General features: G+C 43.4%; 5 protein-coding genes across 5 annotated transcripts in view; 3 read left to right on the top strand and 2 right to left on the bottom strand.

Annotated features, from left to right (window-relative positions):
- LOC115798203 (adhesion G-protein coupled receptor G7-like) overlaps nucleotides 1-3,284 on the top strand; it is a 15,677-nt gene extending 12,393 nt beyond the window's left edge. The window contains exons 13-15 of the mRNA XM_030754962.1: nucleotides 1,406-1,487; nucleotides 2,330-2,624; nucleotides 3,099-3,284. Of these exons, the coding sequence (XP_030610822.1) occupies nucleotides 1,406-1,487; nucleotides 2,330-2,624; nucleotides 3,099-3,284 (563 nt within the window). The remainder of the gene's footprint in view (nucleotides 1-1,405; nucleotides 1,488-2,329; nucleotides 2,625-3,098) is intronic.
- Nucleotides 3,285-7,630: 4,346 nt separating this feature from the next.
- Nucleotides 7,631-10,638, top strand: dph3 (diphthamide biosynthesis 3). The gene is made up of 3 exons (XM_030745853.1): nucleotides 7,631-7,822; nucleotides 9,654-9,728; nucleotides 9,897-10,638. Exons 1-3 carry the CDS (start codon nucleotides 7,715-7,717, stop codon nucleotides 9,963-9,965), a joined length of 252 nt encoding a protein of 83 aa, XP_030601713.1. The 5' UTR covers nucleotides 7,631-7,714; the 3' UTR covers nucleotides 9,966-10,638.
- A 6,528-nt stretch (nucleotides 10,639-17,166) lies between these two features.
- On the top strand, nucleotides 17,167-23,378 carry LOC115791475 (pinopsin-like). The gene is made up of 4 exons (XM_030745566.1): nucleotides 17,167-17,536; nucleotides 20,900-21,225; nucleotides 21,502-21,735; nucleotides 22,815-23,378. The coding sequence occupies exons 1-4, from the start codon at nucleotides 17,167-17,169 to the stop codon at nucleotides 23,064-23,066; spliced, it is 1,182 nt and encodes a 393-aa protein (XP_030601426.1). The 3' UTR covers nucleotides 23,067-23,378.
- Nucleotides 23,379-27,093: 3,715 nt separating this feature from the next.
- Nucleotides 27,094-38,391, bottom strand: LOC115798178 (protein NLRC3-like). Its single transcript, XM_030754933.1, has 7 exons — nucleotides 38,334-38,391; nucleotides 31,601-33,401; nucleotides 30,178-30,351; nucleotides 29,414-29,587; nucleotides 29,053-29,226; nucleotides 27,821-27,854; nucleotides 27,094-27,624 (listed from the first exon to the last, which is right to left on the bottom strand). The coding sequence occupies exons 1-7, from the start codon at nucleotides 38,389-38,391 to the stop codon at nucleotides 27,094-27,096; spliced, it is 2,946 nt and encodes a 981-aa protein (XP_030610793.1).
- Nucleotides 38,392-47,039: 8,648 nt separating this feature from the next.
- Nucleotides 47,040-55,937, bottom strand: LOC115798171 (beta-galactoside alpha-2,6-sialyltransferase 2-like; the record flags this gene model as incomplete). Its single annotated transcript, XM_030754920.1, has 5 exons — nucleotides 47,040-47,287; nucleotides 47,678-47,852; nucleotides 47,969-48,070; nucleotides 55,066-55,163; nucleotides 55,562-55,937. Coding segments are annotated over 5 exons (999 nt in total), but the record flags the coding sequence as incomplete, so codon positions are not given.
- Nucleotides 55,938-59,045: the final 3,108 nt, after the last annotated feature.

The following is a 59,045-nucleotide window of genomic DNA, read 5'->3' as shown; positions in this document are numbered from 1 at the left end:
AAATAAAAAACAAATGTTATCTATCTGTTAATGTATAAGCGGTCACAAAGATTCCAGTCGGCTGTTTAGAAGAGAAATCACTATTTATTTTATTTTAGAACAGATTGTCATTTAGAGTAAAATAAATAACAAATGTGCAACAATAACACAAACGAAGTGCAGAGCGAGAACCCACTCAGCCACAGGAGGCTGTGGAATATCTGCTGGAGCCACATCAGCTTCAGTCACTTCTGTTCCCTCCAGTTTTTACTGGAATTTTCACCTTTTTTCCTTGAGCATACACCAAAGTCAGTTTGTGGGGGTCTCTGGTTTCTTCACTCAGCTCTCTGGTTGGCTCAGAGATGCAGCTCTCTGGTTGGCTCAGTGATGCAGCTCTCTGGTTGGCTCAGGGATGCAGCTCTCTGGTTGGCTCAGTGATGCAGCTCTCTGGTTGGCTCAGGGATGCAGCTCTCTGGTTGGCTCAGGGATGCAGCTCTCTGGTTGGCTCAGGGATGCAGCTCTCTGGTTGGCTCAGAGATGCAGCTCTCTGGTTGGCTCAGTGATGCAGCTCTCTGGTTGGCTCAGGGATGCAGCTCTCTGGTTGGCTCAGGGATGCAGCTCTCTGGTTGGCTCAGGGATGCAGCTCTCTGGTTGGCTCAGTGATGCAGCTCTCTGGTTGGCTCAGGGATGCAGCTCTCTGGTTGGCTCAGGGATGCAGCTCTCTGGTTGGCTCAGGGATGCAGCTCTCTGGCTGGCTCAGGGATGCAGCTCTCTGGTTGGCTCAGGGATGCAGCTCTCTGGTTGGCTCAGTGATGCAGCTCTCTGGTTGGCTCAGTGATGCAGCTCTCTGGTTGGCTCAGGGATGCAGCTCTCTGGTTGGCTCAGGGATGCAGCTCTCTGGTTGGCTAAGGGATGCAGCTCTCTGGTTGGCTCAGGGATGCAGCTCTCTGGCTGTTTTCCCACAGTCTGTGTGCAGGTGGGCTCAGTAACTGCAGGGACACTGGGCCTCATGACGCGCATCCACCTGGAGAATGACAGCAGTGTCAGCCTTTGTTGAACTTGTGTGTCTCGTGACCAAATCATAACTTAATTCTTCCAACTTTCATCTGAAGTTCTCCTGTCAGAGCCTAGGGGGCGCTCTGTAATCCTTCTCTTTGTTTTATTGTCCATTCAGCAATAAATCAGTGAAGCAGACTCGTTCAGCTTCACGTTATTGGCCCACTTTGTGTGTCAACAACAAACCTGTGCTTCTCCAAAGTCCTTCTTTCTGGGTTCTCCACAATAAAAGTCCAAATGAAGTAACGTGTGTCAGTCAACAAAGTAGAAATGCAGCACTTAGAAAATAAAATGAACAGTAAAGTTTTTTGTGTGTTTTTTTCAACCAGATAAAGTATTTTGGGAAAACTAACTTCCTGTTTCCTGTTAGGGGTCCCAGCCTGTCTCATGGCCATCACACTGGGGGTGACCTATAAGGTGGACGATCCTCTGGGATACAGACAGGAGGAATTGTGGGTAATCACTCCTGTGGTTATTTCTGTTTGGTAAATTCTCAGTTCTCGTTCTGTTTGATGAATTTTCTGCCTTAACTCTCATCCAGCAGCATCTGTGCAGACCCAGAGCTGATTTTTTTGTCGCTCAGTTTTTTCATAAAGACGCTCCTGCTCATCGTTTTCTATCTCTGCTCTGATCAGCTCTTTACAGAAATACAAATGTTTGGGTTACTTTAGTCAAAATCACCCAATCTTCCCATGCAGTTTGAACTAATGGAGCTATTTGTTCACTTAATGGGTCCTAAATGAATCACTCAGTATCAGGAGGTTAGTGACACTGTCAGGAGAGAGACTCCATCACTGCCTTCAGCCTCCCAGACTGAAAGTTTCCTGAATGTTGGAGATCTCGGCAGATCTGCCTGAGACGGACAGACGGCACTGATGGAGAGGAGAGCTGATGTGAGCCCAGCGCTGATCTGAAAAAACAGACCGAAGCAGCATCCTGTCAGCGTACTTGGAGTACTGCACAAAGTAAACTGAGTACAGTAACTGCTTGCAGTCGTTGTTTGTAGTTATCTCTCGTTCCTGTACAAACACAGTGAGAACTTGGTTTGCAGTGCCAGCAAACGTTCCTGGTGGGTTCTGGTCAGGGCTGCCCTTTGACCCTTTGACCCTTTGACAGTATTTATGGGCAGAATTCATTCAAGGGTTTGGTGGTTTCTCTGCTTCTATTCAGATAAAGTTTTTTCTGTCTTCAGAAACTCTCTGACCTTCATGCAGTGAATTAATTCAGAAGACAATCAAAGTTATTGATTAATTTTATTCATAATTATTCTGTTCCACGTGTTCTCTCACTGCAGCTGCTGGCTTGCAGCTCTGGATAAGAACAAACGCTTCAGCTTTGACAAACCCATGTTCTGGGGGTTCCTCCTTCCAGTTGGACTGGTCCTGATCTACATCATGGCTCTGCTTCTGGTTTCATGTTTCCTAAGGAAGAAGGACTCCAGTTCTTCTTTTGGGAAGATATTTTGGGAAAACCTGCTTCTGGCTTTGTTACTGGGTGTGTCCTGGGTGTTTGGGTATCTGGTCCTCGTCTCTTCGGGAACAGCACACCTGGCCTTCAGCATTTTGTTCTGCGTCTTCACAACCACACAGGTGAGCCTGTTCCTCCTCATTTTAGAGCTGTAAGTTTCTCAGACGTTGGTTTTCAGCCTCAGTGAATCTGATCACAGATATGAACTCAATCTAAGCTAAGCAGAGCAGCAGTAACACACAGCAGCGAGTGCAGAGATGGACATTAATAAGAGATGTCTTTAAATATGAAACACTGGTAATAATTAACATAGTAAACTTACAGAAAAAAAAACAGACTGAATGATTTTTGAAAGAATTTTCTTTCCTAACATTACCGTCTTTGGAACAATAAGTTGCGGGTTCAAATCCTGGCCACGGCATGCATCCAGTAAGGGTCCCCATGCTGGAGGTGAGCAGTACCCTCCATGGAGGGGCTGCCAGGGGCTGAGATCAAAGCAGCTATCAGAAACGTGATATAGAAAAGCTCAGCTGTCCGTACCAATGAGGAGGAAGAGTGAGGAGAATAACTTTGATTTTTTTGTCGTGTGTTTTCAGGGTCTTCAGATTTTTATGGTCACAGCCACACCAGCCCTCAGATCTGCCATGTCCCGATCACTGCAGTACCTTTCTTCAGTCAGCATCTCACTGAACAACATGAAGTACCGCTTGTGGGAGGACTGGAATGAGAGCCACTCTGACAAATTCATAGACCTGAGCGAAGAGGTCAAAACAAGCTGTTAAATGCTGAACTCTTTAGAGCTTCATGAACTGAATGACTGCTTCATAAATCCACCTCTCAGTCTGAGCTCACAGACACAAACACGACCTGCAGAAATCCTCCCAAACACACAACTGCAGGAGGAGCAGCTCTGTTCTCATGAGCACTGATGGACCCGTGTAGCCCCTTAACTGGCAAGGGCCCGGGGACGGGCCGTTTGTAGTCCCTTTTATATGGCAGGCTAGACCCTCCCATTTTTATTGACACGTCATTCGGCCAATCATGTAACTGGCTGCACCAAATCACCTGACAAAGCTACGTGACGCCCTCTGAGTATTATTGGCTCTGGGAAACCCATTTCTTAACATTATTGGCCGAATGAGGTGTCAGTCAAAATGGGCGGGTCTAGCCTGCCATATAAATGCACTTCATTCGGCCCACGGACCAGACGCAGCTGATTAATAGGCTATGAAATGGGTTGTTCAGAGCCAATAATAACCAGAAGGCGTTATGTAGTTTTTGTCAGGTGATTTTTTTGCTGCCAGGAGTATTTCTGTCTGACTGAAAACCTTTAAGGAACTGTCTGCGTTCAGCCATCAGGGTCATGTAGTCTCAGCCGTGTTTAAAAACTGATCATCAATCTGTTTGATGGAATAAATGATCCTTTCAGTGGTCTTAAGTGATGATTATTGATTGTCTTTGTTAAATAAAGTGTCATAACTGGCCCATTACTGGTCATCTTCAGTCTGAAGCTGGTCTCTTACTGGTCTGGACTGCTTGTTAATTTTATGAAGTAAGACACTAAAACCTTTTTTGTGGTTGTTTCCATAACAGATCTCTCAGGGTTCACATTTAGTGCATTAAATAACCTGTTTTTGATTATGACTGGGCATGTTTCAACTCATTTATGTGTAAACATTTTAAAAACTGTCTCTCATATAAAAAAGGTCCTGGGTTCAAATCAGCCATCAGTCCTTCCTGTTTGGGTGCTCTGGTTTCCTCCCACAGTCCAAACACATGCAGTTACTGGGTTAGGTTACCTGATCACACCCATAGGTGTGAATGGTTGTCTCTCTGTGTTAGCCCTGCTACAGACCTGTACAGGTGTACCCTGCCTCTCCCCTGTGGTAGCTGGGATAGGCTCCGCCCCCCAGCCCTCCTCCGGCAACCCTGAAGTGGTAGAAAATGATTGGATGATAATGTAGAGACTCTGGATCAAACTAGTTTCTGAGATTAATAAATAAAAATATGCTTTGAAATCTGCATTAATGAAAAAGAACCAGCTTATTGTGAAGTTCCAGAAAGAAGAACAGAAATGTCTCGACTCCTTCAGACTTCAGACTCAGTGGTGGGCTTCTCTGGCCCCTCCCTCTGGACAGAGGGCGTGTGGTGGGCTACAGTTCAAAGATCTTCTAAATGAACACCAGCACAGCAGCACACTGTGAACCCAACTTTTACTCCACCGTCTCCTCGACACACACATCCTCATCCAGCTGCAGGTTTCTGCCCTCACAGCGCTGACATCAGCAGGAAGTACAAACAGATGAACTTTTAAAAGGAGGTAATTCATTTGTGAACACAGACAGCAACAAAATAACATCACAGCTCAATAAAGCAGAAATAAAATGAAAGCAAAATGTATTAATTATTGTAACAAAATGGCTCTACAAAGAAAATCAAAATAAAGAAAATCAAAACCTTAGTCTGTTTTATCATTACTGTGATTTTTAAGTTCAATAACATTTATGTATAAATATGTTTAACTGTCATGTCATCTAAATTTCCATTTTATTATAGAGAAATTACATTTTTTATGTCTTACATACAAATTAAATGTGTTTATTTGTTGCAATTATTTATTTTTTGGACTTCACATTTAGGAAAATTATTTATTTATTATTAATGCATTGATTAATTTGTGGCCATTTTATTTGGCTTAAACCAACTCCGTATTAGGTATGTTGTAAATTATATTAAATATGCTTATTTATTATAATTTATAATTTATATAAATACTGTTCTTGTTTTATTTCCTTTTTATTAATTCATTGATTAATTATTGTCTCATTTAATTTACACAGAACCAAATGTAAATAAATGAAAGTATATATACTTTGATATTTACAATAATTTTAATGATGTAGGTATGTTTTAATTATTTTACCTGTTATGAATGTGTTTATTAATAATTCTACTTTGCTGCATTTATTTAGCTTTAGCAAAATCAGACTTTAATGTGATATATGTTGTATAAAATATGTAGATTTTTTCTTTTTTTTACTTTATTAACTTTTAAAATGTTTCTGGAGGGTTTTGGGGGGGCAGTGTGGGCAAGCGCTGACGACCAACAGTTGGCGCTTGTGGCATAACTGTCCCCTCAATTTTAACTGCACCCTATACACCTCATTCACTCACAAACATTAACACATAGACCTACAAGTTGGGGAGGAGGAGGGGTGGATGGGTCATCTTACACCCCGATTTCTTGCGTCTCGCCCGGGGTAGGGGTCGGGTGGTTCCTTGGGGACCGGGCTGGTGGCGTCCTGGGGTCGCTGTTGGCCCTGGGGTGGTTTCCACTTGCCCCACCTTCAGAGGGTGGGTAGCTATGGATGAATGTGTGTCTTTGTGTATTTGTCACCGTCTCCGTGAGTATGGGTGGGTGAGTGAATGTGTATGTATGGCATATCTGTGTGTGGGTAAGTATGTATGGGCATGTATGAGTATCTGTGTATAAATGTGTACACGGGTGTCTGGGTGTGTTTGTATGTATGGCTGGACCTGGGTCTGGGCCTTGTGCCTTGCCTCCTGGCCGCTCCTTGCTGGTTGCCTCCTCCCCCCTACCCCCCTGGGATGGGGGTGCCTCGGGGTTCCTGTGTGGGGCTGGGTGTTCTGGCGTGGGTACTGGCCTGCCCCCCTTGGGGGTGCGGTGCGGGGCTGCGTTGGCTTCTTCGGCGTGGGGGGGGGGCTCTGTGGAGGGTCGGGCGGTCCTTGGGTGCCGTGGGCCCGGGAGCCCTGCCGCCGGCCAGTGCAGGGGGCTGGCCGCTGGGGGGGGGGGCTGGCTTCTCATCGCCTTGGGTTCCCTGGAGCCCTCGCGCCTCGACTGGGGGGGCTCCGTCTGAGACCACCCTCTCCCGTCTGCTGGGGTAGGTGTGCGGTTGTCTTTGGACTGAGTGGCCGGGGGTCTTCCTGCCTCTTGGTGGGCTGCTGGTGGCCTGGGGTTCCGGGGGCTTTCCGTACCTGCCTCTGGCTTCTGATGGGTGGAGCTGCAGCGTTTTGCCCTCATTGGTAAGTACGTTCCATGACACAGACACAAACATGACACAGACACAAACGCCCACTCAATCACAACTCAACAAAATTGTTGGTGTGCGTAACATGCTTTGTTAGTTTTGTTTTTCACACACAAATTTATTTTTGCAAGTATTGATAGTATTTTTTTATATGTTAAAGTGATGAAGTATCTGATTAATAGACTTGTGCTCTTTCCCCCTTTTTTTTTTTGCTCCCTTTCTCTCTCCCTTTTTCTTCTCTTTATTTTCCTCTTCTTCAGCCTGTCAGCTCTGGCTGTTACATAGTATGTGGAAAAATAACTCAGATAAATAAAATAAAGGGTTAAAACATCAACAAGAAGAGCCTATTGAGAACCTATAGAGCTCATCTTGAAATAGCAAATATGTTTGGCACAACAACGCATTCAGATCACAGTTCTGCTTGCAAGATCTACCAGACATGACAGGCTTAAAAAAAAAAAAAAAATGTTTCTGGATCGGCTCCACCCCCCTCCATCCCTGACAAGGATAAGCGGAAGAAACTGGACGGATGTTTAAACTTAAACCAGCTGTTTTGTGGTGTCTGGCGCCCTCTGGCGGATATTAGCAGGAACTACAATCTGCTCCGCGGACACACACAGAATAAACACTTTTCTCTCACCATTAAAACTCAGTGTTTTTATATTTACTGATCTTTTACAACCTTTGAGACAGCTGACAGCGAGTTTTCTTACACAAACGTTGTCAGCAGTGGCTCAGATAAAGGAGGGTTGAATGTAGAGCAACAACTGCACCCCCCCATGACTATTTTAGTTAAATTTGATATGCTAACATTAAACAATACGGGACAAAACTGATCTATGTACTGTGTGTTATTTCATTGTGTTCATTTGTAGTTCTGAACATATTTGTGGTGTTTTTTCTTCAGAGATGTTTCTCTCCTTCAGCCTCGATTACAACTACATACAAATAATCAATTATGCAAATTAGGTGATGACATCATATAGCGACGTTTTTCGACTTTTAGGACAGCCAATAGCTACTTTCCTTACTTAGACGTAGGCAACAGTGTGCGTCACAGCTGTGAGTCAGAGGTTCCGTACGTCATCACTCCGCGCCGCGGTCACGCTTTATCGTGCGGCTCTGGCGCTGTTCTCAGAGCGTTTTGCGGGTGTTTGGGGACAATGTCGGTGTTTCACGACGAGGTGGAGATCGAGGACTTTGAATACGATGAGGAAACGGAGACATATTACTTCCCGTGTCCCTGCGGAGACCGCTTCGCCATCACCAAAGTAAGTCCAGCTCACGGCTAACAGCGTCCACCAAAGTCCCGTTTTTACGGCGGCAGCTGCGCAGAGGATTAACCTCCTCCTCCTCTCTACTACCTTCTGCTGAGATTCATTGATCACCCGTATTGATACATTTTAGGTTTCTTAAAGTTCTTCAGCCTTCTTGCCTGACGTGCTGTAGAAGTCATAAAATCTCTTTTTTTAAGTGAACTCTGTCTAACAGGAGGAAACTCCATTTAAAAGGCTGCAAACTTAAGAGATTAAAACTTCATACCAATCAGGGCTTTCTAATTATTGATCATTTGTAGGCGTGAACTGATAAACTTAGTTTTACACGTTTTAAAATAAAAATGTTGATATTTTTGAAACAAAGAGTCACTCTGTGAGAATCTGACCTTAAAGTTTGGACTGAAGCTCTTCACTGAACAGCTGCTGAGGAGGAGTTTGGGGTTCAGGTTTATCTGCAGCAGGAACACCATGAAAGTTCAACAGATCCAGGCTTTCTTTGAGTTAACTGGCTTAAGAAATCCTCAAACTGAGCTGCAGCCTGTTTGTTGGTCCTCAGTGATCACAGTGGGCTGTAGTGATGCGTCTTTGTGTGTCGAGTACTCCAGGAAGATTTTTGTGAAGTGTGTATCGAGGCTCGTGTTGATGACCTTTGAAGCCGGATGAACCTCGTCAGTGATTCGGGAAAAAGAAGAACAGTCAGATCTCTCATAACAACACATGCACACAGTAACAAAGTTAGTAATAATGAAGTAACACAATCACATCACAACCCTCTCCCCAGTTTGTTTCCACGTCCCCTTTAGTGGAAACAAACTGTGTCAGACAGTTTGTGTGTTGACATCACAAACATCACTCAGTCATTTATTCTGTTCAAAGCTTCACATCAGAGCCACAGTGTGGTTATAATCACTGCCTGTTATACACTCACTGTCCACTTGATGGCGCAGATGAAGCTCTCTCATGATGCATACTGATGTTTTTAAAAACAGTAAAACAGAACAAACACCTCAGTGCTCTAAAACTGGGAAATCCTGATCTCAGACTTCAGCAGTGTTTACCTGCTCAGCACCGTCATCCTCCAGCTTCACCACGCTTCCTTCTCCTTCCTTCTCCTCACAGCCCTTCAGTCATGAAGCAGTCGGTTCATCGCAGTTATTACACTGCTGGCATCGATCCATAGAACAACATGGACTTAGTTATTCAGAGCTTTCCATGCATTCAACGTATCCTCCAGATGTGACCATCTTCTTTAGTATCAGCTTTGCGGTGTTGCTTTGGGGGTGCAGTTTCTCAGGCTCCCTGCAGCATCTGTTCAGCAGCTCGTGGTCTGAATACATTTGGTGTAACCATCATTTCCATGGTGTTCCTGCACGTGTTTATTCAGGCATGGGTGGAATGAGCTTTCTCCCTCACAGAGAGGAGTTGGACATGGAGCTGAGGTGGTTCAGACATCCTGGACACCTCCAGGGTGAGGTGTTCCAAGTGTGTCCCACTGGGAGGAGGCCCCGGGGCGGACCCAGGACACACAGAGAGATAATGTCTCAGCTGGCCTGGGAACAGCTCAGTGTTTCTCCGGATGAGCTGGACGAGGTGGCTGTTGTTCCCACATCCCAGCTCCAGATAAGATGGATGGATGTGTTGGCTGGAGAAAGCACGAGTGTACACTCTTGGTGATTTGTGTGTCAGAACAAAGCTCGGACTCAAAGATCACAGCTGGATTGTGTGATTGGTGGATTTTTTTCATGATGACCTTTTATTGTTTTATTACAGAGTTTCTGGTGCAGGAAAAAAAAGTTGCTGAAGGTTTTTGTTTTTTATTTTGAAGGAGGACCTGGAGAACGGGGAGGAGGTGGCGACGTGTCCGAGCTGCTCGCTCATCGTTAAAGTCATCTATGATAAGGTATCTGAGACTTCCTCTTATGGATCGGTTCATGAAGGCCTCACTGATCAGCTATTGGGAATATTTTCTGTTTGATTTGATGAAAAATGTTCACTTTGAGACTTATGTAATTAGTCAGTATGGACAGTTATTAGTTAGTATAATTTATATATTTGTTTTGTGTTTCAGGAGCTGTTCGAGGTCGGAGAAATAATCGAAGCTCCGGCACACTCCAAACTGGAGGTCGCTCAGTCCTGAACCTTTGACCTCACAGAGACCCTGGTTTAACAGCTTCCTGTTCCCCTTCGCTGTGCTGCGTTCAGATGGTGCTGGGAAACCTCAGACCTTCCCCTCCTCTGACTTTCCTGCAGATTTACCTTGAGTGAAATCACACCTGACAGATGCTGATGGACTCGATAAGAAGATGCGAGGTAGCGAGGCGTCCGCCGTGGACAGATGAAGGTCGCGCTGGACGTTCTGTATCGAAAGCAAAGCGTTGCTTCCTGCCTCGACCTCGCTGCTCTCAGTGCACTTTCAGTCTTCCACTTTAAGCTGCCCACCTGGAGGCAACAGTCCCTCCTCAAACACCCGATCATCCAGCCGCTGAGTCGCTGCTATCAGGAGGAAGGAAACACCACAGACGACTCTCTGAGGACGGGAGCTTCAGTCAGAGCTTTTATTTTGTAGTTTTCAGATATTTAATATATATTTATATAAGCGCACAGACACAGAGAGCCGATGCACTCTTTGGAGGACAATGACAACATGACTAAACCAGGCCAGTGTGTTGATGCCTTCATGGAGACCCAGTTTGGTCAAAGGTGTTTTTTTTTAAACTATTCTTTATTTGGTTTGTGGATAACATGACCTTTGAACCCAGAGATACATTTTTAACACAATAAAAGCATCTTCTGTAGTTTATTATATATGTGCTTCTTCTGTAAGCGCCCCCTGCTGGTCACTCAGGTGAGAGGATGTGTGAGTAGGAGACGATCTGTGCCGGGCGAGTTTCAGACTACAGACTTCAGTCGTAAACAAAACCGGTTCAGCTCAGAGTATGGAAGACAAATGCTGCCAAGAAAAAAAGGAAACACTACCATTACAAATAAAACGCCTCCCTATGCAGATTTTTAAGGTTACTTTTTAATTTGACACCCCCCCCCCCAAAAAAAAACAAAACAAACAAAAAAACATTTTGGCGTTCTAGTTACTTACACACAGTTTGGATTTTTAATCTCCTATAAATCACATATAGGGTTATGAATATGCCATGATGAATTTATTAGAATGTTTTGACATTCAATATGTAAATTTTTTTTTTTTAAATATGCTAAAATTTATCTGCCTTACATTTATTTATTTATTTATTTTTTACATTTTGTATTTGCACTATAATTTTTTTTCTGGCACAAATTGTCTTCTGCAGATATTTATTTTAGACTTCAGAACTTCACACTTAATGTAAAGATGAAGATTATAATATTAAAAAAAATAGAATTGATAGATTATTTACCTCCAAACAAAGTCCAGAAATATGGAAGTTTATTTTTGACACAAAGACGATTTTTTTCTTGCTGTCTGTAAGTTAAAAATTTTGGATTGTCGTTTGGAAATTTGAGCCAACTCAAAAAGAGAAGTTCAGTGCTTCAAAATTTGGATTTGCTCAGAACAAACTGGAATTTTGAGGTGATTTGAATTTCCAACTTTGCCTTTTTCTTTTTTTTAAAATTAGTGTCAGAAATAAGCTTCCATACAATAACAGTGCTGCATACAAGAAACAAGAATTGAATCTGGAGGAAGAGGAACGGGTGGAGGGTGAGATGAAGGAGATGCGATTGTCTGCAGGGAAACTTTTCACACCAGAGAGGAATAAAAATGTCCTGCTGACAAACAGCTGATGTCCAGCTGATTATTAATAAAACACCAGCTGACCTCCGTACACCTTCTCTCCTTTCAGAACATGCAGCGTTTTTAATGAGCTTTTCAGTTCATGATGAAGCTCAGAGGAGAAATATGAGGTCTGTAAAAGCAGCTACTGAACAACATTCATAAAAATCAACACAACTTTAAAACGGCAGCACGGTGGCGTGGCGGTTAGCACCGCTGCCTCACAGTGTCTGGGTTTGAAGCCCCCTCAGCTGCTTGTTCTCGTGTCTGTGGGTTTCCTTCCAAAGACATGCAGTTAGTGGGGTTAGGTTAGCTGGTCACTCTGAACTGAAGAAGAATATGAATGAAACTGCAATAACACCAAATAAAAACATCAACAAAGCCAAACAAGAAATGCCTTAAATCTTTGAGAAAGTATATAAAATAATAAGTAAATGTTGACAATTTTTTTTATCAAAATATAAGAAAAACCAATATAAGAAAATAAATTCTAAAAATATTTCAGACAAAAGAAAAATTATTTTAAAATGGTCAATGTTTTGTGTTAAATTTACTTAAGACATCAAAATGTTTTTTAAATGCTTACATCTTTAAATATTAATATTTTATATTAATTTTATTTTATTAATTAGAAACCAAAATTTAAAAAAATGTTGAAAGTAGAAAATATTGGTGTATTCTCACAAATATATTTTAAAAAATACTTAAAAGCTTGAAGGCCAATAAAATACATTTTCATAAATATATAAATATTAATAAATATAATAAATGAATGAAATGCTCGGTGTTTTTATTTTTTCTGGCTGAAGGAACAAAGTCGAGTGAAAGTCGGCACGTCTGCAGCCGCAGGATCATCATGCCGCCGTGGACGTTTTCACACTTCCTGTTTGGCAGTGACGGTGACGAGCGGCGCCTCAGCTGCCGGAAAAACAAAACATCTGCATTTAGAGTCACAGCTGATGATGATGATTATGATGAAGCCCGAGGGAAGCTGCTGTCCTTCTGACCTTCACACCCACTGTTACTGCAGCTCTTATTGTGAAAAGCAGAAGCCAGACTCTGCTGCAGCGCTGCTGATTATCATTAAAGTTTGAGTCAGAGGTGTTTGAGTCTCAGCTCTCACTGCAGCCTTCAGTCAGATCACTTTAGGACTTCACGGCTGAAGGCCTAAAAATCCGTCCTCATCTGAGACCCTGAGATTTAGTGAAGAGTTTGATTAATTTTATCATGTACATCGTTAATGTTTGAAAGGTCACAAAGAAACGTACACGCTTCTGGACACTGACCGGTTCTGCTGGGAGGACCAGTGACGTTCCTCTGAGAACATGCCAACATCAGCCGCCACTGCTGCTCCTCCTGTAGTATTGGTCAGATTTTAGTGCAACAATTATCCTCTAATAGATCTAAGACCAAATTATGACCATGGTCACAATTGTTGTTTTAGGGGCACCTTTTCAGTTTCACAAGAATCCTCAAACAGGATTGGAGAATCGTTCCTAACTGCCAAATAAGGGACGATTCAGTAATTTCCGTATTTTCGGTCCTGTAAAATATGGGACAGGTGGCAACCCTAAACAGGATTGTTCAGATTTTAGTGAGTTGAACTGGACTTGTGGGCCACGTGTGGCTGTTTGTACCTTTTTTTAATGCCGTTATCTGATCAATGACACGGCTGCTCCAGTCTTGTTGGAGGCTATTAGCTGATAACTCATCCATATATGGTCACTTTGGCTCCAAACACAAACACGACAGCAGGCAAAATGCTAAAACCGAAGCTTCACACCGAGGCTACATGAACCAGTGGGTGATGAGTTCTCCATCTTTCATGCAGACCCACACAAACCCACTCCTGTAGTGTCACACTGTTTCTATGAAGCACTTTTTACTGCACTGCAGTCACGTGACAGGTGCAGATTTCATGTCTTCAAACACATCAAACAGTTCTATTAAACTACCCCCCCCCAACACAGTAGTGATATTAACCATGCAGTAACTGTGTTCTGTGGGTGTCATCATTTCATGACTAAGACACAATCCCAGAGACTAAAACGAGCTCAGCAGTGAGGCGGCAGGGCCTGGAAGCCACAGCAGAGAATAAATCAGTGGGTGTTTGGACTTATTAAGGTGCTGTTTTCACAGATTAATGAAGCATGAGAAGCTTTGATTCTGTTCTACAGGCCTCAGGTCCACAGTCTGTTCCTGATCCTGCTCATTTTAGAATGAGGTTGAAGGATGCTCCATCGCTGTGCATCATTTCTCACGCAGTGAGGATCTTCTTCACTCTTCTTCACAGAACTGCACAGCACAGCTGTTAAGGATTCAACATTTTCTCTCCCTCGTGCTTTATGTGTATTCGACCTCTTGACCCTGCACATACTGGAGGTGCAGGCATGCACAGAGGGAGTCCTGGCTTCTGTCCTGGTACCTCCGCCTCCAACAGCAACCAGACCCGTGTGTCCAAACTGCTGCATCCATCTTTCTGACCTGTGTGTGATAGCAGGGAGGAGCTGAACACTGCACTGTGGTGCTCTAAGGTTTTCTGTGTCCTTTGGCTCTTTGCACTCCTCAGTGCACTGCTGCGTGCTCTGCATTGATTGAATTCCTTCTTGTCAGAACTCTTTTTTATTGAATGCACTCAAATGTCCAGCACACAGTACAGCGCAGTACTCCCCAGTGTTTATTTAAGCCTCACAGTAGATCTGTTCCTGATCCTGGGAAGACTTTGAGGAAACAGCCTTCAGCCTGGAAATGAATCCTGCACTGTTACAAACCTACTCTGTAATCCAAACATCTCTCGAGCTCGGGATTAGGAACTCTCTGTGACTCTTTGCTTCATTAACAGTCGCCCCGCTGAGTCCTCGTGGCTCCGGAGGTCTGAACCTCCCGAGGCACAAACATTTGTGTCCTCTCCAACATCTGGATCAGATCACAGCTGCAGACCTTCTGCTGTCAGTTTGTCTTCAGGGAAAAAGATGAAAAATGAAGAAGTCAGCTGACAGCTTCCTGAAGGAACTGCTGCTGTGGGTCACATGTGCCTGTGGTTTGACTTTCAGGAGGAAATATCAGAAGAAATCTGATCTTCAGGATGTTTCTCTGTCAGTGTGATATCACCCAGAGATTTAATACGCCGCTGAAACCCAACTGTGTTATTATAAGCATGCAGGAAGAAGAAACTCTCCCACATCTGTGAAAGAAATCAGGCTGAAGGACGTTTCTCATCAACATGCACACTAAACCTGCAGAACACCTCAGTAAAACAAGCAGGTGCTCTACAGTGGAGATCAGGTCCATCTCAGACTCTCTGATTCTATTCTATTCTATTCTATTCTATTCTATTCTATTCAGCTTTAATTAAAGTGTTTTACACAAATTTTGCTGTTTAACAGTTTAAGAATTACAAAATTACATTTTTTTATACCCACACGTCCGTTTCAGACAGGGTCCAACATTCCTTGATTTCAGGATTTCTCGTCCCCTCCGAGGTTTGACATGTGACACAGCGTCTTCATAGCAAATGTGAATGGAAACTCAGTAGAGACAGTTCGGTTGTTCTTTGGCCTGAGAAAGTGATGCTGGATGAATGTGGGGTGGTAGGAGACTTGTTGCAGTCGGCCACACAGTACTGTTACCTAAATCCTAGAAACACATCAACATTAGCATTAAAGGAGGACCATCAGCGCTCAGCTGGTGTCCCTCAGGGTTCAGTATGAGGCCCCCCCACACCTTTGTGTTTTATTATTAAATTGTGTTTTCTTGTTGCTTGATGAATCTGATATCTCCTCCTCTTGCTGGTTCACCTTCAGACATCTTGTCATGTCTTGTCATCACAGAGCTTCATCAGCCAATCAGGAGCCACACGGCAGGAAAAGAAGCACGATTTCAGGTGAGAATGAGCACAGATGAGAAGGTTTCCGTCGTGCTTCCTGCCACTGAGCTGCTCTGCAGGCACAAAGTAAAAATAATCTGATTGGTTGAGCTGGTGTGAAAATAAATGACAGCGTTTGTTGGCTGGCAGCTGTGGACTCTCCCCTCTTCGCCCTCCGCTCCCCTTGTTCACATCATGATTTAGGAGACATTAAAAACCTACAGTAACCATCATGCATTTCTGCTCTTTCATTCTGTGTGGGACACAGTTGGTGTGAAGCAGCTGAGAGTTTGATGTCTTGCTCTGCAGCTCCTCAGCAGACACCATGTCCAATCCAAATGTCTGTGAGGATTTGCTTGCAGACATCAGCCTTCATCAGGTCTGAGGATCTGATGCTGGAGGTGCTGACAGCTGTGCTCTCCAGATGGAAGTGCCCGGGGAGGTCGGCCATGATGTCTTCAGAGTTCTCAGAAACAGGAGGGGTACTTCAGGGAACAGACGCTCAGTTGGACATTTGAGTTACTTCCCTGCAGCGGTATATTCCTCTGACCCGGTAGCCTCCATCCTCGTTTGCAGTGTGAAAGAAAGTGATTTGGATGTGGGCTTCCTTCATCGCTGATCCACCTGCTCCCAGTAAAATTCTGCTCACAATCACACAAAAATCAAAACAACTTCAGTGCAGGAAATGATTGTGTTTAAAGACAGTCTGAGTGTGAGTCAGTCTGCTGCCTGTGAACCTACATCTGAAAGTGACGTTTACCATCAGGAGCTCTGGAACAACCTGCCTGAGAAGATAAAGGTCACAGAATTAGAGCCTTTGGATAATTTTATGAATAATTAAAAAACAATAACTTGAGCAATTGTTTTAATTCATTCAGGCTAATATAAAATACTATTCTCCTTCTTTAATATGAGTCATGAAAATCTGATAATTTGGCCTAAAAACAACTTATTTTAACAAATAAACTGGATCCTGCTGCTGTTTCATAAAGTCAGAGCTGTGGGCAAACAAAAAGTTGTGTGTAAGAGCCTCCACGTTTGTACTGTGTGTTGTGTTAACTGGCCACAGTGGTGTCTGCTTCATCATTTTGACTGATCATTAGCTGCTTCTGGGTTCTTACCATCTCCAGTGCTGGCTCAAAGGAAGGACGTCAAACATGCCAAATGGTCCCAGCTGAGGCTCTTCAAAGTGAAAAATGCTTTAAAGTCATTAAAATATTCAATTTTCCAATAAAACGTGGAATATTAAATGTATTTGAAGGTTTTGGAATCATAAAAAGTCAGACTATATTTAGTTACAAAAACGTGTAAGAGGTAGATCATTGACCTCATACTGGGTATCAGAGAGTGACCCCGAGGCAGGTGTTCTCAGGTGTTTCAGTGAGTTTACTCGCCCTTCTGTGTGTCGTCACCCCCCCCCCCCCCCCCCCCCCCCCCCCCCCCCTCTCTGTATTTAAAGCGCGGTGTGTCCGCGTGTTTCGCTCTGAGAAGCTCTGAGGAGTTTCTCTGGTCTTCCTCAGCGGGTCCTCGGACTCCTCCGTGACTCCAGCCGGACTCGGACCGGATTATCAGCCTGATCTGGTGCGGCTGTCTCGCGGAGCCGCATCTCCGGCAGGAGGATGGCGCAGAGCGCAGCGCGGCGTCACCATATGAAGCTGCTGAGCTGACTTGAATCCACTTTGAGGAGAGCAGGAGGAGCAGCCCGACATGTTCTCGGAGCTGAGCGGCTTCAACCTGACCTCCAACCTCAGCGAGCCTCCGTCCGCTGCGGGGCAGGAGGAGGAGTGGAACGACGCGCCGCTGGAGCGGCTGTCGCGCGGAGGCTTCGTCGTGCTGTCGGTGTTCCTCGGCTCCATCATGGTGTTCGGCTTCCTCAACAACCTGTTGGTGCTGGTTCTGTTCTGCCGCTTCAAGAGCCTGCGGACCCCCGTCAACATGCTGCTGCTCAACATCAGCGTCAGCGACATGCTGGTGTGCGCCTGCGGCACCACGCTCAGCTTCGCGTCCAGCCTGCACAGCCGCTGGCTGTACGGCCGCCGCGGCTGCATGTGGTACGGCTTCGTCAACTCCTGCTTCGGTGAGTGTCGGTACCCCCGAACCCCGAGCCCCAGAGGCTGTTTGAATTCACCTGTCTCACCTGACCAGGACCAACTCTGACCATTTCATTTTAACGGAACTTCCTATTTGTTTGTGTTTATAAACAAACTGTTTAAGCTTTGTTTATAAACAGCAGCTGTGAAAACATCCTCTCAGTATTACTGCATTTTATTTTGAAAATCATTCTGTGCAGTTTACAGAGATTAAGGAGTGATTCAGCCCCTTTAAATTCAGCTTTATCTGACTTTATTTTCCTGCAGTTTATTGGCTGTATTATTGTAGGAGTAAGCAGGTCTGATCCTGATGTGTTCTCCCACATGTTGCGTTCTCAGAGGTCACGTGTTCCATAGAGAGGGTGGAGATGCAGATAAAATGCAGCTGCGTGCTGCAGATAACAAACCTCGGCTCAAACACGGCACCTCTCAGCACCGTTTTCACGCGTGAACTCTGTGAATGTGATGATAATCCACGCAGGGTGGTTTTTATGTGACGCACAGCAGAAAATAACCTGATGCAGACCACAGGAGTGCCCAGGCCTGTTACCTGCTCTGTTCTCACCTGTGCTCAGTCACACTGTTCAGGCTACACAAAGCTTCAGCTTCGAGGCTTAAAGGCTCAGTTTTTTTTTCCTGTGGGGATTTTGATAAAAAAAAAATTCTTCTCAGACTGATAAAGTCTTAATTAAACATCATATTTCTCACATGAATAGAAAGGTTTAGAAACAGGTTTACAACAGCTTCTAATGATGATCAAATGTCGTCATCAGAAAACCACAAATAAAAAAATTCCTCCAGACTCGCTTCATAAAGATCAAATATTCCCATTGTCTCTTCTAAAACTACAACCTTTCACTAATACTGAGAAGAAAAAACGATCAGTGCATCTGTCGCTGCAATTCTGGGTCTCAGCTGTCACAGGGTGAGAGGCAGGCGACACCAGGACAGGTCACCAGCCTGTCACAGGGCTAACACAGAGAGACAGACAACCATTCACACCTATGGGCAGTTTAGCATCACCAGCTAACCTAACCTCAGTAACTGCAGGTCTTTGGACTGTGGGAGGAAACCCACACAGACACAGAAACATGCAAACGCCTCACAGAAAGGCCCAGTGGTGGTGTTATCCAGCACGCCACACAGTAACACACATACTGTAGATAAGACATTTTTACACCAGAGGGAATGATTATGCACTGACAGTCAAAGTTGTTATCAGTATAAGTTATAATAGTGTACGGGGGGGTTGGGTGGGTGTGATGGTGGGGGTTGTGTTTGTCTGTGTGTTCTGCCTGATGGTAAAGTTGAGCTGAGGTGACCTGAGAGTCTGAACTGATGCTGCCGGCCTTCTTCCTCAGACAGGTCCAACGCTTCCACAGGCTGGGCAGTCTACACCATCCGTGTGGAGAAAATGAGTGTTTTCAAAAGGTGCTCAAACCAGAGACCACATGACAGATGGCTTTTATTGGTTGCCAAGGTGACACATCCCCTCCAAAGAGTCTGGACACTAAAACAGCTGGAGAGACAATTTAAACTTCCAGGAGAATTATCTTGGTTTCAGGTCATGCTGATGGTTAAAGGTACAAAAACGTGGCAATTAATCTAAATGTAGTTGAACAATTTAGGTTTTTTTTGTGATTATTTCACATTTTCCTTTAAAAACTTTTAAAAACTTAAAGACAAAAAGTTACGTAAAAGCAAATGTTTAAAGACGAGTTTTTTCAAAGGCTCAGCAGGAGAGAAATCCACAGTCTGGGGCCACAGCTGGAGAAAACCACAGCCAGCAGTCCCTGATTACAAGACCTCAGGGACCTGCTGGGGAATGTGTGCTCCATGTGGACCTCTCAGAGTCAGAAGCAGTAAACTGGGAGCCAGTGTGACTGAATGAACAATGGTGTGGCATGAGAATACATAGACTGCCTCACAGCAGCATTGTGATCAACCTACAAATGTTCCAGTGAGGTTTTGGTAAGGCAAAAGAAGAATAAACTACAATAACTCAGATGTGCTGAATAAAAATTTCCAGGTCAGAGTGACACAGTCCAACCTGGCAGTATTTCTTAAGCAAGGCAAAATCAGCGATTTAAAGGGAGCATCCAAACAAGCAGCTGAATCAAAAGTTCCTGATAGATGATTTAACAAATGTGGCCAAAGGGGCCTAGAGTTTCCATGACTTCTCTTCATTAAGTCTAAGCATGTGTGCAAGATCTGGGGCTTAGAAACATCTCGGAGCTTAAAAGAGATATAGCAGTGATAGGAAATGTCCTTAAAATGATTCAAAATGTGCTGAAGTGGGAGCAGATATAACAGAAAAACCCAAGGGCCCTAAAACAGAACCATGTGGCACACCGTAGCCAAGAGAAGTGGAAGAGGACCTGAGTCTATGAGCAGCCACAGAAAAGACTCATTCAGACAGTGAAGGGAACCAGTCCAGAGCAGACCCTGATACAGTATCTGAATCCTTACAGCCTAATGTGATGTCAGCAGTACCAAAGGTGGAGGTCAGGTGTCACTGGAGACTCTTAGGCCTGTGCTGGGCTTTTGCAGGCCTACATATGTAACCTATGGCTTATTTCAGGAATTTGCTGACATTTGTGAGTCCTTATATTGATGCTATGAATATCATTTAGTATACTGAGACGATGATTGCTGTTCTCTCACTGATTAATTCAAAAACTGCAAAGAAAAGCTGGAAATGCTGAAATGTGCTGAAACTGGTCAATCAGGATTGTTGCAGGCTGCCTTGACCTGATGTGTAGTTACATTTCTTGAGATATGCAGGTCAGGTGATATCAGTGGTTATGGCGTAGGATTCAAAAGGGTTTCCGGTTACATGCGTGGGCCCCACAAAGACTTGACCCAGAAGTCTAAATCAGCTATAAGAAGAGCTGTAGAGTGAGCTCTGAGTGCCTGACTGAAATTTACCCACAATGCTGGATTTGTCCAGAACAGCTGTACACTGCTGAGCGCCAACCGTTTCTAAATGTATTCATTTATTTTTAAAGTAGGAGGACCAAAAGACTGAAAGACATTTTTGAACAGTGATGCAGTTTAAATGTCAAGAGAGCGAGAGGATGCTTTCATTGAGTCAAATAATTTACAGATCAGGTAAAGAAACAAGGAATAATCCTTCCAGAATAACAGGCTGATGCTCACATCACTTCTACTGCAGAGAAAGTAAGAAAATCAACACATTGGTAACATTTTAAGACAGCAGTGTGATGTTCAGAGTTCAGCTGAGGGTTTAACAAACCAGTACTGAAGGTGTGTAAAGCTAAAGCAGTGGTGGTCTGGTCATGGCTAGATGACATGGTTCTAATCTGTTCACTTCCTGTCTTTATCTTCAGGCATCGTCTCCCTGATCTCACTGTCCATCCTGTCCTACGACCGCTACAGCACCCTGATGGTGTACAACAAGCGGTCGGCGGACTACAGGAAACCCCTGCTGGCAGTGGGAGGGTCGTGGCTGTATTCAGTGATATGGACAGTGCCCCCCCTGTTGGGCTGGAGCAGTTACGGCCTGGAGGGGGCGGGGACGAGCTGCTCGGTGTCGTGGACCGAGAAGTCGCCGCACTCGCACGCATACATCATCTGTCTGTTTGTGTTCTGCCTCGGCCTGCCCGTGCTCGTCATGGTGTACTGCTACAGCCGCCTGCTCTATGCCGTCAAACAGGTGGGTCACATGGTCACCTCAGCCAATCAGAGCGAGGCCAGCAGATCTGGCAGTTTTATTTAAAGTTTCAATAAATTATATATTTTAATTCTCAAAGGGTATTTTTTTCTGCATAAATATTAAAATTTTTATGCTCCATTAAAGTTATTCTGTATCTTTGTTTTTGTTTACATTTAGATTAAATGTTGATTAACCCTTCTTGATTTATTGTGTCAATATTTGTAATGTTTTAATCTTGTAATGTTTGTTTTCATTTCTGTTGTTTACATCTGTCAGGTGGGTCATATCAGGCGGACGGCAGCTCGTCGGCGAGAGTTTCACATCCTGTTCATGGTCATCACCACGGTGGTGTGCTACCTGATCTGCTGGATGCCGTATGGCGTCGTCGCCATGATGGCCACCTTTGGCCGGCCGGGACTCATCAGCCCTGTGGCCAGCGTCGTCCCTTCGATCCTTGCCAAGACCAGCACCGTCATCAACCCCGTCATCTACATCCTCATGAACAAACAGGTGAGCGCTGGACGCGCCTGTTATCAGGTAGCATCAGGGTTTAAGCTAAGTTGCCATTACTGTAGGATCCAGCTCTGACACACAGATGGAAAAAATCAAATGACAGTAAATGAAAAAAAAAATACCACATACGATAGAACAATAATTATTTTTGCATATAAAATCAGAGGATTTACACTTACATATCCATGGAAAAACAGAAGTGATGAGAAGAACAAACGAGCAGCCAAATACCAAGAAAACAGAGGAGTGAATACAAATCTTGCTTATTGAAATTAGACACAAGCTTCATTAAAAAAAAAACATAAAAATTTTATTATATAAACCTGTTCAACTCTTTGTTGACACAAGTATCACATGGCAGCAACTCAGCGTGTGGACATGATGAAGACGACCTGCTGAAGTTCAAACTGAGCATCAGAGTCGGGAAGAAAGTTGATTTAAATGACTTTGACTGTGACGTGTCTGTTGGTACCGGACAGGCCGTGTTTCAGAAAGGGCTGATCTGCTGGGATTTTCCCACACAACCATCTCCAGGGTTTACAGTCTGAAAAAATGTCCTGCTGCAGTTCTCTGCGTGAAAAGGCTCATGTGAGGTCAGAGGGGAATGGCCCGACTGATTGGAGCTGATTGGAGCGCAACAGCAACTCAAATAAGCACTCGTTACAACCAAAGTATCCAGGAGAGCCGCGCTGAACCCTGTGATGCAGCAATTTATTTTAAAAAGCAAATCAAAATAAATTGCACTGAAGAACAAAAATTTTTGCTTTGTTTTGTGAACAGACTTCTTGGTTGGTGAGAAAATTTCCGTCTGGAAACGACATTAACATCAGTTTGTTGATGTTAATGAAGCAGGTTTTATCATATACTGAAGAGATCACAGGGAGGTAAAGAGGAGTCTGCTGGCTTTAAATTAAACTTCTGCCCTGGTGCTTCATTTTCATTAATCAATAAGCTTCAGATGAGGTTAATGGTTAAAAGAAGGATGGAGCTTCACAGCTGCCAACACTGGCATTGATCTAACTGATATTTACTGAGTCTCTCTTCTTCTGAAAATAAAATAAATACATTTGTTCCAGTTCTATCGCTGCTTCCTGATCCTGTTCCACTGTAAACACCCGCTGACGGAGGATGGACAGTCCTCCATGCCCTCCAAGACCACCATGGTCCAGCTGAACCGCCGCGTGTTGGACAGCAGCCCCGCCGGGCCACCCGGCGGTAAGCCCATCACGCAGGAGGTGGAAGGACTCAGCACCGAAGAGTCTGACAAAACCAACCCCGCAGAGCTGGCGCTGCCAGCACCGCCGCTGCCTGAAATCTCCTCCTCCTGACAGCCAAAAGCTCTGACTGCTAACTGAACGGGCGAGGCCAGCAGATGTCTGTTTGATCCCCTCCATCACCACCACCACCGCCCCGGCTCATACTCACCCCCTCTCAGTTTCTGTGTGTCAGATTTGTGGGGAACGATGAGCTCGGAGCTGATGCCGACCTGCATTCAGCTGCTGGTACCACTGAATGAAGCTAACAGAGCTCAAACCTGACTCTGCTTGTTTGTTTGGTATGATTCATACGTGAGTATTTTTCTATGGTCTGTGTCCTGTAGCTGTGCTTGGAATAAAGTGCCGTGCTCTGCTTTGACTCTTTCACTTTAATTTTAGCATTTTTTGATGACAAATAATCTGCAGTTCTGATGCATTCATACACTTTTGGAAATACTACATAATGTGACTGTCCATAAAGAAACACAAGACTGCTGCAAAACAATTACATGTTCCTAACACCCCCGCTTTTTTTTCCTTTTCCATGAACTTAAGTGGAGCAGCAGGGATGCTGGTAAAATATTCTTTCATTTTGTTATGAATTAGATGAAATATCTGAAAGTGAATTTGCTTCTATTGAACTTGAGGGGTGCACTGCTTGCTAGTGGGTCAGCAAGCTCTGTCAGGCTTAAAGACAGGATTCATTTTGTCACCAAAGTGCTCCTGGTCTGGAGCAGGTTTATAGGAGTTTATGTGCAGCTTGTTAAACTTTACCAAAACCACAGGATTAAATCCACATGTTAAGCTTCAGTAGTGCCACCTGTACGCTGCATCATCACTGGACGCTGCAACAGATACTGAGCAATATTTCCCAAAATATGAATTGTGTATGTGTGAGTTTGTTGAAGGGTTTGTAGTTTTTTTTATGTTTTATTGTGAGTATTTGAATTTAAATAGAAAAACACAATCAAATATCAGCAGTCACTGTTTATACCTGAGTAACAAATTTCATCATAGATGAAAAATAATTTTAAAGTTCTGTGAATTATTAGATAAGAATTTTTTTATTTTTAAAATATTTTTCAGCGTTGTTTAAATTGATTAAACACGACTGATTATTTATTTGTTAAGCTGTTTATTTATGTATTCACAAAGCTGTGGAAGAATGTTTTTGATTTCATTATCAAATTATAAACAAAAAACTGCTTTGTATGAAGGGATAATCCATCCATCCTCCTATCCTGTTCAGGGTCACTGGAGCTTATCCTAGCTGTGATGGGGGGTACACCTGTACAGGTCACCAGCCTGTCGCAGGGCTAACCATGAGAGACAGACAACCATTCACACCTATGGGCAATTTGGAGTGATTAATAAACCCAATGCCAGTAACTGCATGTGTTTGGACTGTGGGAGAAAACCCACACAGACAACATGCAAGCTCCACACAGAGAGGTGGAATCGAACCCAGACCCTCTAGATGTTTTTCCAGCTCTAGCCAAAAGGGGGCGCTCTTTCCCTTTAGGTGTTTCCATCAAGTGTCGCGTGTATGAGCTGCTGATCTTGCAGAGCATACACTGAATATGTAAGTGGACTGTACTTCAGACATATAATAAACCCTCAGCAGCAGTAAATCAGGGGAACCTTGGAAAGTGGAGCGTGTGGACTGTGAGCAGCAGTATCATGTACACTGTCTACAGTCACGTGTGGAAGTGCAACATTTAATCTTTCATATAGGAGGCAGAGACCTGCTCCTCCATCTGTTTGTTTGGATTAGGAAGGAAATCATTTGGGCTGCATTCATTTATGGTTTTTGTTTTAAATCTACAGAGACTGTTGTTGGTTATTATCTGCATGTTTTTACTGTTGTCTGATTATTGTAGGAGGCTGTGGAACGTTTTTATGGTGTGATGTCAGAATGTCTTCTGCTGTTAAACAATGAATCAACATAAAGAGTGAGGCCGTCCATGAGACTGATGTCTCCTTTCTGCTCCTACACTTTAAACTGAAGCTCGTTTGTGTTTCAACAGAAGAACGAGTTCCAGATGAGACGAAGAAAGAAAACACAACGAAACAAGTTATGACAAAGTACCTGAACGCATCACTGGTCTGTGGAAAATGCTGCATGAGTGCAATAATGTGTGTGCACTACACAAAGTGGCCACAAAGAACAACTGCTATCAGCCATGGAGAACGTAGTGATAAAATAGGATACACCTACACACACACACACACACACACACACACACGCACACACACACACACACACACACACACACACACACGCACACACACACACACATGAATGACAAACAATGATGCACTCAGGTTTTTAAACTTATTTAATTTCTATCATTACACTTCATAACCCAGCAGCTGTGAAAGTCACACCACTCCTCAGCTGTGGAAATGTTTATTTATAAATTAACTGGCTTATTTACTAAAAACAAACAAACCAAAAAAACCCAAACAAACATAAACAAAAAACTGAATGTGCAAAGTTTAAAACATCAACTGATCATACTTCACAGCAGGTTCATTTAATACTTTAGGAACAGTGATTAATGAGACTGTAATCATCTACATAGCTGTGCTCACTTCATGGCTAAAACGTTGGGGTTCTAAACACTTCGAGTTCACATTTATAACTGATATATATTTAATAACTGATATATAATTGTCACTAAAACTTATACTGAGTCGATCCTGTGCCAAACTGATGAGTCCTTCAAATACTGGCTGTTTAGGTGATGTCCATAAAAGTGGAAACCTGTGTGGTCTGATTAGGAGAGACGGCATCCATCCGAAAACAGAGCTGCATTCCTGCGTGCCGCTCTGCACCGTCCCTCTTCCTGTCATTCCCAAAATCCCCTCCCTGCTCCCACACCACCAACCCTCCCTGTATACCCCCACTGACCAAAAAACAAACAAACAAACAAACAGTTTTTTGTCTCATCTAAGGGCCTTACCTGATAAGCTGCTCAGTTCAGAAAAAACACTCATAGTGGCTGATTTTAATGTTCATGTAGAGGCTGAAAATGAGACGCCCCATTTTTTAAATCGTGATCTCTTCCTGACATATGGAAATGAAACTCATGGACTTGAGGAATCACAGCAAGAGAAACTGAAGATTCTGTGTGTACATATTATTTAATATAAAATCTGATGTGTACAGACACAAAGCCACAAAAACTTTGTCCGACTTCCCATGATGCACTGCACATTTCTCCTCCACTCACGTCACGCATGCCTTTGGGGCACTGCTGCATGTTAACTTTTTCTCCTTCTATAGTTTGTGTTTTGTGCCACTTCCCCAGGCTCTCTTTTTTGGTCCTCTTTCCCCTGGGGATAATAAAGATTTCTTTGACCCCTTTGACTCAGTGCCAAACCAGATCCAGTAAATAGCTGATCCCAGGACTGCTGGATGGATGAAAGTTTTCCCTTCTCACTGTTGCCAAACCCTGCTCACAGGGGTTATCTGATTGTTTTGGTTTTTACTCTAATGACATGGAACTTAATATGAATTGGCACTTTATAAATCTCAATTGAATTACTTTGTGAATCCCATCTTTTTTTTTTTTTTTTGCATTTTTGGCCACAGCAGCTTTTGTTAGCAGTGGAGAGAGACAGGAAATGGGGGAAAGATACAGGCCAGGACGCGAACCCGTGTCGCCCCCACCGCAACGCAGCATATGTATGTGGTCGCCGGCTTCACCACTAAGCCACCCAGGCGCCCGTGAAGCCCATCTTTTGAGTCCCTGAAGCATTCTTCTTTGATATCACAGTGGGTCTCACCTGCAGCAAACTAACTGCAGCTGAAGTGAGCTTCAGAGAAACACAACATCCTGATATTCACTGTGAAGCTTTGAGTGGAAAAAGACAGAACAACAACATGTGGATCCTGGAATAATGGCAGCTTCCATCTTTAAAGGACTGAAGAGGAAGAAGTTTACAAGGAATCATTGAGAACAGTTTCAAACATCAACTGATTGAATCCATGAATGTGAAAACGTGTTTGTGAGTGAAAGAGACAGACATGTACAGACTGAACTATCTGTTCAACAGTCAGAGTGTTTCTCTAACAGGAGGACGCTCTTTACACTCAGCTCAGCACAGACACCGAGTCACCGGACCAAACAACCCCAAACCCAGGATAAAGTGTTTCAGTGAATGTGGTGTTGAAGGTGTGGAGGTGGATCAGAGTGTCAGAGGAGACTCTGTAGAAGGACAGAGTGCCAGCAGGACAGTCCACATACACTGCTACTCTGTTAGAGCCAGAGGAGGAGGAGGAGGAGGAGGAGGAGATGGATGTGTGTCTGTTATTGTGAGAGGCTGAATAACCATCATTTGAGCAGAGGAGACTCCAAGAAAGATCATTGAAGCCAAACACACTGTCATCACTGCCTCCTCTCTTTATTCCTCTGTAACTCACTGACATACGTACTTTTCCGCTCCACTCGACCTCCCAGTAACAGCGACCAGTCAGACCATCTCTGCACAACAGCTGAGACCAATAACCAAACCTGTCTGGATGATCAGGATATGACTGAACCTCCTCCACACGTGTCACCTTCCTGTTGTTGTCAGACAGTTTGAGTTCCTTGTGTACTGTGTTTGTGTCGATTGTGAGTTGACAGGAATCTGATGGAGAGAACAAACACAATCCAGCTGCAGTTATTGATCCATCATCTGTTCATTGATTGACACTTTGATGATGACTCCTGACATCAGAGATGTGAATGAGTGATGTGACAGTTTGAAGATGGTTGAATGTGTGCTGCTTTGTTTTCATCAATCCCATTAAAAACACACTTACACTTCCTCAGACCTGGGATCAGCCATCGCACTCCAGCAGGCTCCGCCCTGAAAGGAGGAGGGGGGTCAGAGCAGCACAGTCTCTGTCAGCATGCACACATGGACATTACAGTACAGTGAAAAGTATTTGCCACTTCCCGAATTCTTAGTTTTCTAACATTTTTTCACACCTATGTAAAAAAATCTCCAAAATCATCACATTGCACCACGATCTAAAGAAGGTCAAGAACTAATAAGAAAAAGAGTCAATAATATCTATCAATCTGGAAAGGCTTAGAACACCATTTATAAGGATTTGGGACTCAAATTACCCACAGTGACCACCATTATCCCCAAACGGAGAAAACTTGGAACAGTGGGTGGCCTACCAAACTTTCTCCAAGAGAGCATCAAAGACTCATCTGGATGGTCACAAAATAACCCAGAACATCTAAAGAACTGCAGACCTCATTTGCCTCAGTTAAGGTCACAGTTCATGATTCAACAATAAATGGTAAATGGACTGGTTCTTAAATAGCACTTTATCAACCCAAGGACTCAAAGCACTTTACACAGCATGCTTTATTCACCCATTCAAACAAGCACTGTGGTATGCAGACTGGAGCAGCCAGGGATCTGATTGGTATATGACTGCATCTACCCCCAGAGCCACAGCCACCCCAAACAATAAGAGACAGTGTGGGCAATAATGGCATCTATGGACGAGTTCAAGGCAAAAACCACTGTTGACCAACAAGCACAGAAAGGCTCATCTCACATTTGCCAAAAAATATTTTTATGATCCCTAAAACCTTTGTGAAAACATTATGGGATGTGGACTGACAGGTGTTAGAATGTCCAAAGCTGGTAGAGCCATGCTCCAGAAGACTTGCTGCTGTAACTGCAACAGAAGGTGGTTCAAGGCCCAGTGGAGCACACTCCTCAGGTTTTTATTTATAAAAATCTTTGAACACCCTGAATCATTTTCCTTCCACTCTTTGGACTGTTTTGTGTTGATCTATAACATGAAATAGCATTTAATGTACATTCAATGTACAAAACATTTGAGTTTTGAGGCCTTGTACTTTTTCACAAGTTTGAATATTATTGTCCAATTTCTCCCTGGAGATGCTTTAATAGGTATCTGCTGTTAGTCTTGAGCAAGACTGCTGTTTCTGTTGTGAGCCAATTAAAACTCTCCATACGTGAGTGTCTGTGTAGATTCTCAGTCATCCAGGTCAGTAGTCTCTGGAGCTTGAAAAAATACCTGAGAGTGTCTAGTCTCCAGTGTGGATCCTTAACTCCAGCAGAGAGAAGGGTTACACCTGAGACTCCTGGATGATTGTAGCTCAGGTCCAGCTCTTGCAGATGGGAGGGGTTGGAACTCAGAGCTGAAGCCAGAGAAGCACAGCCTTCCTCTGTGACCAGACAGCCTGACAGACTGCAGACACACAAACATTGCACCATAAACATTGCATATTACACTCCAAAAAAAAAAAGGAAGAAAAAAGGCACAGATTCATTTTCTTGTGCATTATGAAAATGCATTACTGCAAAAGATGTTCAGATGACACTTTTTTGTGGGGTAATAATATGATCACCATCATTGGAAATATCAAAATACTGACCTGAGAGTTTGTAGTTGACAATTTGGAGTGTTCAGTCCAGCAGACAGAAGCTTCACTCCTGAATCCTGCAGGTCGTTGTTACTCAGGTCCAACTTTGTCAGCCTAGAGGACTGGGAGCTGAGAACTGATGACAGAGCTTTACAGCCTCTCTCTAAGAGGTTACAGTGACTCAGTCTGAAAAAAAAAAAGAATAAAATAATGTAGAGTTTTAAAGTGCATTCATTGTGCAGTGATGCTTTATTAGATTTAGTAATGTTTAATTCTATTTTTTATTGGGTAAAAATGTTCTGGTGGTAATTTTATCAATTGCTGGAAAATATCCCTTGAGCAGACCTGAGAGTATACAATTTCCAGTTTGGACTCTTCATTCCACACAGAAGCTTCTCTCCTGAATCCTTGCTTAGGGCCAGCTCTGTCTGAACAGAGGAGTGAGAGCTATCGACGGACTTAGCCTCACAGCTTCTCTCTGAGAGGTTAGAGACACTCAGTCTAAAAAATAAAACATGAACAATAAAACAAACACTGTTAAAATGTAATTGGTAGAGTGATGAGATACTTTGTTTACCATTATTTTATCCTTTTTTTCCTAAGGAAATTCCATGTGCCTTGTGAAATGTATTGTGACCTAGAAGTAAAATACTAGCATACAAACAAAAAACATTAAGCTGACCTTTATTACCAAAGAATTTAGATTAATTCTTGCAATATTTTTAATAAAAGAAAACAAGGAATGAAAAAATAAACTGGATTTAACTTGATCTAACCTGAGAATTTCCAGGCAACAGTGTGGATTCTCCAGTCCAGCAGACAGAAATGTCACTCCTGAGTCCTGCAAGCCATCAATGCTGAGGTCCAGCTCTCTCAGACTAGAGGACTTGGAGCTGAGAACTGAGGACAGAGCTGTACATCCTGTCTCTGAGAGGTTACAGACACTCAATCTACGAAAAGGTTGTCAATTTAAATAAATTAATATTGAACCTAGACAAGAAAAAACAGATACATCTCCATGTGCATTACATGGTTCATGGTTAAGTAAACATTGTGTGGTTATGTGGAGACAAGTCGAGGACAGGATTGGAGCCTAGAGAGTGGGGACTATTTAGACTGAAGGGTTGTAAAAGCCCTTTGAAGTCAAGAATATGAAGACATGGTGGGGGAATTGTGAGAATTTGAAGCAGAAGATGTTTCTTGGAAATTGTTCCTGCAAAGGGAGATATAATGATAAGCTGAATCCTTAGATTAGAGTTCTCCACAATGTGGTAAGCTAAAATCCATATTTGTATACGTGTGCAGCACAACAAGACAAATAACAGCAAATAAACAGGGAATAAACAGGATAACTACAAAATAGAACTAAAGGATAACCAGAACTGAAGCCTCACAAAACTACAAAACATGAAAAAAATCACGACAAAGGTAAACAACAGACAAAACATACAATAATATAATGCAATAATTTAACACGAAATGATGACCAATAAAACCAGAACACCTAAGAACAGCTGCTCAAAACACAGACATAATAATACTCCATCAATAACGCTGATGATGAAAATTTGCATTCACAAGGACAAAATGAAGGTAATCAATACTGATTATTTGGCTGGAGGGAGAGTTTTTTGTAAAGAAGAGTGAATTTGATTTTTCTTAACTCTGGTAATAGAAAAGCTCTATTACCAGAATTATTTTCTTTCTGTATTTCTCTTATTATTGTATTCATTTTTGTATGATATATTTGATTATGAATGCTGCCAATCACTTCAGTTAACAGTGGTAGGGTTTTTCTAATAGGCCAAAACTCATTAATTATTTCCCAGCATAGCTCTTTTTTTGTTAACCCTATAACACCAGGGTGATCACTGCTGAAGCACCGGTTACCTGCTACAAAAGGCGAACAGCTGGTTAAGACGTAGGGTATCAGTGCAGAGTCAGCTGATCAAAGAAACTGTGATCAGCTGGCTTCTTAACATAAGTCCGTGACCGTTTGTCTTATTGGAAAAATTCAAGTGGTTCCTGAAAGCTCGGAAAATGCACTTCACAGCCATATGGGGAATTACGGTTTTTGTTGCCAAAGTCTGTGAATGGCGGGACTTATGAAGTATCCCGTGTAGCATTCCACATGTTCAAAGGTTTAAGGATACCTAGAATCAACACACAGTTCACAGGAATGAGTACACATATACTTACAGAGCTTTGTTGGAAGCTTTGATTACTGGCAGCAGCCTCAGCAGAGCCTCCTCTGAAGCAGACAACTTCTTCAGGTCAAACACATCCAGATCTTCTTCTGATGACAGTAAGATGAAGACCAGAGCTGACCACTGAGCAGGAGACAGTTTATCTGTGGAGAGACTTCCTGATCTCAGGGACTGTTGGATCTTCTCCACTAAAGAACGATCATTTAGTTCATTCAGACAGTGGAACAGGTTGATGCTTTTCTCTGCAGACAGATTCTCACTGAGTTTCCTCTCAATATGTGACACTATTTCCTGATTGGTCTGTGAGCTACTTCCTGTCTGTGTCAGCAGGCCTCGTAGGAAAGTCTGATTGGTCTGCAGTGAAAGACCCAGGAGGAAGCGGATGAACAAGTCCAGGTGTCCATTTGGACTCTGTAAGGCCTTGTTTACAGCACTCTGATGGAATAACAATGGACTTTCTTTAGAATTTCTTCTTTTAGACTTCTGAGAAGTTGTTTGTTTTTCCAGAAGATTGAGTCCATACTTGATGAAGGTCAGATGGACATGAAGAGCAGCCAGGAACTCCTGAACACTCAGATGGATGAAGCAGAACACCTTGTCCTGGTACAGCCCTCTCTCCTCTTTAAAGATCTGTGTGAACACTCCTGAGTACACTGAGGCTGCTCTGATATCGATGCCACACTCTGTCAGGTCTGATTCATAGAAGATCAGGTTTCCTTTCTGCAGCTGATCAAAAGCCAGTTTTCCCAGAGACTCAATCATCTTCCTGCTCTCTGGACTCCAGTGTGGATCTGTCTCAGCTCCTCCATCATACTTGACCTTCTTCACTTTGGCCTGAACCACCAGGAAGTGGATGTACATCTCAGTCAGGGTCTTGGGCAGCTTTCCTATCACTCTTGTCTTCAGCACATCCTCCAGAACTGTAGCAGTGATCCAGCAGAAGACTGGGATGTGGCACATGATGTGGAGGCTTCGTGATGTCTTGATGTGGGAGATGATCCTGCTGGCCTGCTCCTCATCTCTGAACCTCTTCCTGAAGTACTCCTCCTTCTGTGGGTCAGTGAACCCTCTGACCTCTGTCACCCTGTGAACACACTCAGGAGGGATCTGATTGGCTGCTGCAGGTCGTGTGGTTATCCAGAGGCAAGCAGAAGGAAGCAGGTTCCCCCTGATGAGGTTTGCCAGCAGCACATCCACAGAGGTGGACTTTCTAGGGTCAGTCAGGATTGTAGTTTTGTGGAAGTCCAGAGGAAGTCGACACTCATCCAGACCATCAAAGATGAACACAACCTGGAAGTGTTCAAAGCTGCAGATTCCTGCTTCTTTGGTTTCAGTGAAGAAGTGATGAACAAGTTCCACCAAGCTGAACTTTTTCTCTTTCAGCACATTCAGCTCTCTGAAAGTCAATGGAAACATGAACTGGATGTCCTGGTTGGCTTTGTCTTCAGCCCAGTCCAGAGTGAACTTCTGTGTTAAGACTGTTTTCCCAATGCCAGCCACTCCCTTTGTCAGCACTGTTCTGATTGGTTCATCTCTTCCAGGTGAGCCTTTAAAGATGTCTTCTTGTCTGATTGTTGTTTCTGGTCTGTGTGGTTTCCTCGATGCTGCTTCAATCTGTCTGACCTCATGTTCCTCACTGACCTCTGCAGCCCCTCCCTCTGTGATGTAGAGCTCTGTGTAGATCTGATTCAGGAGGGTTGGGTTTCCTGCTTTAGCAATGCCCTCAAACACACACTGGAACTTCTTCTTCAGGGTGGATTTAAGGTTACATTGATAACCTGCACCAACATTTTCTGAAGGAAGGAAAATTGAGACTATCAGTTCATGAATATATCTAGAGAGGAAAATCATCATTTGATACACTGCTGATTTTGCAAGGTTTTCCACCTACAAAGAATGGAGAAGTCTCTAATTTTTATTGTAAGTACACTATAATTGTGAGAGCCAGAATCCATCCATCCATCCATCCACTTCCGCTTATCCGGGGCCGGGTTGTGATCTTATTCTTTTGGTTTACCACCCAAAGCTCATGACCATAGGTAAGGGATGGAATGTAGATCGACCGGTAAATCAACAGCTTCCTTTTTACTTCCCTGGTGGAGTCCAACACCCACAGGAAACAATTCTGACTTATTACCAGCTATACGGACCAAGCTCTCACTGCGGTTGTACAGAGACTGAATGACCTGGAACAACTGGCCAGACACCCCATACTCCCGCAGGACCTCCCACAGGATAACCTGAGGGACACGGTTGAATGCCTTCTCCAAGTCCACAAAGCACATGTAGACTGAGTGGGTAACTCCCACGCCCACTTGAGAGGATAAAGAGCTGGTCCAGCATTCCATGACCAGGACGAAAACTCCATTGTTCCTCGTGGATATGAGGTATGACTAATGGGCGGACCCTCCTTTCCAGAAACCCTGGCATAGACCTTGCCGGGGAGACTGAGGAGTGTGATCCCCCGAAAGTTGGAGCACACCCTGCCATCTCCCTTCTTAAAGATGGGGGCCCCCAACCCCGGTCTGCCAATCCAGTGGCACTGCCACAGATCTCCATGCAATGTTGCAGAGGTGTGTCATCCAAGACAGCCCTACAACATGCAGAGCCTTCAGGAACTCAGGGCGAATCTTGTCCACCCCAGGGGCCCTGCCACCAAGGAGTTGTTTAACCACCTCAGTGGTGCCCATCACCTCACCGCCGGTGATGGGCAAGTCATCCCCCTTGTCCCCACACTCTGCTTCCACTACAGAAGGTGTGTGAGTGGGATTCAGAAGGTCCTCGAAGTATTCCTTCCACCATCCTAATATTGCCTCAGTTGAAGTCAGCGGCACTCCTCCCACAGTATAGACTGTGTGAGTGGAGCACTGCTTTCCCCTCATGAGTTGCCTGACGGTTTGCCAGAATCACTTCAATGCCATCCGAAAGTCTTTTTCCATAGCCTCATGAACTCCTCCCACACCCAAGTTTTTGCTTCGACCACTGCCCGAGCTGCATTCTGCTTGGCCTGCCAATACCTGCCTCTGGAGTCCCGCAGGCTAACCAAGCCCGATAGGACTCCTTCTTCAGCTTGATGGCCCCCTTCACCTCTGGTGACCACCATCTGGTTCAGGGGTTACCTCCACAACAGGCACCAACCACCTTGCAGCCACAGCTCTGAGCAGCAGCCTCAACAATGGAGGTGTGGAACATGGTCCATTCGGACTCAATGTCCTCAGCCTCCCTCAGAATGGTGTTGATGTTCTGCCAGAGGTGGGAGCTGAGGATCTCGCGGACTGGGGCTTCTGCCAGGTATTTCCAGCTCACCATCACAACACGTTTAGGTGTGCCAGGTCTGTCCAGTATCTTTCCCTGCCACCTGATCCAACTCACCACCTGGTGGTTATCAGTTGACAGCTCAGCTCCTCTCTTCACCTGAGTGTCCAGCAGTATTAATTTAGGTGACGAAACATTTTTGTCATTGTTTTCATCAATGACCCTTTTTTTCATGACGAAAACGAGATGATAACTAAATAAAAACTACCTAAAAGGATAAAAACAATGACAAAGTTAATTGACACTTTTGTCAACGAATGAACGAGACAAAAATGCTTGGCAGGAACGACATCCAATCAGAACTGATTTAATTTTGTGACAGGGCGGGACAAGTTAGGGAAACAACCAATCAAACGCACAGTTGCACAAATATGCTCTAAACTCAGGAAGTCCAAACTAGCCTGTGATTTGTTGTTACTTCCGATAGAACTAAGTTATGTAAACAATGTCAGCAGGGAGAAAGAGAAGAGCCGATGTATGGACACATTTGTCCTTTGATACCGTGACAAACAAAATGATGTGTAAACCTTGTGGGGCGACTATCTCGGGTAAAAACACGACAAATCTTAAACGACATCTGCAAACCAGTCACCCAGATCTCCATGCAAAGGTCAGCATTTTAATGTCCTGCAGGGTAAAGTGTTTTTCCCAGTTTGTGTTTAGAGAAAATCTCCACACCGCGGTGGATTAGCCTTTATAATCTTAGTCCTGAACACTGCCCTGTACCTTTCAGAGCGTCCTGCTGTAAAACTTTCGGATTATCTCAGTAAGGTGGTGTTAATGATCAGGTGTGTGGAAGCAGGTGAAACGCTAATGTTAATATTATTAATAATATTCCATAACTTTGAATAAATGTTTAATTTTGTGTAAGTGTGTATAATGACTAATTCAAGGGAACTGAAGAAAAAGCATTTACATTTTACACCCTTTATATTTTAGTCGACTAAATCGACTGTAGATTTAGTCGAATATATTCTTACAATAATTCGTTGACTAAAACTATTCAGATGACTAAATTATGACTAAAGCTAAATTACATTTTCGTCAAAAGACTATGACTAAAACTAAATCAAAATTTGCTGCCAAAATTAACACTGGTTTCCAGAACATACGGCCACAGATCTGATGATACAATTAAAAACTTGATCATTGACCTGCGATCTAGGGTGTCTTGGTGCCATGTGCCCTTATGGACATCCGTATGTTTGTTTTTGGGGTTTTTTTTGTATTTTCTTATTTATTTTTATCTTTTTACATTATCTTATTGTGTTTACAGTATCTTATTGTGTCTCTACAATAGCTTGCCACAACTACATTGAAATTTCCCCACTGCGGGACCAATAAAGGGATTTCTATTCTATTCTATTCTATTCTATTCTATGTTTGAACATGGTGTTCATTATGGACAAACTGTGGTTTGCACAGTTCAGATTGGGCAGGCCGTTCCTCCCAATCACGCCCCTCCAGGTTTCACTGTCATTGCCCACGTGACTGTTGAAGTCCCTTGGCAAGATGATGGAGTCAAAGGATGGAGCACCTTCGAGCACCCTGCCCAGTGACTCTAAAAAGGGTGGGTACTCTAGACTGTCATTCGGCGCATAAGCGCAAACAACAGTCAGGACCCGTTCCCCAGCTCGAAGGCGCAGGGAAACTACCCTCTTATCCACCGGTGAAAACTCCGATGTACAGGCAGCAAGCAGGGGGGATACAAAAATACCCACCCCAGCTCACTGCCTCTCACTGAGGGCAACTCCAGACTGGAACAGAATCCAGCCCCTCTCCAGGAGACTGGGTACAGAGCCCAGGCCATGCGTTGAGGTGAGCCCAACTATATCTAGCTGGTATCTTTCAACCTCACGCACTAACTCAGGCTCCTTCCCCTCCATGAATCACCACCTTATCGTGGTGGAGGGGTTTATACATACCAGTGATCCCAGAAGCTATGTTGTCTGGGGGCTTGTCCCCCTGGTAGTGTCTTCCATGGCAAATTGGTCCTGGGTGAGGGTCCAGACAAAAAGAGGTTCAGAAGACCCCTATTTCTACAACAATGAGGGAACAGTTTACGGGGCCCCACCTTGGAGCTAGGCCTGGGGAGGGAGTTTGAGGGAGAGCATCTGGTGGCTGGGCATTAGCCCATGGTGCCTGGTCGGGCGCAGCCCGAAGAGGTTACATGGGCCAGCCCTCCTGTAGGCCCAGCACTTACAGGAGGTGTGGTAGGGGTCATTTTGGCCCAGTCCTCCATGTAGACCTTCTCCAGGTCTTTCAGGTTTCCGGGCTGTCGCTGGGCAACATTGAGCTTCAGTTCTCCAAAGATTTTCTCTGGGTTCAGGTCTGGAGATTGTCTAGGCCACTCTGGAAGAGCCAGCAACGACCCATCATCAATGCTGTTACTGAGGGAAGGAGGTTGTTGGCCAGAATCTCACGATACATGACCCCATCCATTTATCTTCCTTTCAATACAGTGCAGTTGTCCTGCACCCTTTGCAGGAAAGCACCCCAAAGTATGATGTTTCCACCCCATGGTTCACAGTTGGGACAGTGTTCTTGGGGTTGCACTCATCCTTCTTCTTCCTCCAAACAGTGATTAGAGTTGATAACAAAAACCTGAGGGGAAAGTTAAACTTCAGGACTCTTAAGGCACGAACAACAATTAAAACCTTTTGTGTTTCCATTTCTGGAGTCAAATTGTGGAACAGTTTTCCAGTGGGCCTACAGCAAGGTTCAAGCATTATTCATTTCAAAAGATACTTTCAAAACATGCTTTTGGAAGGGAATGAAAACGATTACAGATAATTAAATCTTTAATGAAAGTTATTAGGATAACTGGCAAAGTTAATCACATGTAGGTATATCTATATCTGTACCTTTTTGTCTAATTTGCTCTCGTTTATTTTTGTGGACGTAGTGCATGGAGGGTGAAAGGTGAAAGGGTGAAGGTGAACTTGTATATTATCAGAGTGTTGAGCATGGGTTAGGGATTAAAAAGTATGTAGATACTTCTTCCTACTCCATTTCGGGCATGGGGATTTTGTTTGACTTTGTATGAGTATGTTTCTACATACACACATGTGTATGTGTATACACAGGCATGTCAGTGTGTATACAAATATGCCATAATATGCTTATGGGTTTGTTGTTTATATGACCGAAGTAAAGACAATCAATCAAAAATTCTCTCTCGAAGTTGAAGTGTACCTACGTTTAAAATGACAGACCTTTCCATTCTTTTTAGGTGGGAAAACTTTCAAAATCATTAGTATATCAAATACTTATTTTCCCCACCATAAATAGCTAAACATCAGCCTCACATTGGACCCACTGACAATCTGACGCTAGTGTACAAAAAGCAGCAGATGAGAGATGATTGTGAACAGAATTCATATAAAAGTAGTGATTATACATGTACCAACCATAAATGTGACGTTTGAGCCTGTTTGATGCTGCTGGGCAGATTGGCGACTTCGGCATATCCTCGTCCACTCTGTGGAGGAACAATGAAGAGTTATTTTATTTATTGTATTTCCAGAGTAAACAAAGGGCAATAGTCCATTCCAGTTTCATTGTACATCCTGTATAATGACAATAAAGGCGTTCTATTCTATTTTATTCTATTCTGTTCTATAAAGTTATTTTGGGATGTGAACAGTAACTAAGTGAAAATTTACAATTGTCGGTGTAGAGTCAGAGCTCTGTAGAGCTGAGTATTCCTTTCACTTTAACCAGTAGTGATTTTATGGATTTCTTTACAAATAAAATTTTAGACATTAGAGAAAAAATTATTCATAACCATCTCAAAGATTTATCTTCATGTTCGGCTGCTTTCAGCACTGCTGGTATTTGTTTAGACTCTTTTGCTCCAGTTGATCTTTCAGAGTTAACTTCAATAGTTACTTCCTCCAAACCAGCAACATGTTTATTAGATCCCATTCCTACTAGACTGTTCAAAGAAGTCTTTCCAATTATTGATGTTTCTATATCAAAAATGATCAATCTCATGATCTTCTTAGAGCCTCTGACAGTGGACTCATCTCTGTGCTTGTCCTGTTGGACCTCAGTGCAGCTTTGATACTGTTGACCATAACATTTTATTACAGAGATTAGAGCTTGCTATAGGTATTAAAGGTACTGCACTGCAGTGGTTTGAATCATATTTATCTCATAGACTCCAATTTGTTCATGTAAATGGGGAGTCTTCTTCACACACTAAGGTTAATTATGGAGTTCCACAGGGTTCTGTGCTAGGACCAATTCTATTTACATTATACATGCTTCCCTTAGGCAGTATTATTAGAAAGCATTGCATCAATTTTCATTGTTATGCAGATGATACTCAGCTTTACCTATCAATGAAGCCAGATGACACACATCAATTAGTTAAACTGCAGGAATGTCTTAAAGACATTAAGGCCTGGATGACCTCTAATTTCCTGCTACTAAATCCAAAAATTGAAATTCTTGTACTCGGCCCCACAAATCTTAGAAACATGGTGTCAAACCAGATACTTACTCTGGATGGCATTACTTTGGCCTCCAGTAACACTGTGAGAAATCTTGTTTTTGATCAGGAGTGTATTTATAAAAAAAGGAAAAAAGCTAATTCATGCATTTATTACTTCTAGGGTGGACTATTGTAATTCATTATTATCAGGCTGTCCTAAAAGCTCCCTGAAAAGCCTTCAGCTGATCCAAAATGCTGCAGCTAGAGTACTGACAGGGACTAGAAAGAGAGAGCAGATTTCTCCCATATTGGCTTCTCTTCATTGGCTCCCTGTTAAATCTAGAATAGAATTTAAAATCCTTCTCCTCACATACAAGGTCTTGAATAATCAGGCACCATCTTATCTCAAAGACCCCATAGTACCATATCACCCCAACAGACATATTTGCACTGCAGTTTCTATCCAACAACATCAAGCAGTTAAATTAAAGAGTTCATGTTACTGACAGCTCACCTCTCTGCAGCAGATGCACGCTGACCTTTAAGATCAATGGGTCGATCTGCAGACTGGTCACTCTTTAAGGACACACAGCTGGGTCTAGATCCAGGTTCAGGTTCAGGTCCAGGTCCAGGTTCAGCTTCAGGTTCAGGTTCAGGTTCAGGTCCAGGTTCAGGTTCAGGTCCAGGTCCAGGTCCAGGTTCAGCTTCAGGTTCAGGTTCAGGTTCAGGTCCAGGTTCAGGTTCAGGTTCAGGTGGGTTCCTGTGAATAATGATGCAGCAGTGATGTGAGTGCTGAGCTGTGACATGGAGAAGAGTCATGGACAGTTAGAGATGGTCATCTCACCTCTGAGCTTTGGTCTGGCTCTCATGTTCCCCACACAGAGTGGTTTTAGAGGGAGGGACTCCCTCCTCTCTGTCCTCACACTGATCCATGCTGCTGAATTCACACCAGCTCACACACACTTTCTACCTTCACCTGCTGAGGAAACACACATCATTCATGTCACATCAACTGAAATCCTCCTTTTATCATGTAGGTGTCCAAATATCAGCTGCTTCTTTCCTGCTTCATCTCAGTGTCAGCTGAATGCAGTCAGACAGCAGTGAGGCAGAGGAAGCTGCCATCAGCTGCTCTACTTCTATCTGTCCACTAGATGGAGCCATGAAGCTGCAGCCCGGCACACATGATGCATTCACTGACACACTGATTCACTTTGACTGGAAGCTTCAGTCCTTTAATATTCAGTCAGTTCACCACATCTGAACAACATTTTTAAACCTTTCTGCTGATCCAGGATTCACAGAAGATCAGCAGAGCTCAGAGCTTCACACTAATTATTCCTGCTGAGTTTGAACAGCACAAACACTGATTTGCTGATTAATGTGGACAGCCAAACAAACCTGTTACTGAACATTTCTTTCATTATCAAACAGTCTGACAGTTCATCTTTTAGACTGAATGATTTTTTATCAGATATCACAAGTTTCAGCAGCTGAATGCAGCGTCTGAAAATATTCACTTTAATATCAGAACACCGAAGAAATCCCTCAAACCGTCACAACAGAGATTTGCTTCAAAACACAAACGATCAATCATATGAGTACTATCATCAATAGCATTCATTTACTATCAGTTGATTATTCAGTTCATTAACTAATGGCTGCAGCGCTACAGTCAGTCATATTAAATCATACGTTTAGCAAGATGGAAAGATTAAGAGAGAGACATTCATACTCACAGCTATGGCCAACACCAGTTAACCTAACCCCAGTAACTGCAGGTCTTTGGACTGTGGGAGGAAACCCACACAGACACGGGGAGAACATGCAAACTCCACACAGAGAGGCCCGGGCCTTCTTCTGTGTGGCAGCAGTGCTAACCACCATGCTGCCACAGATTAGTTCCAGTCAATCAATAATCTATAATCATGTGGATTTGTCTTCAAACACAAGAGGGATCCAAAGTTTGTCCTGAAATCAGAGCTGAACATCTGCTCCAAACATTCCCGAAACAAAGAGTCTGTGATGGTGTTACTATGTGCAATCCAGCGTGCTGATGTTCCACAGTGTGTCTAATATACTGAATGAATGTGTGTGTTTGTTCTTTGTGATCGGTCATAAATGCACATAGAAAATAAACAGGGGGAGGCGCTGTGGTGCACTGATGGGGGCAGCTTGAAATTGAAATATTAGCTTCTATTTCAGGTTCATATATGTGAACATCCGATTCCAGACGAGTCAGTGCCCCCCCGTCACAAACCTCACTGCAAGTCAATGGTATATGTGTGTAAATGTATTGATATATATTTTATCTATATTGTGTTTCCTATTTTATTCCATTTGATTTTATTTCATCCTTCTTCTCTGTACTTGAGCTGCTGTAATTTCCTCGTCGTGGGATCATTAAAGTTTGATCTGATCTCTTCAAGTTCCTGAAGACAAACTGTTAAAGGAGGAAACAAAGCAAACTTACAGTTTCTGCAGACAGAAGAAGCTCCACTCCACACCTGCACACTAAACACTGACACACAGGTGAGCTGCTTCCTGAAAGGAGGAAGAACTCCACCTGTGGGAGGGGCTCAGCTGAGAGTTTTTATCACCTTTAAAAATATGTTGTCTGACTGCACAGACTGACTCTTATGTAGAGTAAGGTTCACATGCTGGTGAGTGAAGGCATGGAGCCTTGGTGCAGCTGCCGGTGTGAACACGCTGATCCCAGCACAGCTCTGATCAGCCACACTGTTTTATTTATGCAACCATCCAATCAATAAGCAGCCTCAACACAGGAACTTCAGTGAAAAATGAAGATTTTGTTACATGAATAAATATTTGGATATGTTACACAAATGTCCAACACAAACAGCAGGACTCTTTAGCTGTCACGGTGAGCTGTGAGGCAGGCAGGAGAGGAGCCCAGAGCCACAGAGCAGAGCTGAATCTTAAAGTGGTGGCAAGAGACACTAAACACAGCAGCACTGGAGCAGGTCAGGGACTACTCCAGGAAGCAGGTTCAGCAACTGATCAACTTTATAAGTTGATCAGTTGTGCATAACGTGCATGCATAAAGTGGTAAGAAATATGTGTGATGTATTTGCCAACATGTTTAACTCACTTGTGTAACTTAAGATGCAGTTTGGGTCAAGTTAGGATACAACAGCTAAACTATGAGCATAGTCTTCATATACCCTCACACACACACACAGACACACAGGACCATGAGGGTGACTATATGTAACCAGGCTCAATTACACTGTAACTGCTGGTCCAAATAAACCTCTTTGACTCTGTGTTGTGTAGTAATAATGGACAAAGGCTCGTTTATCTTTGAGATGTGACCCGTTTTATTATCTGGATAAGAACATATACATATACAGCTGAAGCACAGCACTCTACAAAGGAACGGTACATTATAACAGCACAGAAGTTCACTAGCTAGCCTAGCCGGTGCATCATGCTATTATATGATTGTTATAGCACTCCACAACTGCAATAACCCACTTAAGGTATTCAGTTAGTAGTTACATCATTCATAGTGGTCATACACTTCATATAATGGTAGGACAGATGTAATACTTAATCATGTACACTGCTGTGCACTACAACCCACCTCAGGCCCGTCTCTCAGGATCTGACCCCATTACAACACTGCCAGTGGCATTTATGCACTGCCTTTTGAGAGAGGGCGCCATTGAGCCAGTAAACCTCCATATAATAAGTTGTGGTTATTATGGCAAGTGGAATCACATAAACATAAACACTGTTACATATAGTCCATATGACTGAGTGAGTGAACATCCTGTGTTCTGTGGAGAGCTGTGGGGCTTTTAGTCCCTTTGAAGGTATTTAAAGATACTTCTATCCAGATGTTTTTATCTGGGTCGATGGAAACATCTCACTTCTGTCTTGAATAATGTTTTTTTTTTTAACCCTTTCTTATACCCTAATGGAAAATTCAGAACTTTCTTTTTCTGAAAATATCTGGGTTCTTCCAACTGGGTGTTAGTTTACATGGGATAGTTAGTTAAAAAAAGGGATCAATGTGAACAAATAGTTTATTTTTGGCTAAACCAAGATTTTAATGAGTGATTTCAATAAAGCAGTCTGACATGTGGGATCCTCCTTTGTTGCTTTAGGAATTCGATTCAGCTGCACCCAGTCTGAGAGCCTGCAGGAAATATTTATAGCTTAATATCTAATGTTGCCTGGCTGTAAACGAGTGGTGGAGGTGCTCTGAAAGTCACAGTCATGGAGTAATCTGATATCGATGAGAAGGAAAAGCAATACATCATCAGAGTATGAACTCATCTTATGATCTGTATTTGTAGTTGAATTCCTTTAATATGATTTTGTTGGATTGCTGTTGGTGTCTCAATGAAGATGACAAACACTGAGAGGCAGCGTGGGCAGCCCTGGTGCAGCTCTTGGTTCAACAAAGTTAGATGTTTCTTGGTGTTTTATAAAACTCTCCATCACTCTGAGCGTCCCCACCTGCTCCGTCTCATTGGTAATGACTCAGGCTGTGTGGCTCCACCTTTTCTTTCTTATTTGTTCCCCAAACACCCCACCTGTTCAGGTCAGAAAGGGGATCTTGGATTTTAAGCATCAAATATATACTGAGAACATTAAGTGTTTAATTCATTTGAAAACATGTAAATTATATAAATATTTACACAGTCTCTGCATTCTCAGCACATGCAGGAGGTGAGCGCTGATGGACGAGGGCGACTGCAACACGCTGAGGCCCCCTACAGGGCAGGTGAGAAACAGCAGGGATCTGAAATCATGAGACGTTAGTGAGAACTTGGAAAAACGTCCTTCAGACGCTCTAAGTGATCAAAGTTGATCTAAAGCAGAAGATAAATCCACTGATTGTTTGTAAAGAATCATGAATCCTGTGATCGAAGCTTTATTTGACTGCAGCAGGTGAGCCAGTGCCTCACCTGCCTCCCCTGACTGCACATCACTGGATCGGCACTCTTAAAGGTTTCAGCGCTGATGTTCATCATGTGAAAATATTATCAAAACTAAAGACTGCAGTAAATGCTGTAAAAATCTCTAACTTCATAAAAATTGATAGAGGCACAGATCAATAGAGTAAACAGATAATTGAGATGTTAAGTATTCGGACAACAGCACAACAAAGAGCTAAACAACACAGCACCAGGGTTATTATAGTTAACGAAATAACGAAAACTGAAATTGAAAAAACATTGTCGTTAACTGAAATAAATAAAAACTATAATTAAAAGGAAAAAACGATAACTAATTAAAACTTAATTGTGAGTTTACAAAACTAACTAAAACTAACTGAAATTATCGATAAACTGACTTTCATTTACTTTTTTTTTTTTTTTAAGCCTTGTGGATTGATATGAAATCATTGTTTCCGCTCTCCGAGTTTAAGCTGGGAGCGCCACAGGACAACTGTGTGTGTGAGTGCGCATGTGCGTGCGCTCACCGCGCTGGTCCGCAAAGTAATGGCTGCGGTCTGCAGAGAAAGCGGCAGAGTCCCGTATGGAGGTTCTTTGAGTACAAACACCTGTACACGACCACAACGTAATTAATACACACAATCCAGCTACACAAGCATAAATGTGGACACGAGGTCGGCAACTTCCGTAGGTTATATACAGAGGCCGCAAAGACCCTGCAAATTTAATTAGCGAGCATCTAACCAAGCTAGCTCCAAAACAGAAGCAGCTTCAGGTGTGAGAACATCAGGATGCAGCTGGATTTGACCTTTGACTCCTTCAAAGAGTTTGTTTTTGTCAAACACCACATGTAGCTGTTGTTAATCTACTGCACTGATGCTGAACTTTATTGTGGAGTTTATTGTAGAATTTATTGAGTTTGGGAGTTCATGTTTTTCTTTGTTTCTCCCTGATTATGTTCATGTGTGTCCTTAATATTACACACATTTAGCATGTAGTGCTGCTGTCTGTGAACAGTTGGTTGTTGAATATATTTCTTTAAACAGTATCTTTTGTCAGGTTTTCATTACACAACAGTCACTTTTGCGCCTTGAATCTTGCAGCTGATTAGGTATGAAAATACTAAAACTAATACTGAAACTAACTGAAACTAAGCATGAAACCAAAAATAAAAACTGATAAAAACGAGCAAAACCACTCTGAAAACTAATTAAAACTAACTGAATTAGAGAAAAAAAAGTAAAAACTAACTAAAACTAAACTATAATGTAAAATCCAAAACTATTATAACCCTGCACTGCACACGTGAGGTAATCACTGAAAGTGAGACAGCTGGGGAGGACGAGGCACAAGTGAACAAAATGACACCAATGACACAAGGAAGACTGAACACACAGCACAGGGAACAAGAGACTGTCAAAATAAAACAGGAAGTGACCAACAAAGATACTTGACACACGAGGGGGGAAGCACACTGAGGGAAAACCAGCCTTCCACACAAGTTGTTTCTTAAAATAGTTTCAGAATAACTTTTATTTGGTCATGTTGTGGCGCAGGTGTGATCAGGTGTGGGATTTTCAGTTAGTGGACTGATAACATCTGAAGCAGGTGGACAGAGACAGGAAATGAGAGAAGAAGAAGAGAACGACACTGTCATTGTAAAACACTGTTCTCCATCTCACACTCTTCTGTGTACATGCACGGTCACATTCCTGCTCAGCGGTCTGTACTGGGATCATCTGGGAATTGTGTGAATTACTGCTTTATGATAATGTTAAACTGCTCAGTAGATGCTCTGACACGATGCTTTCAGCAGCTTCACTCAGAATAATTATAAATTTATTTAGAAATATTTACATATACAAAAGTTGGATCAGTATGAAACCTTTTAACAGTGCTGCACATCAGCTTTGCAGTTCTAGGACATCAGTTTCTGTTTCAGGTACGTAAAGACTATGATAAAGTATTTAGTATAATTTCCCTTTTACATTTTAACAGGTGAAGTCAAATACAACAGGTAAGAATGTATGAAAATGGCCATGAAATCCACAAACATGAATCTAGACTTAAAGAACCGAACATGATCAAATGCACACAGTCCAGTCAGTGTTGGAGATGTTCTGCTGTTCTGTGCTGGAACAGCATCAAAAAGCTTCCTGATATTCACTCAGTATGTTTCAAACAGCTCAGCGTGCACAAATACTCAGAACTGCAAAGAGGACAAATCAGTAAAGATGCTCTGACACGATGCTTCTGCTTCAGCAGCTTCACTGAGAATGAGGTGTTCAGAGCGCCCCCTGCTGGCAGCTGCAGACATCACTGTTCAATCACATGCATCATTTCTCAGAAAGGCCCCACACACAGATCATGGAGAGGTAGTTTTTAATGCCTTTATCTGCCAGTTGCATTTGGCACAGGCTGCTGTAAAAATACGATGTTGGTATTGAAAAAAAAAGGGGGGGGGCACAAAGGCCAGATGAAGCCAGGACCTTGTTGCTGTGAACCAAAGGTATTAACCGCTGCCATGCTGTAACCCTAATAACAGCTGATTTTGTTAATGTTATTATATTGTAAATTATAATTAAACATACATTTAATAAAACTAATCTTTAATTTGTTTAAAGCTTAAAAACTTTAAGCTTGAAAGGACATCAAGGATTGATCGGCAGTATTAATTTGAGTCCCTAAAACGTGGCAGTTGAAGCTCCCAGCTGCTCCTCAGCAGCAGGGGGGGGGGGGGGGGGGGGTCAGGTGGGGCAGGTGACGGCACTGAAACCTTTCAGCGTGACACGACCTCTGGTGCGGAGCTGGTCCACGCCCCCCTGATTGATCCTCTGCACCAGCAGCTTCTCATAGAGCAGCGGGTGGTACGCTCCGAACGTGCACGCCACGTCATGGTAACGCTCGTGGTAGTGGCACAGGTCGGTGTGACGCAGTGAAGGAATGAACTCGTACACGCTGACCTCACGGCACAGTGACATCATCAGCACGATGCCTAAACATGAAGAGACACACACACACATTTATTTGTTAATGTGTGTGATGCCTTTAAAGAGCAAACAAATAAAAACCTTCAATTTTTGTTTAAATTTATTTAAAGTGCAGAAAAGAACATAAAATACAATATTTTCAAATACATAAAATTAAAAAGACCAATTATAGAAAATCAGTTACTAACAAATTACTAATAAATAAATATATTAATTAATTAATAAGGCAACAAATATTGTGATAGTAACAATAACAAAACAAAACCTTTTTACATAATAAGACACAGATACTGTAACTAAAAAATTAATATGAATATATTAACGTGATTTCAGCCTTCATGAACTTGCTTCACTTCATGGCCTCCTCCTGTGGCTGCACCATGCTGCTACAGTACCTATGAACCCAGATGACGGGGGGTTCGGCTGGATCAGCTCCTCTGAGTTCTCTTGGATCAGTTCCCACAAAGTCCAGATGAACTCTGGATGTAGGATGTAGACTGGCTGCTCCGGTCGGAGGCGCCGCCGTTCGACGTACGCCGAGAACAGGTTGAAGTCAGGCTTCAGGAACCACTGCAGGAAACAGAGTTCCTCATGTTTGCTTTGATCACAGAGCTAAGACGAAGAGGCGCTGACTGAAATCCCCTACACGGGTCAGAATCAGCCTGAGGGCAGCGCAGGGTAGTTACCTGGGTGAGATTGGCCGAGTACGGCGCCGGATCCCAGATCAGCAATATGACATCCTTATACAGCGAGCTGCTGCTGAAGGCGTGCTCAGGCAGTGCCACGATCTGAGCACAGGCAGGGAAGAAAGTGTCAAAAACTGAAGAACGACCTGTACTAAAGTTCACCATATCTGGTTATCTCTGCCACCATCTTTACCTGACCGTTAGAAACTGGGCTAAGCTGTCACATGACGGTGGTTATCAACTCTGTAACATAAAACAGGGTTTCCCGATCTAAGCACAGCCCCAGGGGTTTTAGTGTGAGAGCAAATGAAGAACACAAACACAGAGGGCTCAGAGAAACATTCAGACCCTCCACTTTTTTCAGTTTTGTTATGTTGCAGTGTGATGTTACACACAGTACCCCATAATAACAAACTGAATACAGAATTTTAGTTTTTTTCATTTAATTTATTAAAAATCCATCCATCCATCCATCCATCCATTTATCATCCATCCATCCATCCATCCATCCATCCATCCATCCATCCATCCATCCATCCATCCATTTATCCATCCATCCATCCATCCATCCATTTATCATCCATCCATCCATCCATCCATCCATCCATCCATTTATCCATCCATCCATCCATTTATCATCCATCCATCCATCCATCCATCCATCCATCCATCCATCCATCCATTTATCATCCATCCATCCATCCATCCATCCATCCATCCATCCATCCATCTTCTTCCACTTATCTGGGTCGTGGAGCAGCAGCCCAAACAGAAAAGCCCAGACTTTCCTCTCTCCAGCCACCTCCACCAGCTCATCATATTTAAAGAAGCATTCAGACCCTTGACTTTTGGCAGTAATTGCAGTCCTTTCACACCTGGGCTGGGAAAGTTTCTACCATTCTTTTTTACAAGAAGCTCAGGGTGGGCGGGGACTGTTGCTGGAGACCATTTTCAGGACATTCACACAGTTGTCCCTAAATCACTCCTGTGTTGTCTTCACTGTGTGCTCAGGGTCACTGTCATGATGGAAGGTGAACCTTTGGCCCAGTCTGAGACCCTGAGTCCTGTGGACCATCGTGCTTCTCTGCTGGGATGTACTGGGTAAGTGATAAGTTCAAGTTCAAGTTCAAGTGTTCTTTATTGTCAAAAATCTATGTAACAGGGTTAGCAGCAGGGTTATAATAGTTTTGGATTTTACATTATAGTTTAGTTTTAGTTAGTTTTTACTTTTTTTTCTCTAATTCAGTTAGTTTTAATTAGTTTTCAGAGTGGTTTTGCTCGTTTTTATTAGTTTTTATTTTTGGTTTTATGCTTAGTTTTAGTTAGTTTCAGTATTAGTTTTAGTATTTTCATACTTAATCAGGTACGCTTTAAAGATACCCTTTAAAGAAATATATTCAGCAACCAACTGTTCACAGACAGCAGAACTACATGCTAAATGTGTGTAATATTAAGGACACACATGAACATCAACAGGGAGAAACTGCTAACAATATGAACTCCAAAACTCGATAAATTCTACAATAAACTCCACAATAAAGTTCAGCCTCAGGGCAGCAGATTAACAACAGCTACATATGGTGTTTGACAAAAACAAACTCCTTGAAGGAGTCAAAGCTCAAATCCAGCTGCATCCTGATGTTCTCTCCACCTGATGCTGCTTCTGTTTTGGAGCTAGCTTGGTTAGATGCTCGCTGATTAGACTTGCAGGGTCTTTGCGGCCTATGTAGCCTACGGAAGTGTCCGACCTCATGTCCGCATTTATGCATGTATAGCTGGATTGCGTGTGTTAATTACCTTGTGGTTGTGTGCTGGGGGTTTTTTGGTCCTCGCTCTTTGTGCTCAGTTTTTAGGGTGCAAACATATTTGTCCCTGTTTTTTCACTTTCTTCCTTCCTTCACGTCCATTCCCATAGTTTCAGCAGCTCCCTCCAGGAATTTGCTGACATTTGTGAGTCCTTATATTGATGCTTTGATTATTAGTCCTGATTGTTATTCTCTGACTGATAAAGTAGCCGGAAACGCACAAGGACTAAACACAACGTTGTGGCTGCGTTGACCCGACGAGTAGTCACGTTTCTCTGGAGGTGCAGGCCGGGTTGCCTTGTAGGATGAGAGCGGTTTCCGTAGCTGCCTTGTGTGCGCTTCTCAGGTCTACTTTGATGTTGGTGTTTTTTTTTCCTGACTAAGAAGTGTTCCGTACATCATCCACAACATCATCCACAACAAGACACTCGCTGCTATCTGTGCTATCATAGTAAAAAAAAAACACCACATGGGACTCTCTGAGGAGCAGCGCGGTGTGCGCACGCACGCACATGCGCACCCATTTGCCCGACGGCGTTCCGAGCTTAAACTCGGAGAGAGGAAAAAAATGATTTCATATCAATCCACAAGACTTTTGAAAAAATAACAATATCTATAATTTCAGTTAGTTTTAGTTAGTTTTGTAAACTCACAATTCAGTTTTAGTTAGTTGTCGTTTCTTCCTTTTAATTTTAGTTTTTATTTATTTCAGTTAACGACAATGTTTTTTCAATTTCAGTTTTCGTTATTTCGTTCGTTTTCGTTAACTATAATAACCCTGGTTAGCACAGAAGTTCGAAATTGCGTTTGACCAGTCTCCAATGTGCAAGTTTAAAAACAATTAAATAGGACATTCACAATAATCTCTCTTTACATACACACACACACACACACACACACATACACACACACACACACACACACACACATGCACACATACACAGCTAACCTACTCGTACACGAATTACCTTTCTTACTCTGACATATTCATTCACAGCATAAACACAGACAATACACACTTACATATGCGCAGTCATTCGAACACTAACATACTGATAAGACATGTGCAATACAATACAACACAATACTCTCACTCATTCACACTCTTCATTCACTCACTCACTCCCTCACTCACTTCACTCACACACACACACACACACAACACACACACACAGTGTGTAATAAGTATACTGACATGACACGCAACCACACAACCCCCCCCCCCCCCCCCCCCCCCCCCCCCCCCTCACACACACACACACACACACACACATAGCAGCAGCAGAAGTACAATCAGTGGTCCTAGAAGTAAAGTGAAAAAGTGTACATCTGAATACAAGGTGCAAGAGTAAAATGCCAAATGGCATGGAATGTTCAAGTGTCTTTCCTCAGTGTGTTCATGAGTCTAATTGCTTGAGGAAAGAAGCTGTTACTCATTCTGCTTGTGCGGGACCGCAGGTTGCGGTACCGCTTCCCTGATGGTAGAAGGGAGAACAGTCTGTGTGCTGGATGAGTAGTGTCTTTGATGATGTTCATTGCCCTCTTGGAACAGTGTGAAGTGTACAGTTCCTGGATGGCTGATAGGGGTGACCTGATGATCTTTTCTGCTGTCCTCACCACCCTCTGTAGCGCCTTTTTGTCTGCAGCTAGGCAGCTGCCGTGCCAAACAGAGACGCTGCTGGTCAAGATGCTCTCAATACCACCTCTGTAGAAGGTGGTGAGAGCAGAGATAGGGAGGTCAGCTCTTCTCATCCTTCTCAGGAAGTGGAGTCGTGTCTGCGCCTTCTTGACCAGCGCAGTGGTGTTGGTAGTCCATGAGAGGTCATCTGTGATGTGCACTCCCAGGAACTTTGTGCTTTTCACAGACTCTACTGCACTGCCGTTGATGGTGAGAGGGGTGTGTGTTGTTTTTTTCTTCCTGAAGTCCACTGTAATTTCCTTTGTTTTGTTTACGTTGAGAAGCAGGTTGTTCTTCTCACACCAGGCAATGAGTTGCTGTACCTCCTCCCTGTACACTGAGTCATCATTGTCTTTGATGAGGCCCACCACTGTTGTGTCATCTGCAAATTTGATGACGTGATTCGTTTCAAATCTGGCACAGCAGTCGTAGGTCATCAGCGTGAACAGCAGGGGGGACAGCACACATCCTTGCGGCACCCCGGTGTTAATGATGGTGGTCGCTGAGGAGTTGTTTCCAACTCTGACTGTCTGCGGTCTGTTTGTTAGAAAGTCCAGCAGCCAGTTGCACAGTGAAGTGCTGATGCCTATTTTACTCAGCTTGTTCACCAGATGTTGGGGGATGACGGAGTTGAACGCAGAGCTGAAGTCAATGAACAGCATCCGCACATGGCTGTTTTTGTTCTCCAGATGAGCCAAGCAGAGGTGGATTGCTGTTGCTATGGCGTCATCGGTGGAGCGCTTGGGGCGGTAGGCGAATTGGTAAGGGTCCAGAGTGGGGGGGAGGGTGGATGTCAGGTGGGCCTTTATCAGTCTCTCAAAGCATTTCATCATGATGGGGGTGAGTGCAATGGGTCTGTAGTCGTTCAGTGATGATGCTGGCGACTTCTTTGGTAGTGGTACGATGGTGGTAGCTTTGAAACTTGCTGGTATGGTGGCTTGGTTCAGAGAGGTGTTGTAAATGTCTGTGAGGACATCGGTGAGTGAGTCTGCACAGTCTCTGAGCACACGCCCGGGTATGTTGTCTGGTCCGGCAGCTTTCCTGGGGTTCACCTTGAGTAGGGTCTTCCTCACATCTGCTGGGTCCAGTTGAAGTGTTGTGTCGTCTGGATTTGCTGGGATTTTTGTGGGTGTTGTGGTGTTATTTTCTTCAAACCGGCTGAAGAAGATGTTGAGTGAGTTGAGGAAGTCTGTGTTGTCCTCACATGGTGGGGGGGATGGCTTGTAGTCTGTGACTGACTGGATGCCTTGCCACAGACGTCTTGGGTCCTTTGTGTCTGTGAAGTATGAGTTGATTTTTTGCCCATATGCACGCTTGGCTGCTCTCACGCCCCGGTGCAATTTGGCCCTGGCAGACTTGAGGGCCAACTTGTCCCCAGACCTGAAAGCAATGTTGCGTGCCCTCAGGAGCTCACGTACCTCCCTGGTGAACCAGGGTTTTACGTTTGCCCTCACTGTAATGTCCTTGGTGACGGTTACATCTTCCATGCATTTTGTTATGTATCCCGTTACAGAGTCTGTATATTCTGTGAGGTTGACGACCTGGTTGGTGGTGGCCGCCTCCCTGAAAACAGTCCAGTCTGTGCATTCAAAACAGTCCTGTAGAGTTGCTGTGGAGCCCTCTGGCCAGGCCCTGATCTGTTTCACAGTTGGCTTGCTTCTCGTCAACAGAGGTCTGTAGGCTGGGATTAGCATAACAGAGAGATGATCTGATGAACCCAGGTGGGGGTGGGGAGCAGCTCTGAAGGCCTGTCTGATGTTGGTGTAGACCTGGTCGAGTGTGTTCTCTCCCCTTGTAGCAAAGTTCACACACTTGTGATAGTGTGGCATTACAGTTTTCAGTTTGACCTGATTAAAATCGCCAGCGATTATGCAGGCCGCCTCTGGGTGTGTGTTTTGTAGTGTACTCACGGATTTGTACAGGGTGGAGAGAGCCTCCTTTGTGTTGGCGCTGGGCGGGATGTAAACAGATGTGATGTTGACGGTATTGAATTCACGTGGCAGGTAGAATGGACGGCAGTTAAGGGTTAAAAACTCGATGTTCTCTGAGCAGTGACTTGAAATAACTGCAGCGTTCGTACACCAGTTGTTATTGATGTAAATGCACACACCACCTCCTCGAGATTTACCCGTGCTGGCGTGGTTTCTGTCCGCGCGGAATGTTGTAAATCCATCCAGTTTAATGGCGCTGTCCGGAACATTGTTATGAAGCCACGTCTCTGTTAGGACGATCGCGTTGCATTCTCTCACGTGTCTTTGAGTGGTTAAAACCAGCTTGAGATAATTCATTTTGTTTTCCAGTGAGCGGACGTTCGACAGAAGAATAGATGGTAGTGCTGTTTTGTGAGGGTTTGTTTTCAATCGATGTGTGATGCCGGCGCGGCAGCCTCGCCATCTCCTCCGGCGTATGCTCAGACTCCACCGCCGCCTCAGCTGCTTCCAGTTTCGGCTGGTGGGGGGAGGAGGGACCGCTGCCTCGTAGGATCCGTTGTCTTGGGACATTACTCCGAGGCCGACAAGAGTTTCTCGATCAATGGCGAAGTCAATTCCGGATATATCCTGTGCGCAGTTGTTGTTTCTAAGTCCCAGTAGTGTACTTCTGTCGTAAGCGATTTTCGAAGACGATTTAGACGGTACATTAAACAAAAAACGCACATCATTATCAGGAGCCGGCTTGGCCGCAGCCACACAGGGCGCCGCCATCTTTGTGGCCCTGGTTTCCCTGAGACAAGAATTGAGGTCAAACAGATCAATCTTTGTTTCATCAGAGCAGAAATCTTGTTCCTCACAGACTCTTTCAGATCTGTGGAGAGCTGAAGTGATGGTTGCCCTTCTGGAACCTAGTCCCATCTCTGGAGCTCAGTCAGAATGATCATCAGGTTATTTGTCACCGCTCTCCCTCTGTGCTCAGGTGAGCCAGGTAACCAGGAAGAGTCCTAGTTCTGCCAAACTTCTTCCATTTAAGAACAGTGAAAGCCACTGTGCTCTTCAGTGCAGAAGAACTGTTTTGTAGCCCTTCCCAGATCTAGGCATCACCACAACCCTGTCTCTGAGCTCTGTAGGCAAACCCTCTGACCTCATGGTTTTGTTTTTTGCTCTGATGCATTGTCAGCTGTGAGGCCTGCTACAGAGAGCTGTGGGTCTTTCCAGATCACATTTCATCAGTTTAGTTTGCCACAGCTGGATTCCAGGTGTGGAAACATCTCAGCAATGATAAGAGGAATGGAAGGCACCAGAGCTAGATTTCAAATGTTTCTGTAAACTGCTATAAATGTGATTTTCAGTGTTTTTTTAAATAAATGTATAAATCATTCTGAATTTTTCCTTTTAATTGTCACTATGGGGCACTTATTGTAAACAAAGAAAAACAAAAACAAACAAACAAAAAAATCCAAATGATTGTAACATCAGGCTGCAACATGACAAAGCTGAAAAAGAGGTCTGAATATTTACACAAGTTACCAAAGAACTTTCTGTAGTCCAGAAATAAATGTGTATTAATGTCCATGACATCATAATTCTGCAAGCACAGGGTGAACCCTTGCGTTACCTGGGTAACCCCAATCCTGTTTTGTTGTACAGGTCTCAGGGCAACTAAGGGGGTGGAGCCTGTACCTGTGAGTTGATGAGGCGGATGGTGGTCTTGTTGCCCACGTCTCTCATGAAGCCTCTGGTGGGGGCAGCATTAAAACGCAGAACTGCATCATGGGAGTCTGAGTCCAGCAGAAGGAGAGCAGCTTTAGACACCATTTGCCTACATTTGGTTGTTTACTGTTTATTTCTCTTTGCTTGCCATTTCTTTACATGTTGATTTGTTGTGTGCAGATTTGTTTACGTGAAGCTTGTGTATTTTATGTGCTGTGAGCAGGTGAACAGCTCCACCTGGTGTCTGAACACTGGACTTACAGTGTAGTAGTGCTGCCTGTGAGCCACTGTTTAAAGCTTCATCAAAAAGGTGTCTTTCCTCTGACTTAATGTTTCTTCATTATCTAATCAACTATGACCCCCCCCCCCCCCCCCCCCCCCCCCCCAAGTACACTCTATCACCACTTTAAATGCACCATCTCTAATTTACCACCTGAAGCAGGTCTGAACATGTCTGCGGACTCACCGATCTCACTGCCCAGAGAGGAGTTCAGCATGCCCCCCGCCGATGTCACCACAGCACATGTCTGGTACTGAGAAGGCCAGAGCTCCTGCAGAGTCATTGAAGGCACCAGGCCGGCCCAGCCCAGGCTGGAGAAAGGCTCCTCAGTCCCATCTACAGTGCGGATGCCGGTCCTTTTCTTGAGGTCACAGTATAGCTTTTTATTTGAGCTATGTAACCCTCTTGGCCCTTGGTATGCCACCTGGTGTTTGTTGAAGTTCAGCTGGACCCTCAGGGCCTTCTGGAGACGAGGGCTCAGCATCCCTGCTGTCAGCTTTCCAGTCCACAGGCGCTGCAGAATCTCCATAGTCTGTTTCTTATAGAAGCGTTTAGAACTCCAGTCGTCCTCTGAGGTTCCAGAACGTCTCAGGAACCTGTCACGGTTCCTACTCTGAACCTGAAATGCAGAGGTGAGGCCACGGGCGAGTCCGAATTCTGCTGCAGAACGGGTCTGAGGTGGAACTCTGAGATCTAGGAAGTGACAGAGCAGAGACAGGAAGAGGAGGAGCCAGGCCAGCAGGGCAGCCAGCAGAACCTTTCTCCAGGACTTCATACTGGATAATACAGTCAGACCTGAGGGCAGAAAATCAGGCCACACATTCATAAAGTTTCCAAGTTTTCAGAGGGATGAACCGCAAAGAAATCTGTAGCATTTTTATTCTGACCTAAAAGGTCTCTGAAAGATGAGAACAGTTTGCTGCTACTTCTACTACTACTACTAATACTACCACTACTACTACTACAACTACTAATAATAACAATAATTAAAAAAAAATCTAAATGAATAAAAAACTATTTAGATAAAAAACTGTATTCTTTACACATTAAGAAATCCATAATCATCTGCCTGAATATTGATCTGTCATTAGAACTGATCAGGAATCGATCCTGCTTTAAGAAAGCTGTGAAGAGTTTTACAATTAAAGTCTCGAGATGTAACGAAGAGAGGAGGAAGACGAGTGAGGAAGTGTTTCCTGTTGTTGTGTCCATCCCTCTCCTCCAGCTTCATTAACAGTCTGAGCAGGTTCAGCCGAGGGTCCGGTTACCAGGCAACAGACAGACAACAATAAAAACTGCAGGGAACAAACAACACCAACCTCCTCCTCCTCCTCCTCCTTAATCACTGCTCTGGGACGCTCTGTGACAGCTGAGTGGCAGCCTGACAGGTGACGCTTCCACCTGAGTCGTCGCTGTGTTTCGGGCTGCAGCAGAGAACCGAGGCAGGAGCAGCAGGAGCTGAAGGAGGGGAGCTGAAGGAGGGGAGCTGAAGGAGGGGAGCTGAAGGAGGGGAGCTGAAGGAGGGGAGCTGAAGGAGGAGAGCTGAAGGAGGGGAGCTGAAGGAGGGGAGCTGAAGGAGGAGAGCTGAAGGAGGGGAGCTGGTCTGGGACCTCCTCTATCTCAGGACCACAGCATGCCTCCTTTTAACCCTTTCAAACACCTCCATCTGTGAGGCTGGCACCGGTAGTCACATATTAAATTATTAATTCAAATGTAAACAGATATAAAAGTCAATAAATATAAAAATCCTCTCTTTGTTTACTTCATGTTACATAAAATATAAAATAAAACTCTAAGAATTCAATAATGGAACAAAGTTGAAAAGAAACTTTTATCATGAGTCACTTTTTCTGCTTCCTCAGTGCCAAAAATTACTTCAAACTGTAAATGTATTCATAACAGAAACTATTGAGGACAAAAATATTATGAGGGTGCTGATAAATGACTTAATTATATTCACTGCAAATATCAAAATAAAATAAAAACAGCCTTGTTTTTGTTTTTGTTTTTAACACAGTTATGATCTTTTTAGGATCTAAACTTTAAAAGAACTTTAATTATTATCAAATGAAACAAAAAACCTTTAAATAAAATTGTGTCAGTGACTGTTACATCAGCATTATTTATGTAATCCATATGAGCCCTGCTGCACTGTCAGGGGGGAATCCTGAGCTTTCTATTGATGCCATGTTTGTGGGGCTCAGGCTAACAGGACACACAAGTTCTACCCACATTTTATGGCCACAAGTGAAGTTCAGTGAGATGATCAATAGAAGATAAGATGAACTGAGACAGAGGAGTTAGTCAGCACTTTCTATCTGCTGCTCTCTGTCTAATTATTATTTAATTGGTTATTATTTGGTTGATCCACTGTTTATTAATTAACCTGCTGGAGTTCACTGTTAAACATTTGTCCTTTATTAACTGAGTAAACAATAATCACTAACATTATGATTATTCTGTTGCTAAAAATCTAATTGTGTTTACAGTTTGTGAGTCTCAACTTTGATTTAGTAGAATTTCAGAAATGTGCAGTAATTTGATCCCTTTCAAAATAAAACTTTTATTCAGTATCCTTTATAATGGACAGCAGGACTCACGGCCCATGTCCGAGCTTCAGGAAGCAGAAGGCTGAATGAGACAGAGAGGATTTTACTCCAAACTGTGGAAGGAAGCTTGAGCAGCGACCAGAGGCGGCAAAAGTACTGACATTCTGTACTCAAGTAGAAGTACAAGGACTTGTGTTAAAAATAGTACTGGTTCAACATCTTTACTTAAGTAAAAGTAAAAAAGTACAGGCTCTGAAATGTAGTCAAAGTAAGAAAGTAAAAGTAGTTCTTTGGAGGACGTTTCTACCTGCTATTTTGTGTAAAGCTAACTGAACCTCATTTTATATTATTGTAATAATATAAAATAATACATGAGAATACAAACGTTATTCCAATCTAAATTGGAATAAATTAATTAAATGAATAATTAATAAATTAATAATTTAATGAATGAATTAATAAATCCTAATGAATGCACTCAGCTTGAATCTGTTGTGTAGGACACAAACTGTGAAAGGGAATTTAAACACAGCTCTGTTCTCTGTGTCCTCCATAGTAGAGGGTGACTGTGCCTCCACCTAAACACCAACATGAGGATCCTCAGGGGTTACAGTTGGATTCAGAAGGTGGAGGAACCCTAAGATCAGCTGTAGTGTCTCTGCATGGGGAGAAGACTCACAGCTTTCTATTGTAGCTGCAGTAAATGATGTTGGTGTGCAGGCTGTGATCAGCTGACCTGCTGCTCTCTCCTTCATCTTTTTTCCATCTTTCTCCATCTGAGTGAAGTTATTGCTCATTCTTTGCTTTAGCTAGCAGACACACTGTGTGACAAACTGCACACACTGTTTGTCCTTGATGTTTTTTGTCACTCATTTTCCTCATTATTCCTGCGTGTTGCCTTTATGTAAAGCGTATCTTCATCTGGATCTTTCCGGTGTCTGAGCGAGCTTTGCCGGAGCCTCTCCCTGTTAGCACATGTTAGCGTGGATGAATTGATGAACAGATAAAGGTTTAAGTTTAGAGGGCACATAAAATGTTGAGGCAATGAGAAAGGAAAGACGTGGGTGTTGTAATAGGCAGTGTGGCAGGCAGAGAGCAGAACTCTGAAGTCAAAATGTGAC

Source organism: Archocentrus centrarchus, chromosome 2 (assembly GCF_007364275.1).
Source record: "Archocentrus centrarchus isolate MPI-CPG fArcCen1 chromosome 2, fArcCen1, whole genome shotgun sequence".
Classification (NCBI taxonomy): domain Eukaryota; kingdom Metazoa; phylum Chordata; class Actinopteri; order Cichliformes; family Cichlidae; genus Archocentrus; species Archocentrus centrarchus.
This window is presented reverse-complemented; position numbering and strand designations above follow the sequence as displayed.

Excerpts from the sequence above, each read along its gene's own strand:
- dph3 (XM_030745853.1), top strand. The coding sequence starts at position 7,715 with ATGTCGGTGTTTCACGACGAGGTGGAGATCGAGGACTTTGAATACGAT. Across the intron at positions 7,823-9,653 it reads ACCGCTTCGCCATCACCAAA|GAGGACCTGGAGAACGGGGA; the intron begins GTAAGTCCAGCT and ends TTTATTTTGAAG. Across the intron at positions 9,729-9,896 it reads TTAAAGTCATCTATGATAAG|GAGCTGTTCGAGGTCGGAGA; the intron begins GTATCTGAGACT and ends TTTGTGTTTCAG.
- LOC115791475 (XM_030745566.1), top strand. The coding sequence starts at position 17,167 with ATGTTCTCGGAGCTGAGCGGCTTCAACCTGACCTCCAACCTCAGCGAG. Across the intron at positions 17,537-20,899 it reads CTTCGTCAACTCCTGCTTCG|GCATCGTCTCCCTGATCTCA; the intron begins GTGAGTGTCGGT and ends CTTTATCTTCAG. Across the intron at positions 21,736-22,814 it reads ACATCCTCATGAACAAACAG|TTCTATCGCTGCTTCCTGAT; the intron begins GTGAGCGCTGGA and ends CATTTGTTCCAG.
- LOC115798178 (XM_030754933.1), bottom strand. The coding sequence starts at position 38,391 with ATGCCGAAGTCGCCAATCTGCCCAGCAGCATCAAACAGGCTCAAACGT. Across the intron at positions 29,227-29,413 it reads TGTCAACTACAAACTCTCAG|TCTGTCAGGCTGTCTGGTCA; the intron begins GTCAGTATTTTG and ends GTGTGTCTGCAG. Across the intron at positions 27,625-27,820 it reads GAGTGCGATGGCTGATCCCA|CAACTCACAATCGACACAAA; the intron begins GGTCTGAGGAAG and ends TCAGATTCCTGT.